Below are 72089 nucleotides of genomic sequence, written 5' to 3'. Positions count from 1 at the left end.
CTACTTAAACCTAACTAACCTAAGGACAGCACACAACACCCAGCCATCACGAGGCAGAGAAAATCCCTAACCCCGCCGGGAATCGAACCCGGGAACCCGGGCGTGGGAAGCGAGAACGCTACCGCACGACCACGAGATGCGGGCACGGAATTGATCGCAAGATGTCAAAAGAGGCTTACCCGAGAGTATAAAAGGAGGCGGGAAGTTCCGTGTTGTCAGTAGAGCATCAGTAGTAACGATCAGGAGAGTTCAGTGAGTTCGAGCGTGGACTAGACAATGGAAGTCACCTGAGTATCTAATTCAACATGAACATTTTAACCCTTATAAAGCTGGCTGAGTCGACTGTTCTTGATCTGACTGTAAAGTGAAAAAGCGAAGTGACAATCGTATCTAAAACAATACCAGGCCAGGTTCCAGGCCTCACGCGCTAAAGGACAGGGGCCGTGATGCAGGGCAGAGGGTGGTTGTAAAAAACGAAGAAACACTTTTGAGCTCGACGGTGCTACGAGTAGTCCAGCTAACATGATGACCAGGTGTACGGAGCTAAATAGAATGGGGTACAAGGTTGAATAGGTCTGCTCACTGCTAAACAACGCTTAGTTGGTGTAAAGAGTGACGTCAGGGCACAGTGAGTGACGAGTTATTTGGAGTGATGAATCACACTATTTCTTGTGGCACTCTGATGAAAGGGTTTGGGTTTGGCGAATGCGTGGAGAACGTTGCCTGCCATAATTTCTATCGCCAACAGTGAAGTAAGGAGAAGGAACATTACAGTACGGGTCTGCTTCTCTGGGTTAGGATGTGAACCCCTTATAGCGCTTACGAAAACGCTGTATGCGGACGTGGCGTGGGATTTTAGGTGAGTCGTATTCGAGTCTTGCAGGCGTGGGGCTCAATTTAACAATTATTTAACTAAGTCTTGATATGTCAAATAACAGAACATTATTATCCTTATACAATAACAGAACAACTTCAAATACAGAAAAAGTTCAATATTGCCCTACAACAGATAACCAGGCAACAACACAAACAATTTACAATGTCTGGCACTCGGCCATAGCCCGAAATCATAACTGTAAAACTTACGATGCCAAAGAATACTTAAACAACGTCTAACTACACGTTGATCTGCTATTACTATGGTAGCGTGGCGTTTAGATGGAGTGGGGTTCGGGGTCGGGGTTGTGCAGACGTGGGTCTTAGCATTTTTATTACCACTTCATTTCTACATCTACTTCTACATCTACATATCTACTCTGCAAGCCATCGTACGGTGCGTGGCGGAGGATACCGTGTACCACAACTAGTTGTTTCGTGTCCTGTTCCGTTCGCGGATAGAGCGAGGGGAAAACGTCTCTGGGCCTCCGTATGAGTCCTGCCACCGAACTTCACTAATTTCCACTATCCATTTACCTTTTTAAATTTTCTAACCTACCTGCCCGATTAAGGGATCCGACATTCCACGCTCCGATCCGTAGAGCGCCAGTTTCCTTTCTCCTGATAATGGCATCCTTTCGAGAAGTCCCTACACGGAGATCCGAATGGGAGACTATTTTACCTCTGGAAGATTTTATTCAAGAGGATGCCATCATAATCATTTAACCATACAGTAGCGCTAAATGCCCTCGGGAAAAATTACGGCTTTAGCTTCCCCTTGTTTTCAGTCATACACAGTAACAGCACAGCATAGCTGTTTTGGTTGATGCTGCAAAGCCAGATGAGTCAGCTATCCAGACTGTTGCCCCTCCAACTACTGAAAAGGCTGCTGCCCCTCTTCGGGAACCACACTTTTGTCTGGCCTCTTAACAGACACCCCTTCGTTGCAGTTGCACCTATGGTACTGGTATCTGTGTAGCTGAGGCACGCAAGCCTCCCCACCGCTGGCAAGCTCCAAGCTTCATGGGATCCTTATCCGATATAAATAATGGAGAACATCGAAAAATGTCTCCGAAATATCTTCCAGGAGCAAGGTGTGCAATAGAACTTCTGTGAGGTTGAAATGACAATTAATCGAAACCCTCAGCTGCCAGCAGGTGTTGTTGATATACCTCAATGGGGGCAGCTGAAAATGTGTGCCCCGACAGCGACTCGAACCCGGGATCTCCTGCTTACATGGCAGACGCTCATCCATCTGAGCCACTTAGGGCACAGAGGATAACGCGACTGCAGGGACTTATCTCTTGCACGCTTCCCTTGAGATCCACATTTCCAACTGTCCACAACCTACATTCGTAATGTTCCTAAAGGATATTTGCCCATTTACTCATTACTCGCGTCAACTAAGGTGACAATTCCCGTAAGAGTTCGAGCAAAGTGTGCGCATTCGCACAGCAGGAGGTCAAAGGCCGGGTTCGAGTCCCGGTAGGGGCACATACACTCCTGGAAATGGAAAAAAGAACACATTGACACCGGTGTGTCAGACCCACCCTACTTGCTCCGGTCACTGCGAGAGGGCTGTACAAGCAATGATCACACGCACGGCACAGCGGACACACCAGGAACCGCGGTGTTGGCCGTCGAATGGCGCTAGCTGCGCAGCATTTGTGCACCGCCGCCGTCAGTGTCAGCCAGTTTGCCGTGGCATACGGAGCTCCATCGCAGTCTTTAACACTGGTAGCATGCCGCGACAGCGTGGACATGAACCGTATGTGCAGTTGACGGACTTTGAGCGAGGGCGTATAGTGGGCATGCGGGAGGCCGGGTGGACGTACCGCCGAATTGCTCAACACGTGGGGCATGAGGTCTCCACAGTACATCGATGTTGCCGCCAGTGGTCGGCGGAAGGTGCACGTGCCCGTCGACCTGGGACAGGACCGCAGCGACGCACGGATGCGCGCCAAGACCGTAGGATCCTACGCAGTGCCGTAGGGGACCGCACCGCCACTTCCCAGCAAATTAGGGACACTGTTGCTCCTGGGGTATCGGCGAGGACCATTCGCAACCGTCTCCATGAAGCTGGGCTACGGTCCCGCACACCGTTAGGCCGTCTTCCACTCACGCCCCAACATCGTGCAGCCCGCCTTCAGTGGTGTCGCTACAGGCGTGAATGGAGGGACTAATGGAGACGTGTCGTCTTCAGCGATGAGAGTCGCTTCTGCCTTGGTGCCAATGATGGTCGTATGCGTGTTTGGCGCCGTGCAGATGAGCGCCACAATCAGGACTGCATACGACCGAGGCACACAGGGCCAACAACCGGCATCATGGTGTGGGGAGCGATCTCCTACACTGGCCGTACACCACTGGTGATCGTCGAGGGGACACTGAATAGTGCACGGTACATCCAAACCGTCATCGAACCCATCGTTCTACCATTCCTAGACCGGCAAGGGAACTTGCTGTTCCAACAGGACAATGCACGTTCGCATGTATCCCGTGCCACCCAACGTGCTCTAGAAGGTGAGAGTCAACTACCCTGGCCAGCAAGGTCTCCGGATCTGTCCCCCATTGAGCATGTTTGGGACTGGATGAAGCGTCGTCTCACGCGGTCTGCACGTCCAGCACGAACGCTGGTCCAACTGAGGCGCCAGGTGGAAATGGCATGACAAGCCGTTCCACAGGACTACATCCAGCATCTCTAAGATCGTCTCCATGGGAGAATAGCAGCCTGCATTGCTGCGAAAGGTGGATATACACTGTACTAGTGCCGACATTGTGCATGCTCTGTTGCCTGTGTCTATGTGCCTGTGGTTCTGTCAGTGTGATCATGTGATGTATCTGACCCCAGGAATGTGTCAATAAAGTTTCCCCTTCCTGGGACAATGAATTCACAGTGTTCTTATTTCAATTTCCAGGAGTGTATTTTCAATTGTATTTTCAACTGTCGCCATTGAGGTATATCAATAACCTGTTGGCAGCTGAGGGTTTCGATTAATTATCATTTATTTGTAGAGAAGCTGCATGGTCATCATTGGTATCTGTTCTTTCGTAACAGTTACCATCTTCACATTCTGTGGTGTTTTTGGCAGATAGATGAAGGCGCAGGTGAGGATGTGGGGACGGGTTCTGAGCCGTATCCGCGTAAGGAAAAGGTCTCAGGTTCGAGTCACGGTCCGTCACATTGTTTCAATCTGCCAGGAAATTTCAGCTCATTTTGTGATACAGCGAAATAGGGGAGAGGGTGTCAATGATACGATAAGCGAGCTGGGTTGGGAATAGTTAAAACAAAAGCGTTTTTCGTTCCCTGATATCTTTTCACCGAATTTCAATCACCAACTTTCTCCTACGATTGCTAAAATATTTTGTTGACTCCCTTCTACAAACGGAGAAATGAGCACCGCAATAAACTATGAGAAATCAGATCCAAGCGCACATTGTTCCCATGTGCTATTCCAGCGTGGGATGGGCTGTTTGGGGGAAGAGACCAAACAGCGAGGTCATCGGTCTCATCGGATTAGGGAAGGATGGGGAAGGAAGTCGGCCGTGCCCTTTGAAAGGAACCATCCCGCCATTTGCCTGGAGCGATTTAGTATTCCAGCGTGGAATGGTCAACATATAATCTGAAAATAGTTCTGTAAACTTGACGCCAGACACAAAAGTGTGAATTGCAGAGAAGTCATGTAGATGTACTATTTCGAAGAAGTAGCGAAACATAAATCGTCTGACGTACAGCATTGATTCCATTTGATTAACTAATTTATCTGTAATCTGAACTCGTTGTTTGGTAAAGCACTTTCATCCCTGGAGAAGTGCTCGATATCGGTAGAAATGAAGAATCACAAGCAAGCGAGTATTCAATAAACTAGCAGAAACTGCTGACAAGTATTTCTTCTAGTTTTTGTGTCCGCAAAGCCACGAATTTATGACTGTACCGACATTAACAGACAAGACCATAACGTTGCTGTACACTTCCTCTCGTGAAAGCCGTAGCAACCAAATTACGAGTCGCATTGAAGAAGAACGTGAATAAGAACAAAAATTTGTAATGCCATGTGGACAAATGTCAGCTTCAAATATAACTGGTTCTAGGTTGTTTGTATACTCTACAAAAATCCGTCAAGTGCTGATAACAGATCATAATGTCATATGTGACTGAAGTATTAAAACAAAAATCCGTCACGCGAACCTTCACAGGAGAGCTTCTGTAAAGTCTGGAAGATAGGAGACGAGGTACTGGCAGAAATGAAGCTCTGAGGACGGGGCGTGAGTCGTGCTTGGGTAGCTCAGATGGTAGAGCACTTGCCCGCGAAAGGCAAAGGTTCCGAGTTCGAGTCTCGGTCCGGCACACAGTTTTAATCTGCCAGGAAGTTTCATCTCAGCGCACACTCCGCTGCAGAATGAAAATCTAATTCTGAAATTGTGAGCTATTAACAAGAGGAACATGAAAGGGAAGCAGTGGTTGGGAAGGGAGTGAGACAGGGTTGTAGCTTCTCCCCGATATTATTCAATCTGTATATTGAGCAAGCAGTAAAGGAAACAAAAGAAAAATTCGGAGTACGTATTAAAACCCATGGAGAAGAAATAAAAACTTTAAGGTTCGCCGATGACATTGTAATTCTGTCAGAGACAGCAAAGGACTTGGAAGAGCAGTTGAACGAAATGGACAGTGTCTTGAAAGGAGGATATAAGATGAACATCAACAAAAGCAAAACAAGGATAATGGATTGTAGTCTAATTAAGTCGGGTGATGCTGAGGGAATTAGATTAGGAAATGAGGCACTTAAAGTAGTAAAGGAGTTTTGCTATTTGGGGAGCAAAATAACTGATGATGGTCGAAGTAGAGAGGATATAAAATGTAGGCTGGCAATGGCAAGGAAAGCGTTTCTGAAGAAGAGAAATTTGTTAACATCGAGTATAGATTTAAGTGTCAGGAAGTCGTTTCTGAAAGTATTTGTATGGAGTGTAGCCATGTATGGAAGTGAAACATGGACGATAAATAGTTTGGACAAGAAGAGAATAGAAGCTTTCGAAATGTGGTGCTACAGAAGAATGCTGAAGATTAGATGGGTAGATCACAAAACTAATGAGGAGGTATTGAATAGGATTGGGGAGAAGAGGAGTTTGTGGCACAACTTGACAAGAAGAAGGGATCGGTTGGTAGAACATGTTCTGAGGCATCAAGGGATCACCAATTTAGTATTGGAGGGCAGCGTGGAGGGTAAAAATCATAGAGGGACACCAAGAGATAAATACACTAAACAGATTCAGGAGGATGTAGGCTGCAGTACGTATTGGGAGATGAAGAAGCTTGCACGGGATAGAGTAGCATGGAGAGCTGCATCAAACCAGTCTCAGGACTGAAGACCACAACAACAACACGACTTTATGTTAGTTCCATGTTCATGTTTTCTTAATATTATCTCTATTTTTAAAAGATGTTTTCCACTTACAAATATTATTTAGTTTCACTAAATAAATGATTTTCAACGTCAGTGGGAAATGTGACATCTTTTAAAAAGATTTACATAACTGTAAACCCTAACACGATGAGTTATCATTACCTTGATAGTTGCCCAATATTACTATACTATTTTTGTATTATTAAAATACAGGTCCCTCTTTATTACGAGACTGGTGAATGTACTTATGTGTCTAATGATCATAAACCTCTTATACCTTTGATCGGGTCGTGGTGGAGCTGTGCTATGTGACCCATGCTGCTTTTTCTTAAGTACTCCATGCTCTCGGACAGCAAACCAGATCAACTCCTGTGGCATTTGGCATCGGAAGGCCTCCAAACGAGTGCTACACGATTTTATTGGGCTTCCCGTGCGAGAGCATGGATTACTTTAAGAAATAGTACGATGTGTCACATTGTTCTACAACGACACGAAGAGCCAGATACAACCAGCTGCTGAACTATTGGGCGATCTTCCTGTTTCTGTAGGGGTACTTCAGGGATCAGCCCTCTCGCCTTCCCTCTTCATCACAGTTATATATGCGGTCACAAGAGATCTGCAGAAAATTGCACCGTGCACGTTACTGTATACCGATGATGTGCTACTGGTTTCTGAAGATAAGACTGAGTTGTTACTTCAAGTCCGATCCACACACGACCGCCTGTCCAATAATACGACTATGACAGAACATAAAGAAAACACAGTATCTCACCATAGATCTAAATAGCTTGGATTTAAGTACCTTTAAGTACCTTTTAATTCAAGCGAACGCAAAATTCTCAAGATTGGCTATCTTTTCAGAAGCTAGAAATTAAGCACGAACTTCAACGTGAGGTACATATATTGAATTCTACAACGAATCTTTGTCTCAAAAGCTGGAAGAAAATCCAAAGAGATTCTGGTCGTACGTAAAGTATACTAGCGGCAAGACACAATAAATGCCTTCTCTGCGCGATAGCAATGGAAATACTATCGATGACAGTGCTGCTAAAGCGGAGATACTAAACACAGCCTTCCGAAGTTCCTTCACCAAAGAAGATGAAGTAAATATCCCAGTATTTCGAATCAAGAACAGCTGCCAACATGAGTAACTTAGAAGTAGATAACTTCGGAGTAGTGAAGCAACTTAATAAATGTAAGTCTTCCGCTCCAGACAGTATACCAATTAGGATCCTTTCAGAGTATGTTGATCAAGAAGCCCATAATTAACAATCATATGCAACTGCTCGCTCGTCGAAAGGTCCGTGCCCACAGACTCGAAAGCTGCACAGGTCACACCAATATTCAAGAGAGGCAATAGCAGTAATTCATTAAATCATAGGCCCATATCATTAACGTCGATATGCAGCAGGATTTTGCAACATATATTGCGTTCTAACATTATGGATTACCTCAAATGACACACACAGTCAACACGGATTTAGAAAACATCGTTCTTGTGAACGAAGTGTTGAGTGCTATCAACAAGGGAATCTGAAACTGATTCCAAATGACTAGATTTCCAGAACGCTTTTGACACTGTAGCTCACAAGCGGCTTGTAATCAAATTGCATACTTATGAAATATCGTCTCAGTTATGCGAATGGATTCGTGATTTCCTGTCAGAAAGGTCACACTTCGTAGTAATAGACAGAAACTCATCGAGTAAAACAGAAGTGATTTCTGGCGTTCCACAAGGTAGTGATGTAGGCCCTCTGCTGTTCCTTATCTATACAAACGATTTAGGAGACAATCTGAGCAGCCGTCTTGGGTTGTTTGCAGATGATGCTGTCTTTTTATCGACTAGTAAGTTCAGAGGTCAAAGAAAAATTGCAAAATGATTTTGAAAAGGTATCTGGATGGTGCAAAAATTAGCAATTGACCCTAAATAACAAGAAGTGTGAAGTCAACCATATGAGTGCTAAACAGATTTCCGTTAAAATTCGGTTACACGATAAATTAATCAAATCTAAAGGCCATAAATTCGACTAAACACCTAAGAATTGCCGGCCGCTGTGCCCGAGTGGTTCTAGGCGCTTCAGTCCGGAACCGTGCTGCTGCTACGGTCGCAGGTGCGAATCCTGCCTCGCTTATGGCTGTGTGGGATATCCTTACGTTCGTTAGGTTTAAGTAGTTCTAAGTCTAGGGGCTGATGATCTCAGATGTTAAGTCCCTTAGTGCTTAGAGCCATTTGAACCTAAGAATTACAATTATGAACAACTTAAACTGGAAAGATCACATAGAAAATTTTGTGGGGAATGTAAACCAAAGATTGAATTTTATTGGGAGAACACTTAGAAAATGTAACAGATCTACTAAAGAGACTGCCTACATTACGCTTGTCCGTTCTCTTTTGGAGTAATGCTGCACGGGGTGTGGCATCGTTACCAGACAGGATTAACGGTTTTGTGGTTTGTGTTTTTTAACGTCCCGTCGACAACGAGGTCATTAGAGACGGAGCGCAAGCTCGGGGTTAGGGAAGGATGGGAAGGAAATCGGCCGTGCCCTTTCAGAGGAACCATCCCGGCATTTGCCTGAAACGATTTAGGGAAATCACGGAAAACCTAAATCAGGATGGCTGGAGACGGGATTGAACCGTCGTCCTCCCGAATGCGAGTCCAGTGTGCAGGATTAACGCAGTGTTAAAGTAAATAAATCAGAAATTTGTTTCCTCTCCTCTCTTATGGTGGTAATTGGTTTTGTATTGTGTGAATTTCTTTGCTCCTAAGAGTTTCTTTTATTTTCCACGCTTTTACTCTACCAAGTTTGTGTTGTTGCTGTGAGTCATCTTTTAGATATTAAAGGAAGAAGATCACTATTCCTAAAAGTGTTGTGTTCTTGCTATAAACTTATATCCTAAGTTCACCCACAACAGGTTATGTGCTTAGGTTTGAACGCTTCAGGTTCTGAGAATTATAGTATTCGCGCCCCAGTCTGTTTTTCCATTTACTACGATATTCGTGAGACTGCAAAATTTTTGGAATGGCAGACACAGCGCTTGAGTGGTGGTAGTAGTACAAATACTCGCAAACTGTCAAGTGAAGATCAGTGGGAAACATGAAAATGGCACATTCAACTTTGTTTAAAGGAACACTCTCTTTATTCGATTACAGATGGTACACGTCTGTGTCCGTCATTATCGGAAGGAGACGAACCGTCCGACGTATATCGGCGCTGGCAACGGGACCATGCTCGGGCAGCTCGTATCATTGGAACGGCGCCTGAAGAGGAACTTGCTATCAATGTACGAAAAAAAAACTGATGCAAAAGAAATTTGGGATACCCTCACGTCAGTATATGAACAATCTTCATTGCAGCGACTATATACGCTGTTCGATTGTTTCTTTGAAACGTCAAAAGATGACGTCACGTCTATAACAAAACACACGTCGCTACTTGCGAACATTTTACGTGACTTGGGCAGTGAATTGAAAAAAATTAATCCAAATGCCACTTTGCCCCTTTCGCGCTCCACCATCGTATTTGCAAAACATTTGTACCCCAATATCAGTTTTACAGGTCGACCTGGTATCGTGTTCCTGAACCTGAGCAGACGACAAAGCTTCTTATTGAGAATTTGTGTTCGACTGAGAATTCCCTAGCTACACAGGCAGCTGGTGTTTTCAACACAAAATCAAAATCGGATGAGCAACGTCAGAAACAGAAGAAATTTGCAACAGAGGGGGAGCAACCCAAAGAAGAAAGAAAGTCGTACATGTTGTGTTGACTTTAATCCACAATTGGTGAACATTGGTCTTGTTGATACAGTATTATCATCTCAATATAACTTGGTGATGGCGCCTTGCTAGGTCGTAGCAATTGACTTAGCTGAAGGCTATGCTAGCTATCGTCTCGGCAAATGAGAGCGTATTTGTCAGTGTGGCGTCGCTAGCAAAGTCGGCTGTACAACTGGGGCGAGTGCTAGTACGTCTCTCTAGACCTGCCGTGTGGTGGCGCTCGGTCTGCGATCACTGACGGTGGCGACACGCGGGTCCGGCATATACTAATGGACCGCGGCCGATTTAAAGGCTACCACCTAGCAAGTGTGGTGTCTGGCGGTGACACCACAGTACATGTCTGTATTGCAGGAAAGTTGGACACATTATCGCAAACTGACAAAAGCACATGGCCGCAGAAGAAGCAAAAGCGGCAGTTACAACAATAATAATTCGAGTTCCAGTTTAAAAGTTAGCAGCAAACCAAATACATTTCTAGCCACTAGCTTGTTGTCTCGTGTTAACATTGATAGTGCAGATTCTTGGATTTCAGACTCTGGCGCGACGCATCGTCTTTCATCAAGTAAACGGCAGTTCGCTACATTCGAAAAGTTTCCGATTCCACAGTGGGTACAGACGGCTGGCAAAGACGCCATTTTTGCACATGGGACTGGCAGTATTCATACCGAAATATTGATAAACAAAAGGTGGGCGCCTTCTCTGCTTGAAAATTTCTGGTGCATACCTAATGTCAGACACCAACTTTTCTCTGGCCGGCAAGCTACACAACGTCGATATAACGTGAGCTATGATGGCAAAGGTGTTATCATTCGGCGACATAGTGAAATATCCGAAACAGGAAAACTAGTTGGTTCAGTATATGCTATGAACATGCGAGTTTGTCCTCCGGATTCATAAATAATGATTAACTTAGCAACTTCAGAAGAACAACTACAATATTGGCATGAGAGACTCGGTCATCATGATAAACGTCATGTACAAGATGTGCTCTCTCGTTTCGGTATATCAGGTAAGTGCTCTAATACCACATCGTTTTGTGATGGATGTAGTCTTGGCAAATCCCACCGTAAACCATTTAGCCATCGCAGAGACCGTCCACAAACTGTCAGTGAGCTGATCAATGCAGACGTTAATGGACCCATGTCTGTTGACTCTATAAATGGTTTTCGTTACTATGTGATTTTCAAAGATGGTTATTCTCGTTTCTTTCGAATATGTTTCAGGCGAAATAAATCTGAAATTGCTAACAATTTGAAAACATTTTTGAAGGAGTGTGATGCTGTTGGTCATAAGGTAAAAGTATTTCGGTCTGACGGTGAACGAGAGTTTAATTGTATGATGTTAGCTGCTGTGCTATGAGACCGTGGTATTGAGTTTCACCTTACGTGTCCAGACACTCCTGAGCAAAATGGTGTTGCCGTACAAGCAAATCGACATATAATTGAATTAGCTCGCTCAATGTTAACGTCTAGCAGGTTACTTAAATCATTTTGGATTCATGCGTGTGACACAGCAGTTTTTCTACTCAATCCTACTGGGAAGTCAAGCGTTGAAGCTAAAACACCTTTCGCATGGTGGAGTGGCAAAGTGTTTAACAGTATATTTGTATCAAAATGCTATGTTTATTTGCAAAAGAAATTTCATTCCAAGATCGATGACAAGGCTATACCTGGCCATTTCATGGGCTAAGTGAATGACAAAGATGGTTACAAAGTGTGGATTCCATCAAAACATTGTGTGATGAAATCACGCAATGTTGATTTTCAACCAGAAAACCTATGTACAACTGGAAATTCAACTGAGTTGGAATTTGACCCCGTGCCTGAAGAAACAGGAGAGAAACGTAAATCTACTGTTGATCAGATTGAAGCTAGTGACCAAGAATATTTGAATGAGTTACCAAATCGACGTCCAGTTCGTGAAATACGTCACCCTGTGAAATTTAGTGACTACGAAGTACGATACCAGCCTCACCACTCTCAAGAAGCAATTGCACTAGTTTGACAAAAGCAAGCCATGATGTGCTCGCAACAACAAACTTCAACGAAGCTACGGAAAGCTGTAATTCCAATAAATGGTAGAATGCGATGAAAGAAGAAATGAAGGCATTTGAAGAAAATATGGTTGGGCCTTGGTAGAACTGCCTAAAGGAAAACATGTTATCGATAATCGATGGGTACTTCGTATTAAATATAAACATGATGGATCGATTGATCGATATCGTGCTCGCTTTGCTGTGCGCGATATGTTTCAACGTGCCGGACTTGATTATGATGATACTTTTAGACCAGTTGCTCGTCATGACGCTATTCGTGCTGTAATAGCGATTGCAGCAGAAGAAAATTTGTAAATTCGACGTTAGAGCTGCTTTTTTATATGGTGCAGAAATATACATGGCTCAGCCAGAAGATTTCGATAACGGGTCAGGTCGTGTTTGTTGCCTCAAGAAATCATTGAATGGACTTAACCAATCACCTCATTGCTGGAACTCTTAAAGGCTGGCGTTTGTGTTTTGGTGTTCATGACAACCTACGAATAGAGCAGTTATTCCCTAATATGGCTCCTTCTCGACCTTCATCAATGGTGAAAGATGACACAGAATTTGCAGGAAATCCACAGCTTATAGAAGTAAGAGGACTGTTCAAAAAATTCTGGAACATTCGTAATTTCGCTCCAATGATGTATTGGAATGAAGTGCAGTTGGCATCCCTGCACGAGCCATTGTTTAATGAGCAACTACCAGAAGTTTCTTCGTTATATGTCCGTTAGTTATTGTTCAGTGCTGCATTGAGTAGAACGTTGCGTCACACACTTTCGAGATGGCAGAGTTGGAGGAGCAACGCGTCTGCATTAGAATTTGCGTGAAACTCAAGAAAACTTTTACAGAGACACACCGAACGATGCAGGAGGTCTATGTTGATGAGTGCTTAAGCAACACTCCGTATTACGTATGGTTAACACGATTTAAAAATGGCCGGACGGAAGTTAAAGATATCCTCGTTCAGGACGCCCTTCGACGTCTACCGACGACACTCACGCAGAAACGTCAGCATAATTGTGCGTCCAAAAAGAAGGATAACTGTCCGAAAGATCAGTTGGATCATGTCATGAAATCCTAATACAGCATCTTGGAATGCGTCATGTTGCCGCCAAGTTCGTCCTATGGCCCTTGTATCAAGACCATAAAGACCTTCGCCTCATAATCTGTGAAGAGGTCTTGGATCGCGCAAATGAGAATGAGACGTTCCTTAAGAGAATCATAACCCGGTGATGAGACGTGTGTGCCGGCCAGTGTGGCCGAGCGGTTCTAGGCGCTTCAGTCTGGAACCGCGTGACCGCTACGGTCGCAGGTTCAAATCCCGCCTCGGGCATGGTTGTGTGTAATGTCCTTAGGTTAGTTAGGTTTAAGTAATTCTAAGTTCTAGGGGACTGATGACCTCATCTGTTAAGTCCCGTAGTGCTCAGAGCCATTTGAACCATTTGATGAGACGTGGGTGTATGGCTTATGATGTTGAGAACAAGGATCACAGTTTGTCGGGAAAGGCTCTCTAAGACCAAAGAAAACTCGTCTGGTCAGGTCAGGTCAAATGTCAAAGCCATGTTGATAGTTTTCTCTGACTTTGAAGGAGAAGTTCATCATGAATTCGTACCACAGAGACAAAATGTTAATTGATGGTGCCATCGGGATATGTTGCGACGCCTATGACGGCCCGAAATGGAGTCGAGACAATTCATGGCTCTTGCATGACGATAGCGCACCCGCACATTCATCCCTAATGCACAAAAAACGAAATCAATGTGCTGCCTCATCCCCCGTACTCTCCAGACCTGGCCCCTGCGGACTTTTTTTTATTTCCGAAGTTGAAAACCCCGTTGAAAGGACAGATTTTCAACGATAGACGATATAAAAGAAAATTCACAGGCGGTGCTTCGCGCGAACTAATAAGAGGCGTACCGAGACTGCTCCCGGAAGCGGAAACGGCATTGGGAATGATGTATCAATAGTGGAGGAGACTATTTCGAAGGAGATGCACAATAAGTAAAAGGTAAGCGTAGGAAAATTTTGTGGACCAAGTTCCGGGATTTTTTGAACATGTCTTGTGTATGTTTTAGTCCTTAATCGCAATTTTTATTTTTGCTGACTAGCTACCGATTTCGGTACACAGCACCATCTTCAGGCTGTCCCCTGAGAAAAATTCGCGACATTGCCTTTCGGAGTGTAACGACTGTGTGCCAGCGGATGGCCTAAAGATGGTTCTGTGTACCGAAACCGGAAGCTAGTCAGCAAAAATAATAAATTGTGACTTTAGACTAAAATATATACGTTCTTAGTATTGTAGTGGTCGCTGTTCCACCGACAACACGTCGGGAACATATAATCCATCACTTGTTCTCTGGTGGAAGGCGTAGATGTGAAATCTTTACGAGAATATGGCGATCCTCTGTTGTAGTGATGAGACTTGGTTGACCAAAACCGTGACAGTGAGTATGCCTGTCTTCATGTTCTCATGCAGTCCAAAATCGGGCCATTGCCACATCCAATTTTCCCAAAAATTTGGACATTGCACGATTCGACCAGTTGGCCAAATGGAGACCCAAAACGACGCCACTTCCAAAATGTGTCTGGTCGTGGTAACGCTGTCTCACAGGAGTATGCGGCATCTCCCTGTTCTTTACAGCGATCACATCTGACGCTGTTCGCTGCCCTTTGTACATCCCACCCAGCCTGATAGTAATACTAAACACCTACAACATTAATGCACTCTGGTGGCCGTCCCAGCAGTCACAGAGATTTGCAACTCGCATCATATACGTGCCTACCGATGGTGTGGACGTGAACACACACACCTGTCCACTTCTTCTGGGTGCTTTCTTTTTTTTTTTTTTTTTTTTGCCAAGTTGTGTAATCTCCATCAACTTTCCATATTCAGTAGGGAGGCATTACACTGCAATATGGAGAAAATGAGAAACAGAAGTCTATACCCCGCGACAGACATTAGAAGACGTGTCATTCCAACGTAATTAGTGGAGTGTTAAGAAAGTAACAGGTAGAGAGAGAGAGGTCACATGGTCTGTAGAAACGGGTTGGTTGTTTTGGGGGGAACGAGGCGAGACAGCGAGGTCATCGGTCTCATCGGATTAGGGTAGGATAGGGAAGGAAGTTGGCCGTGCCCTTTGAAAGGAACCATCCCGTCATTTGCCTGGGGCGATTTAGGGAAATTACGGAAAACCTAAATCAGGATGGCCGGACGCGGGATTGAACTGTCGTCCTTCCGAATGCGAGTCCAGTATGTAGAAACGGGGAAAGGACGTGGTGAGAGAACGACAGGAATAAGGAAAACTACACACACGATGAGCTGATCTCATAAAAAACGTGCACAGTTGCAGAGCGTGCGTGTTTCGCGCCAGTGACCGCGTGGTAAACGGTCTTTTGAGAGAAGAAAGCACTTTTACTGTCGAGCGTTTGGCGGCAGTTAGCGGTGAGCGCTCAGCGTTCCCTCTCGGCGCACGCATCCTTTGTCCTGGGCGCAGGCGACGCGAAGGACAATGTCACGTGTCACGCCGCCGGAGGCCATTGTCGCGCGGGTGAGAGTATTCTACGGGCCCGTGAGCACCGACAGGCCGACTGTGTGCGTTATAAGGAGGCGTGCGTGGTCCGCGCTGCTTAGCTTCTGCTTTCATGTCGTCCGGAGAGTGAGTCTCCATCTGCAAGTTCTGGGGTATTCATGAGGATGCTGCTGCTGCTCACGTGAGGGCATTTATAGTCGACTCTAGATAAGCAATTGAGCTGTTCTAGTGTAACCTGTAAAATTTGCAACGTATTTTCAGAAATCAGATGCCAGTACTCAGTCTCAGCTCAGGTGACGACACTTCTAGTAGAGTCTAGCTTCACAACTTCTCCACTACGGTGCAATTTGAAAGATTTCCAGTATCCTGCCGTAAGTTTCCCTGATGTTGACAATAAGTGATTCAGTGGGCTGTCTTGGAAGACAGAGGGTCGGAACAGTGTAAAATTAGTAGCAGCTGTCAATCAGAAGAAAGGAAATCTTGTTACAGAACATATATTCACAATAGTGACAGTGGTATAGCTTGAGAGCTCATCTGTTTGGACTATGGAAAAGACATGATAATAACCATAGTAAGAAGTGATTTGTAGTGGTCAGTAGTCTAGACCTTGTGAAGTTGGTAGTACTTGCTTTCTGTAGATACAGTGATTATCCTCTGACCAAGAGCTGGTCCCATTCTCTTGTGAGAATAACTGAACATCTGAGGACAATGCTGCTCCAGTACAGAATTACTGGTTCTCAAGTACATTGACACTGGCGAGTACTCTCTTCATTTGGGAGGCTAATTAATTGCTGGAAAGATAAGTCAGTGTGGAAGACGTGGAAGGTACTAGGCAACTGACACCCCTGGTGCCTCCCACAACAGAGAGAGACCTGTGGTTACTCCACTGACTGGAGGATACCTTTGACCTTTCTGGAGCTATGAGTGCCGGCAGCAGACTTACCCTCTTGCTGCTGCTGTTGGTGGCGGCCACGAGTGGCTCAGCCCCCGGGACCCCATCGGGCACCATCTCCCGCATCGTGACAGTGGGCGGCGCCTCTGATTCGAGCAGCGCAAGCCTGGAGGAGCGGGGCCACTACTTTGGACACCCTCAGGCTCACCCTCAGTTCCAGCTGCAGCCTCAGTTCCACGCCGAGTACGGCCCCTCTGGGTCTGGACCCGGCTACCAGCACCATCCCCCTGCATACGTGCACACGCCAGCGCCGCCGCCCTTGCACTGGCCACCAGAGCCACACCACAACTACCATCCACAAGCAGACTCTCAGCACCATGGGCATGGGGACTCTCATCATGCAGATTCTCATCACCACAGCCACGTCGATTCTGATGATCTAGAGGACTATCACCATTCTTCTGGTAAGATTCCACTTGAAATACACTTGCACCAATACTTTTGACATAATTATTCACATAATGCACGTCTCATTGAACCACTCCCAAACCTGCCATTGGCACTCTCTTATGATGCAGTGCTCACCAACAAGTAGCGTTTAGGAACCTTGGTGGTGGAAGACCTTTTCCCTACCACTCATCAGCTAGCTGTCTATGGTGGAAAAGAAACATCTGACCATCAAAATTGATGCTGTTCTTAGTTGAATATCAAATCTCTCTCTGCATTGTCTCACGGGTTGAGAACATGACCTGTCATGCAGCTGAGAAACTCACCTTGATACCACTTAAGAGGTTTACGTTACGTACTAGAAATAATATTCAACTACTCTCTCAATTAACAGCTTCCTTTTGGTTTGTCAGCTGAGCTGTTGATTCGTTCTATGCAAAGCGATATGAAATGGAACGACCACATTAGATCGGTTGTAGGGAATGCAAATGGTCGACTTCAGTTTACTGGATGAATTCTAAGAAAGTGTAGCTCATGTGCAGAGGAGACCACGTACAGAGCATTAGTGCCAGTCGTTTTTCAGCACTACTCAAATGTTTGGAGTACCTCTGATATAAAGGTGCAATTAATACCTTCACTGCGTGATAACAATGATGATGTTACTGACGACAGTGCCACTAAAGCAGCGTTTCTAAACATAGTTTTCTTACTTGTTTTGTAAATAAAACTGCCTTTTCCTACTGCTAGTTACTTTATTTATCCCATACGCGTTTCACCTTCTCCTGTTCTAAGTCATCCGCAGTGGGATCTATAACGTTACAATTTTGTTAGTTTTAGATTATTGAACAGTGCACTTCACGATTTTTTTGCAAAAAAATAATTACTTACGATTTGCTGATCTGCGTTTTCTCACATCTGGTCTCGAGGTCGCACTATCACTTTTATCACAGCCCTTTAATCACAACTTTGTGGCCGGCCGGTGTGGCCGGGCGGTTAAAGGCGCTTCAGTCTGGAACCGCGTGACCGCTACGGTCGCAGGTTCGAGTCCTGCCTCGGTCATGGATGTGTGTGATGTCCTTAGGTTAGTTAGGTTTAATTAGTTCTAAGTTCTAGGCGACTGATGACCTCGGAAGTTAAGTCGCATAGTGCTCAGAGCCAGCCACAACTTTGTGTTCTGGCCTTCCTCACACTGTTACCATGTTTCTCACTTGTTTTTGTAGTGTACTAATGTTCTTTTGTCACTCGATACAACTATTTCGTCGTACACCACAACGTAAATATTGCAACTCCATTACTTGTTTCATCCTCTTTGGTATGTTTACCTATTTGTTGCCAACCTAACGAAGTATATGTTCGAGACTAATTTTATTATGTTTATACCGTGTGTATGTATGAGTGAGAGAGAGGGGGTCATAGAGCCGACGACTTTTTTTTGGGGGGGGGGGGGGGGAGGGGGGTATGTACTAGCTATAAGCGAGTGGTTGAAAACTTTGGTGACAGCTGATTTGAAAATTTTCCTAAATTCCTCCACCTAAGAAGACGAAGTAAATATTTGAGGATTCGCATCAAGAACAACCGCAAACATGAGCAATTTAAAAATAAACGTCCTTTGTGTAGCGAAGCAGCTGAAATCACTCCGGCCTAGACTTATGACAGTCAGGTTCCTTTCAGAATATGCTGACACTATAGCTCCATACTTACCAACCCCATACAAACGCCCGCTCGAAATATCCGCGCATAAAGACTAGAAAGTTGCACAAGTCACACCAACACCCGAGATAGAAAATAGGATTGTTCCGCTGAATTACAGACGTATATCGCCAACGTCGACCTGCAGTACCGTTATGCAACATATACTGTGTTTGCAGACTAAAAATTACCTCGAAGAAAACGATTTATTGATAAACAGCCAACACGGATTCAGAAAATACCGTTCTTATCAAGAACACCTAGCTCTTCATTCTCACGGAGTAATGAGTGCTGTCGACAGGATATGTCAAACTGAGACCATATTTTTTAGATCTCCAGAAGTCTTTTGACACCATTCATCAAAAGCGACTCATGGCCAAATGGCGTGCTTATAGATTATTCGTCTCAGTTGTGCGACTGGATTCGTGATTTCCTGTCAGAAAGGTCACAGTTCGTAGTAATTGACGGAAAGTCATAGAATAAAACAGAAGTAACATCTGGCGTTCTGCAAGGAAGTGTTATACGCCCTCTCCCTGTTCCTTATCTACGTAAACGATTTAGGAGATAATCTAAGCAGGCCACTTAGATTGTTTGCAGATGATTCTGTCATTTACCGATCAAAAGCAATTGCAAAAGATTTACAAGACCTCTGCATGGCGCTAAAAGCGGCAATTGACTCTAAATAATGAAAAGTGTGAAGTCTTTCACATGAGTACAAAAAATTGCGAAATTTCGGTTACACGATAGACTACACAAATTTAAAGCGTGTCAATTCAGGTAAATGCTTAGGGATTACAACTGCGAATAACTGAAGTTGGAACGATCACATGGATAATGTTGTGGGGAAAGCAAACCAAAGACTACAATTTACTGGCAGAACACTTAGAAGATTCAATATTTCTACTTAACAGTCTGGTTACGCCATGCTTCTCCGTCCTCTTGTGGGGTATTACTGTGTGGTGTGGGATCCGTATCAGATAGGATTGACGGATTTCATCGAAAAAGTCCAAAGAAAGGCAGCTCGTTTTGTGTTAGCGCGAAATAGGGGGAGAGTATGCTACGGGTACTATACTCGAATTGGTGTGGCAATCATTGGAACAAAGGCGTTTGTCGTTGTGGCAGGATCTTCTCATGAAATTTCAATCACCAACATTCTCCTCCACATACGAAAATATTCTGTTGCCTCCCTGCTACATATGGAGAAATAATCATCATAATAACACAAGAGAAATCAAAGCGCGCGCAGAAAGATTTAAATTTTGTTTTTCCCGCAAATCATTTGAGAATGGAACAGCAGAGAAATAGCGTGAAGGTGATTCGATGAACCTTCTGCCAGGCACTCAGTTGTGAATTTCAGAGTGAAACTATGGCTGTAGATACTTCCCAGAGGTTTATTTGGGTGACAGCTGACTCATTATATAAGGGAAGAGGTAGGTTCCGTTCCAAGATTTCCGGAAAGTGCTTGACGTAGCACTCCAGACTGTTAACGAAGGTTCGAGAATACGGAATAGATTCTCAGACGCGTGAGTCGAAGACTTTTTAGGTTAGACGGCGAGTGTTCATCAGGGACACAAAAATATAGCCAGGAGTGCCCCGGGGGACTGTAAAAAGACCGCTCCTCTTGTTAACATACGAAAACGATCTGTCGAATAAGGTGAGGAGCGACGTTCATCTGTTTGCTGATGACGCTGTTGTGTACGGAAAAATGTCATCGTTTAGTGGCTGTGGGAGGATACGGGATGGCTTGCACAGAATTTCTACTTTGTGCAATGTATGGCAGATTAATGAAAATATCTGTGAAGTGAAATGGGAATCCCCGGAAGGAAGGTAAGGTTCTTTTCGTGAAACACCGTTGAGAAAGTTTACAGATACGACATTTGCAACCTTAGAATGATTTTGCTGCCACCTACAGACATCTCGTGTAATGAACCGCTAAGACAAGATAAGGTTCGTACTGAAAGAAGCAGTCGTGTTTCGCTCCCTGCATTTGCGAATGGAACGGGCTAGAGAACGACTAGCGGCGCCTACCACCACACACTGTGTGGTGGTTTGCGGAATATGTATGTAGACCTTACAGACAGAGAAAGGATAGGAAACGAAATCATCTGTGTCTTTTCAAAGGAGTAATTCGGGCATTTGACGTAAGCATTTAAGGCAACCACTATGGAGCGTTAGCGTGTGCTTACGTTCATATGAATGAGCATGAAATTAAAGAAAGAAAGAGTTTCGGTTTCTTGGTTTTCTCGGCGTGATTGATTCTTTCGTGTGTTTAGCCGATCTGTCGATTCCATTTTATGCATAGCTAGTGCTTCGCCCCTTAATTATCTCGTCTTCGACAGAACGGTAAACGTTAATGTACCTTCTTCGTTCTTCCTGATCTCCACCAGCACTCAGCAAAGGCACGCAGGTGACCATAATACATATTGGTAGACGACGACAGTAACAAGCTTCCGTTACAACCTTGATCAGAACAGTCAAATGTTTTTCTCACGCTACACTATCGAATATGGAACTGACTGCGCATTCGATTACAAGGATCTTTGCGATTGTAGCAGATAAAATTAGACGAAAACCAAGTCACATTACAAGTAGGTTTATCAATTTAGTGTCCGTAACGTATTCACTCGGTTCTGTAATCGCTGCTTGCATACAGGATGTTCCACATCTCTAGGATCAAAGCTGTATGGATGCTAAGAGGTACTAAACGGAGTACTTCAAGAAGAGGAGTTACTGTCTGAAACAAATTCAGTATTCAGTTTTCTTTTAGTGATAGAAACAACGTACACTACATAGAAATTGGTGACAACCGGTTTCTTCGCATTCATTACAAGGCCGCTCAAATTTTCGACACGCCCTCAAAAATTCCCCTTGACCGTTACACAAGGTGTTCAATAAGTAACTATGCAGTTCACAGCTTGCCGTATTAAAGTCATGGAAGTTATAAGAGGTGCTGGAAGTGATCCTCTTGAACTTGAAGAGACTGTTGCACACGTTTCTGCATATTCTTGAAGACGTCGTGCTGAACATCGGGAGTGATGTTCCGATGTGACGTATCAGTGCAGTTTGGAGCTCTTGTATGGTGTGCGGATTGCCTTCATAGGCCTTTCCTTTCGACGTACCCCATAGAAAGTAATCCGGTGGAGCCAAGTAGGGTGAACGCGGTGGCCAGAGTCCTCGAGAGATGATGCAGTTACCAAAGATGTCCTTTAAAAGGTTTATCGCCTTGTGGGCAGTACGTGCAGTCGGCCCATCCTGTTGGATCCAGGCATTCTCAATTTCCTCCCTATTCAGTTCACTTAGGGAGGACTCCAGAATGCAGGTGCATTATCGTTCTGCATTAATAGTGTTCTAAAATAATATCGGGCCAATGATGCGTTTACGAGTCACGGCGCACCAAACAACAACCTTTTGATCGTGCAGTGGGGACAACTTAAATTCATGCGGATTCTCCGTAGTGCGCATACGACTATTCTGTCTATTCACGTAACCGGAGAGGCGAAACCTCGCCTCATTCGTGAGAAACGTTGTGCCAAGAATCCCCTCACCATTCTTCTGCAGGAAGGACAGAAACCAGTTGCAAAAGTTCACACGCGCCGGACGATCGGTGTCTCTCAGTTCATGCACGACCGACATTTTGTACGGATACATGGACAGTGACGTCCGGAGAATCCTGTGAGCGGAACCCGCGGACACGTGGGCCTGCTGAGGTAGTCTTCTAAACGATTTCTTTGGACTTTGCAGCATCATGTCTTACACCTCCGCCACCCTCTCTTCGGATGTGGAAGTGGACGGCCTGCCTGACTTTGGACCATTATGAACGCTTTCAGTCTTTCGTAGCTTGGTGTCGAGGTTCCGTATAGCACTGCGGTTAGGCATCTTCACCCCTGGGAACTTTGCTGCAAATTCAGCTTCCACTGCTGAGCTACACTGGTCTACATCGCGGAACACATGCTCCACAAGAAACACTCTTTGTTCAATCGTCAGCATGTGACCTGTATCACAATGATGTCACACAAGGCGTTGGTCTTCAGTCAAACCGAACCTGGGAACAAATGCAAATACCTGGTCAAATATGGTTCAAATATGTTAAACAATGGAAAATATTGTATTAATAATTGACAATCATATCAGTCATTACTTAGCACACGACAACATGGCACTGCACAGTTACTTTCTGAACACCCGGTATAATAAGATAAGAGTCATTTCCTATTCATTTTCTAGTAGTGTTTCATATACCGACGACATCATGCAGCTCTACAGGAAAGAGACATAGAAATGCGATCCGCCGATCAGAGCGGCCGCCGGACTGGACCTCTCCTAATAATCAAACGATGAAATGAGGATGTCTCTTGTTTAGGTCCGCACGGGCATTAATATCGAAGTAAGGCTGTGCATGGTCATATAGAAACCACTTCCCCTAGTGGACAATAAAAGGAACAGTCTGCAGCAACCGTGGCAGCACAGCTCGAACGATCACCATTTAACGTGAATCATTCAAATGACAAGTAGCAAATTCAAATACTGTTCGCCAGGTTTGTCCATTTGCAATGCACACGTTGGCAGGGAATAGTTTCTGGTGATTTCAGACGAGTGTGACGTATAGTCTGTCATCACTGCAGACATACAGGGGATAGACAAAATAATATTAACAGTTGTAGTAATGGGATGGTTGTGTTTGGCGGTCAACAACGTAGGTAAGGCAAGTGTCGCGCTGGACTGTGCGTTTTCAGTACGGTCTAGCCACCAGTGCAGGTTGTTTGTATCTCCATTCAGAGGCCGAGATCGAAGTGCAATGAAACACCTAACAGAGTTCCAAAGAGGGCAGATTGTGGGGCCCCAACTAGCTGGAGCATCAGTAACTAAGCCAGCTCAAATAAATGGTTCAAATGGCTCTGAGCGCTATGGGACTTAACATCTGGGGTCATCAATCTCCTAGACTTAGAACTACTTAAACCTAACTAACTTAAGGACATCACACACATCCATGCCCGAGGTAGAATTCGAACCTGCGACCGTAGCGGTCGCGCGGTTCCAGAGTGAAGCGCCTAGAACCGCTTGGCCACAACGGCCGGCACCAAGTCAGCCAAGTTGTTGAATGTTTAAGAGCATCTGTTTCAACAGTCATCACAGCCTGCACAAAACATGGAAAGACATCACCGTGTAACGTAACAATGGGCGCAAATCAAAACTAAATGATACAGATCGTCGTACATTAACACGAATTGTGTCGAAACATCACAAAACTACTGCGGCTAAAGTGACTGCAGAGCTCAATAGCCGCTTCGAGACCCCGTATCTATCGATGCTGTCTGCCGAAAACTCCTTAAAGCGTATATTCATGGACGAGCTGCTACACCGAAAGCATTAGCGACGACAACCAACGCAAAGAGTTTTAAAACATGGTGTCAGGAGTATAAACCCTGGACGGCTGATCGGTGGAAACACGTCATATGGTCCGACGAGTCAACGTCTCCGTTATTTGCAACACTGAGCCGGGTTTACGTCTGGAAAACGCCAAAAGAAGCCTGTAACGTCCCCCTCACTTATCGACCTTAATGACAGTGAAAAATTAAACCGCGTGTACCTAATGGAAATTTGGGAAAAGCAATCGTCACCGAAGTTAAACTGTCGGTAAAGAGGGAGGAAAGGGTTACATCTAAATGAAAGGAAAAAAGCAAATGAAATTGGTGGAAATTATTTTTGAAAAGGGGAAAGTTAATAAAGAAAGTAAATGTGCGGCCGTTACATTAACAATTAACTAGCGGTAATTAGATATTTGAGATTTGGGGAAATTACGGTCGCCAGTCCTAAGGACAATTACTATAGTAACTGAAAAAGAAAGGTAATTACACATATAATTACCACTAGAAGCGTGGCAACTGAAGGTTGACACGTGTAGTGTGAAAACTGAAAGTTTGTCAGAAGTAATAACTTTCGCTGCACTCTGACTTAATTTAGCAAAAGAATTAATAAAACCGGAAAGCTGAAAGTTAATTTAGTGACTGAAATTAATAAGAAGCTTTCTTTCTTAAGCACATCGAAATTCAGTAAAATACGGTTAGTCTTCGACTACCTCAACAATCATTTCAAAAGCTACTTGAATCTACGCAATTTAGAAATAATAGATTTAGCTTTGAACTTGAATTAAATGATTCCGAACAATTAACAATAGTAAAATTTAGTACGTACCAAGCTGAGCTGCAGTCACAGGTAAGCTAAAATATGGTAACAAAACTAGCACTCTTGATTTGTGCTTGTGTAATCTAAGTATTGTAGCCAGCTATGAATACTTTAACTGAACTTTGAAATTAAAGCACTGAAATGGAATTATGCTGGCGTTTGAATTTCAACGACACTCGGGTTCATTTCGGAAAAGGAAGGGACCCTGCTTGGTAATGCAATTGGGACAATGAGCAACAAAGGTTCATGCTAAGTTGCTGTAATTTTGCGAGGCAAATGGAACAATTTGAAAAGCTGAGGTCTGCCATACAGTTCTAAAACTTTACGTGCTTCCAGTCTTCCTTGTTGGTTGATTGAAGGTTTGAAGCCGTCAATCGAGGATGTGGCGACAGTCACTCATTGTCGGCCGTCGCTGTTGCAGAAGCTGGATGTTGGCGCGCCTTCTTCTCGACACGGTCACCAGACGAAACGGGCTCTTGACGTGCGCCAGCTAATGCTTCCCGTCCGCGACACCATGTCAGAAACTACTATCGCAAGTCGAGCGCAATTACATGCTGACAAACCCCGAAAGCGCGGCAACTCGCGGGAGCTTCGCACAACACACCTGCTCCACTGCACCACCCCAGCCAGACTCTCTCTTCCCGCGCTCCACACGGCAGAGTTAACACTACTAAAGATCCTACACACTTTGATTCTTCACACGACCCATCGATGTAATCGTTCGATAGCAGTTTTCCCTAGGCAAGACCCAGCGTAAAAATACAAATAATATTTACGAAACAAACCAATTATACATCGACATAAGTGCATAAATATATATATATATATACAAACAGTAAAACAATTACAATATATAAAGAGACAGAAATGTCATATCTTGAGGTAACAAAACAAGGAAAAAAAAAATAGTACAATAGTTGGAAATAGGAGGATATGCATTTCCGGCGTTACAAGCCTACAATCCTGATTGCTTGATTCCAACGGTTAAGCGTGGAGGGGGAAGTGTGATGGTGCGGGCAGCCATATCATGGTATTCTGCTGGTCCCAACATTACTCGCAAAGACCGTGTTACAGCCAACGATTATGTGAACATTTTAGGTGACCAGGTGCACCCCCATGATTCCTCAACAATGATGCCCCAATTCACACAGCCAGAACGGTTAAATCGTGGTATGAGGAGCATGCAACTGAACTGCAGCGTCTTCCCTGGCCAGCACAGTCTCTGGTCTCGAACATTATCGAACCCTTGTGGGCGGTATTGGAGCGCAGACTCCGGATTAGATTTTCGCCTCCCTCGTCACCGGAGTTAGAAGTTCTGATCGAAGAGTGACACATCGTTTCACTGGAGACTATACAATCACTATATGCCAGCATTCAAAGAAGAATCGCAGCTGTATTACGGGCAAATGGGGATCCAAGCCCCTATTAATAAACCAAACCCAAGTAAGTACAGGTGTTCACATTATTTTGCCTATCCCCTGAAGCAATTACGCCAATTGAAAATAGCACCACAGTCGAAAGCGGCCTAATCGAAAAAGAATCCACTCTGTAGGAATATCTGCACTTCAGCACTGCCTGGACTGGATAATATAGGGCAAGCAGAATAAAACTGGCCTGTAAAATATTTCATGCAACTCAAGATGGGCAACCTAAGTTCATCATCTGCCTCAGTTGCGGTTGAGGATATATTTTCCAGGCAAGTTTTATTTTGTCCATTCTTTACAATAACAGAACTGAGCTCTGAGTTCTAAATCGTTTGGCCCCACTGCTTGCATATATTTTTTACGGTAGAGATTTAATTGTTGTTTCAGCAGTTCTCTCTTTACTGTGTTCGTCAAATCTGCATTTCATCGTTTCTCAAATTCTAAGACGCAAACAGCTATTTGTTGAGAACTTTAAGCTGTCTGCTGCGGTTGTGGGTTGCTCATTTACTCACTTCTCTTAGTGAGCTTCTTAGAAGTATAGCTTGCCCTTAAATGACATATAATGGGGCTGAACCAGGAAAGGCTGTTCAGGAGATAGGCCCACTGTATGTTAATGAATTCCCAAAGCCTAATTAAAAGGAAAATCCAATATAACACGTGAACGTCTCTGATTTACAAAGTGAAGAGTTACATGTTCATATTCTGTTTGAAACTCACTTTTGTACTTATTTACTTCCTAGTATGTAGTTATGGAAATAGGCTTCTGCCTTGAGGAAACATAACTTATTCTTGTTTGACACCCCACACATGTTTCGGTGAAGTTTCACCATCATCAATGGGATTTTATTTTCTCCGTCACATACTGATGTTTATGTATCCATCTGACATTTTTAGTACTGTTGTTGTTGTTGTGGTCTTCAGTCCTGAGACTGGTTTGATGCAGCTCTCCATGCTACTCTATCCTGTGCAAGCTTTTTCATCTCCCAGTACCTACTGCAACCTACATCCTTCTGAATCTGCTTAGTGTATTCATCTCTTGGTCTCCCTCTACGATTTTTACCCTCCACGCTGCCCTCCAATACTAAATTGGTGATCCCTTGATGCCTCAGAACATGTCCTACCAACCGATCCCTTCTTCTGGTCAAGTTGTGCCACAAACTTCTCTTCTCCCCAATCCTATTCAATACTTCCTCATTAGTTATGTGATCTACCCATCTAATCTTCAGCATTCTTCTGTAGCACCACATTTCGAAAGCTTCTATTCTCTTCTTGTCCAAACTATTTATCGTCCATGTTTCACTTCCATACATGGCTACACTCCATACGAATACTTTCAGAAATGACTTCCTGACACTTAAATCAATATTGGATGTTAACAAATTTCTCTTCTTCAGAAACGCTTTCCTTGCCATTGCCAGCCTACATTTTATATCCTCTCTACTCCGACCATCATCAGTTATTTTGCTCCCCAAATAGCAAAACTCCTTTACTACTTTAAGTGACTCATTTCCTAATCTAATTCCCTCAGCATCACCCGACTTAATTAGACTACATTCCATTATCCTTGTTTTGCTTTTGTTGATGTTCATCTTATATCCTCCTTTCAAGACACTGTCCATTCCATTCAACTGCTCTTCCAAGACCTTTCAGAATCTGCTATGATTACCATAGCATCAGCAAATCGAATACATTGCGTTAGTTTGCCATTAATTTTGATTCCTTTAATGCCTCCTTTTAGTGCTTGCATTGCACTCTCTGCGAACAAATGAAATAAATGTTGAGAGAGAGGATGAAAGCCGCGCGGAAAGGGCGCGCGGTTTGAGGCGTCGTGTCACGGACTGCGCGGCCTCTCCCGCCGGAGGTTCGAGTCCTCCCTCGGGCATGGGTGTGTGTTTTGTTCTTAGCATCAGTTAGTTTAAGTAGTGTGTAAGTCTAGGGACCGATGACCTAAGCAGTTTGGTCCCTTAGGAATTCACACACATTTGAACAGAGGACAAAAATGTGGCCGGCCGGAGTGGCCGTGCGGTTCTAGGCGCTACAGTCTGGAGCCGAGCGACCACTCCGGTCGCAGGTTCGAATCCTGCTTTGGGCATGGATGTGTGTGATGTCCTTAGGTTAGTTAGGTTTAATTAGTTCTAAGTTCTAGGCGACTGATGACCTCCGAAGTTAAGTCGCATAGTGCTCAGAGCCATTTGAACCATTTTTGACAAAAATGTAGGACACTTTTCCTCATCCTAGTCTGTCTTTTAATTACGTTGATATCTATTTCGACACTCTGGGTTTTTGGTGGACAGAGAATCAGTCTTTTATGTAACCAATCTGATATAGTTTTATTCACTTTTCCGAGAGTACCTCCCAGTCCACTCCATCGAAAGTTTTCTCTAGTTCATGGAATTAGACGTGTTTTACATTTTCCTGATCATCTGTTCTTTCTAAGATAACTCATAATGCCATTCCCAAATCAAATTGCCAAGGTTGCAAACTTGAACAAAAATTGCCATATGCCTTCTGAGGTACGGTAATTGTCTTAGTTTTTATTATTTCAGTTGGTAGCGTCCCAGCTTCATAGGAAACACACGCAAATTTATATAATTCTTTCTTCACCTTATCTCCAGCTTTCTTTGATAACTCAGCAGAGATCTTATCTGTTCCAATCGATTTGTTGTTGTTCAGATTGTTTACATCATTACTGAGTTTTTAGCTGGCAATAAGGTGGTTCTATGGATTCATTTTCCACTTCTTTCGTTGTGCTTAATATGATCTGAATCATCTCTCGCATCTTCTCCGTCATATAGTTCCCAGCCTGAGACAGTCAAATATACTGCTGTGGTGCCGGAAGTCCCGTCTTTACATAGGTTCCCTATGGCCGCCCGTCACACTGGCTGCGAAGCTCAAAAAAATGGTGGAGATGACCTCAGGATGACTCCAGATCGTCTATAGCGGCACTTCGTTAGCAAAGGCACCTGTTTCTGTCAATACCTGCAATGCCCTATTTCTTTCCAGTTTATCAGAGTTTCTTGATGCAAATTTAATCTTCCATGAACATCATATAGACAGATCACGTGAATAAACAATGCATTCCCCAATCTAATGGTCGGTTTCAGATAGTGGCAAGTTTTGTCTTCATCAGCAAACCCATTTTTTAAAATGGAGATGCGATTCTATTGGTCTTGTATGACTGTTGTACCCGATAAAGATTCCTGTCTGTGTCTTCCTCTGCAGCTAAGTGCGCAGGGAAGATGAGGACCGCGAGGATGACCACGGTGAAATTCCGGGCATCGAGAGGGAGAGGGAGAAACAAGGTGCGTACATCCTCGCGAGACCAATTGAAGAGCGTCCTGAATGAGAAGTACCGATTCCAGTGTTCAGTAAGCTGACAACGGCTTGGCAACCAAGTGCCGCCATATGGGGTGGGATGACACAGTGACTGGTCAGCACCTCGTGATCCTCTGGGCCTCATTGCGAAGTCACTTCTTGCAGCCCAAGTCTCTTGCATAGGCCTGAGATTTTCTGGCACCAACAGGTCATCTGGAAGTGTAATAATCGCGTTGGTTTACTCGTCTGAATCCAGCATACGAGGAAAGGTTTCAGTGGTGCAAGAAGAGACAGCCAGGGTTGCAACTAAAATGGATGTTTATTTAGTCGGTGACCGATTTCCAGCTATGCCCATTCTTGAACAAACCAATGTTTACCAAATAAAATGTTCGTCAAAAATAGCAGTTAATACAGTGGGTACATATGTGTATGGTCCCAACTAATATTCGTTAACGAATCATTAAAACATTAGTTGGAACCGTGCAAGTAAGTACCCATTTTATTTTCTGTTATTTTGGACGGACGTTTTACTTGGCAAACATTGGTTTGTTTGAGAGTGGACATACGCCGAATCCTGTCACCGACTGAATCAATATCTATTTTAGTTGCAACTCGGGCTGTCTCATTTTACCTCACAGTCTAGAAAGAGTTGCTGTCCCACATTACCCAGCACGCTGGAGTTACCCAAGGGTTTTCGTGTTCGGTATCCCTAAAAGTTAGGCGACGATGACGATCAGTCTGGCTTTAAGAAAGTTAAAGGAACCAGAGAAGCACTTCTGATGCTGTGGTTGCTAATGCAAGCAAGACTAAAGAAAAGTAAAGATACGTTCATAGGATCTGTCAACCTGGAAAAAGCGTTCAGAAATGTCAGATGGTGCAAGATGTTGGAGATTTTGAGAAAAGTAGGGGTAAGCTATAGGGAAAGTCGGGTAATATACATTATGTACAAAAACCAAGACGGAATAATAAGAGTGGAAGATCAAGTGCGAAGTGCTCGTATGGAAAAGGGGGTAAGACGTGGGTGTAGTCTTTCACCGCTTTTGTTCAATCTATTCGTCGAAGGAGCAATGACGGAAATAAAAGGAAGATTCAAGAGTGGGATTAAATCTGAAAATGAGAGGATATCAATGATAAGATTCGCTGATGACATTGCTATTCTGAGTGAAAGTTAAGAAGAATTACAAGAGCTTCTGAATGGAATGGATAGTCTAATGAGTACAATACATGTATTGAGAGCAATTTGAAAAAGACGAAATATAAAGTAGCAGTAATGAGAACAGCGAGAAACTAAAGATCAAAATGTATTCACGAGGTAGATGACGTTAAAGAATTCTGATTACTAGGCATGAAAATAATCCACGACGGATGGAAGAAGGACGATATAGAAAGCAAACACACAGGCAAAAAGGGCGTTCGTCGCCAGTAGAAGTCTAGTAGTATCAAACGAAGGCCTTAAGTTGAGGAAGAAATTTCTGAGAATGTACGTTTCGAGCACAGCATTGTATGGTAGTGAGACATGGGCTTCGGAGAACCGGAACAGAATAGAATCAAAGGATTTAAGATGTGGTGCTAGAGAATAATGTTGAAAATTAGATGGACTGATAAGGTAAGGAATGAGGAGGTTCTCCGCAGAAAGCAGCGAGGAATGGAATATACGGAAAACACTGACAAGAAGAAGAGACAGGACGGTGTGACATCTGTTAAGACGTCAGGGAATGACTTCCATGGTACTAGAGGGAGCTGTAGAGGGTGAAAACTGTAGAGGAAGACAGAGATTGGTATACACGCAACAAATAATTGAGAACGTAGTTTGCAAGTGCTACTGTGAGTTGGAGAGGTTGGCACGGAGAGGAATTGGTGGCAGGTTTCACAAAAAAATTAAAAAATAACTAAATAAAAATAAAAACCGTAGCACCACAGAATGATTCTCCCGGGTATCTTTCAGTGGTTCCGTTTCACCATTCAGCCAACCGCGTCCTACGATCATCATAGAGATGTAACTCAGTGCATTGGTACGAAAAAGTTTGTGGCGGAAGGATCCCTGCTGTTGCCTGAACCCACACTTCCTTGTCTACCATTTTATTAAAGCTTTTTACATCGTAATGAATCGTCTTAAGAAGAACTGAGCGTCGTATTTATATCCTCGTACAGGCCGAGTTGCCAGTACCGTCACCTCGCTAATTTGCAGACAGGCACGGCAATGCATTTGCTGTACCGACAGTCATCGAGAGAAAAAAAAGCGTTGTCAGAAACCCTTGCTGGACATGATGCAGTCACATTTCCTGATGGAACTTTACATGAATATAATGATATGGAAGTCTGAAGATTGGTAAACAGATACCAGAGGGATATAGAGATCATATCAAATACAGAGTTATTCATAAGTACCTCTACGATTTCAGAAGACGACTGCGTGAAAACTACAAGAGATGCAGAAAAAACCACGTATCAGTGGATAGCCCAACTCTCCAACTTTTTAACTCACGTTATAGATGTTCGGCACCGTTTGTGACGTGGCCGTGTCAATACGTCATTGAAGTCGCTGACACAAATTATCTGGGATGGCTTGACAGCAGTGTGCTTTGATATGTGTTAACTGGGTTGTCTAGCAGCAGGCGCGAACTAATTCGATGCAGCAGTATGGACAAGATGATCCGTCTATATGTTCTGACAAGTCTGCCTCTAGTATGACAACACCACGGCGCGTACTACAAATCGAAACTTGCCAGGTTGGGCTATCCACCGATTTGTGTCGCTTTTCTATATGTCTTGTAGTTTTTGCACAGTCGTCATCCGAAATCACGGAGGTAGTAGTGAATAATCTACTTTTTTTTAGTAACAAAGATGGCTCTGAGCACTATGGGACTCAACTGCTGAGGTCATTAGTCCCCTAGAACTTAGAACTAGTTAAACCTAACTAACCTAAGGACATCACAAACATCCATGCCCGAGGCAGGATTCGAACCTGCGAGCGTAGCGGTCTTGCGGTTCCAGACTGCAGCGCCTTTAACCGCACGGCCACTTCGGCCGGCAGTAACAAGGATGGATTTCATACCAAGCCCCATCACCCACGAACGTGTTCAAAGGTTTACGAAGGAATGCTGACTCAATTCCCACCCGGTATAGATGTTCAAGTCCGGCGAAAATAATAAGCAAGATGAGCAACCTTAAACAATACGGTGTACACTGAGATGACAAGAATAATGGGACAGACAAATGCACTTATACATATGGCGGTATTATCGTTTACACAAGGCATAAAAGGGCAGTATATTGGCGGAGCTAAGATTTATACTTAAGTGATTCATGTGAAAAGGTTTCTGACGTCTTTATGGTCGCACGACAGGAACTGACAGATTTTGAACGCGTAGTAGTACTTGGAGCAAGATGCATGGGACATTCCTTTTCGAAAATCGCTGGGGAATTGAGTATTCCGATATCCACAGTGTCAAGAGTCTGCCGAGAATATCCCTGTTTCAGTATCTCTCAGCACGGATAACGCATTAGCCCACGGTCTTCACTTAACGACCGAGAGCCACACTGCCTTACATAGCCGCTGAAATCAATGTGTAACGTAGACGAACGTATCCCTTAGGTCAGTGCGAGGAAATTTGGGGTTAATGCGCTATGGCACCGACGCGAGTGCCTTTGCTAACGGCACGACTTCACCTGCAACGCCTCTCCTGGGCTCGTGACCATGTCGGTTGGATCCTAGACGACTGCCAGGAAGTTTCAGACATGTAACTATATACATTTCGCAAAGTTGCATGCCCACTTATCAAGCATAGTCGTCCATTATTGTTATTTTAGGAAAGTAACAGACTTCGGAACTGCGGAACTGACGCAGCATGGTAGGTGACAGGAATGTACACCGTTAAACTTAAAAAGGAAAACACTTCCAAACGTTTTGAAAAATTGTATTTATTTGGTCACGTGCTGCACAGATACACGGGGAAACATTACAGTGTATGCCTCATGTGTTGATGTTGTGGTCTTCAGCCCTGAGACTGGTTTGATGCAGCGCTCCACGCTACTCTATCCTGTGCAAGCTGCTTCATCTCCCAGTACGTACTGCAGCCTACATCCTTCTGAATCCGCTTAGTGTATTCATCTCTTGGTCTCCCTCTACGATTTTTACCCTCCACGCTGCCCTCCAATACTAAATTGGTGATCCCGTGATGCCTCAGAACATGTCCTACCAACCGATCCCTTCTTCTTGTCAAGTTGTGCCACAAACTCCTCTTCTCCCCAATCCTATTCAATATCTCCTCATTAGTTATGTGATCTACCCATTTAATCTTCAGCATTATTCTGTAGCACCACATTTCAAAAGCTTCTATTCTCTTCTTGTCCAAACTATTTATCGTCCATGTTTCACTTCCATACATGGCTACACTCCATACAAATACTTTCAGAAACGACTTCCTGACACTTAAATCTATTCTCGATGTTAATAAATTTCTCTTCTTCAGAAGCGCTTTCCTTGCCATTGTCAGTCTACATTTTATATCCTCTCTACTTCGACCATCATCAGTTATTTTGCTCCCCAAATAGCAAAACTACTTTAAGGGTCTCATTTCCTAATCTAATTCCCTCAGCATCACCCGACTTAATTCGACTACATTCCATTATCCTCGTTTTGCTTGTCTCATAGCAATAATTATATTAACTAAAAAGTGGACAGGTAACAATTTTTATGTGGAAATATATTTAACAGATGATAAGAGAAAAGATAAATTTATAATTTAAATCTAGTAGCTACAACGAAAACGTGAGTTAAGAAAGGGGAAAAAGAAAATGTGTCTTTTCATTTACTAAGCTGGTATTTTGATCAGTGTCTTTGTCGATTTCCAGTACTTTCAGTAGCATCATCTTCCACCTTTTGTTACCAAAATGAAAATTTCACATTCTACGTCATAACAATGAATCGTTGTCACCTTAAGATCACCTAACAAGCCGAAAGCCGGTTTGTGACAAATAAATATGATTTTGTAGACCTTTAGGGAGTGGTTTGCTATTTAATATTATTATCATGTTGGCCAGCCACAAAGGAAATATTCTTTCATGTACATTGCGTCACTGTTTGTACACCCAGAAAGTACATTTTCTACGTAAAAATATAAACTGTTTGCCGCGCGGTCCGAGGCGCCTTGCCACTGTTCGAGTCCTCCTTGGGGCATGGGTGTGTGTGTTGTCCTTAGCGTAAGTTAGTTTAAGTTAGATTAAGTAGTGTGTAAGCCTAGGGACCGATGACCTCAGCAGTTTGGTCCCTTAGGAACTTACCACAAATTTAAAAAGAAATAAATAAAATAAACTGATTTTTATAGTATACATCATATAGTGTAGAATAACTATAATGTTATCATTGACGGATACTGAGTTCAGGAATGGTACAGGGAGACTGTATGTTGTGCTAGGCGCATCCTATGCAGCAGTGATTTATGAAGTTATGGTACCGGGTAACTTTCACTTGGCATCCCTTCACAAAATTCATTAGTTGAAGACCTACATATCAGACAGCTTATACGATCCAGCAAAGCAAGGAGGGGTGGACTTCCGGCAAATGGTAATATTGCCAGAATGAAGTGTGCACCGATATGAAACCTACTGGCAGATTGAAACCGTGCTAGGGAACGTGACGTGAACGTGGGACCTTTGCCTTTCGTCGGCAAGTGCTCTACCAACTTGGCTGCTCAAGCTCGACTCACGACCCATTCTCCCAACTTTACTTCTGCCAATGCCTCATCTCCTACCTTTCAAACTTCACGTAATTTCTCCTGCGAAGAACGGATATTGCGGAGAAATGTCTTAGCCAGAGCCTGATGGATGTCTACAGAATGAAATTTTCACTCTGCAACGGAAGTGCTCTGATGTGAAACTTACTGGCAGACTTCCACAATGTTCTTTCTTCCAGAAGTGGTAGTCCCAAAAGTTTCGTAGGATAACTTCTCTGAAGTCTGGAAGTAGGAAATCAGTTACTGGCGGAAGTACAGCTGTGAGAACGGACCGTAAGTCGTGCATGGGTAGTGCAATTTGTAGAGCACTTGCCCTCGAAAGGCAAAGGCATGGAGTTCGAGTCTCGGTCTGGCACACAGTTTTAATCTGCCAGGAAATTTCAACAGTAATATTGATCGGTAAATCTAAACTAATGAGCATACTTAGAAATCTTGCTAACCATCTGCCCACACAATGGTCAGGAAATGTAACAGAGGCATTGTTGTCCTGTTGTGGACGGGCGCCAATGGATACCACGAGTGCGGCAGGAAACCTCGTCAGTTTGATCTTACCAGTTCAGTTGGCCAAGGAGGGGTTCAGAGATATGTCAAAGGCGTTGTTGCTGTCCTGCTGTGGACAAGACTATGGTGAAAGGACGCTAGCAGACACTACACGCATAGCAGGCAACCCCATCAGTTGATCATCCCAGTCCAGTTGACTGAGGAGGGACTCAGTGCCAATAACCCAGAGTAAGTCCACAGATCGATCAGAAACGTCCTTTGGATCTTGATAACTACCTTCCCCCTCTCCGTCCCCTCTGACAGTCAATGGTCTCAGAAGAGTAACACTTGCGTTGTTGATTGTATACTGTCCACAAGTTTGCAGTGAAAGTGCGCCGGGGGCGTGACAGATGTGTCGGTCTGTCAGTTTGATATCATGGCCTGGTAGATCGAGACAGGCTTATCCGATAATCCAGACTATAGGATTATAGACTGATCTTCATCAGCAGCATTTGGTTCAAATGGTTCAAATGGCTCTGAGCACTATGGGACTTAACATCTATGTTCATCAGTCCCCTAGAACTTAGAACTAGTTAAACCTAACTAAGGACATCACACAACACCCAGTCACCACGAGGCAAAGAAAATCCCTGACCCCGCCGGGGCAGCATTTGGATCGAACCGGCCGTCTGCCGCCTTCAGTAGCCACAGAGATGTAACATGGATGTTGTTGCTGTCCTGGTGTGGACAGGACTGTGGTGAAAGGGTATTACAGAGGACCAAAAGCGCGGCTGGCAACCCCCATCAGTTTGATCCTCCCAGTCAAGTTGACAGAGTAGGGGTTCACGTCGATAATCCAGATTATAGGTCCACATATCAATTCTCTAAAACGTCCTTTGGACTTGACCAACCATCTTCCCCCAAAAGCGGAGTTACGTGCTTTGTTGTACTGCTATAGATAGTTTTGCTGCGAATGGGTGCCAGTGGGCATCACAAGTGTGATTGTACCATCAATTTGATTTCCCAGTCTGGTAGACCGAGAACGGCTTCAGTGTCTTAAATCCAGACTGCAGGACTGTAGACTCATGTTCGCGGGCAGTGTGTGGATCTAACTATCCATCTGCCCCCTGCAGTAGTCACAGAGATGTAACACAGGTACTCGTCATGCATTGTTGTCGTGGTGTGGACAGGTTCGTGGTGGAAGGGCAGCGGCGGGCGCGACAAGGGCGGCGGCCTGGTGTCGTCGGTGGTGAAGTCGGTGCTGGCGCTGCTGGGCGCCAAGCTGGTGCTGAAGGTGCCGCTGCTGCTGCTCAAGCTGCTGATCGCGCCCGTGCTGCTGCTGGCGCCGTTGCTCTCCGTGCTGGTGCCCGTCTACATCGCCACCACGACCACCACCACCACCACTACAACCACGACCACTACTACCACGACCACCACGGCCGCCACTGTCAGGCGGCGGAAGGGCAAGCTGGGCGAAAGAGACCAGCAGCCGGAAGAGCCGGTGCCGACCACGGAGGCGCCTGCCATGCTGAACGTGACGCAGGCCGTGGCCGAACCGGCCAGGCCCTGGGGCTGTGGCCTCAGCGTCGCCTGTCAACTGGGCGTCGCCTGGGGTTTCCAGGGCTACCAGATGATGTGAGTCTCTGTCTGTCCAGCTCTCCATCTACACTCAAAAAGCCATTCAAATGGCTCTGAGCACTATGGAACTTGACTTCTGAGGTCATCAGTCCCCTAGAACTTAGAACTACTCAAACCTAACTAACCTAAGGACACCACACACATCCATGAACGAGGCAGGATTCGAACCTGCGACCGTAGCGGTCGCGCGGTTCCAGAATGTAGCGCCTAGAACCGCTCGGTCACTCTGACCGGCGACAAGCCATTATAACACCTAATGTGAAGGGTGCTTGCTACAAGAGAATCGTTACCCAGTTCCTTCTGTGAATGTCATACAGGAAGAAAAGACTGTCTGTACCCCTTTTGCTTCTTTTTCTTCCTGAGAGTTTTCTACACCATGCAGCGTCTCTCGCGTCCAAGTTCTCATCTACTTGTATTTTTACAGTCCTAGTGTTGCATAGCTCTGTCCTGCATTGGACACTACACTCCATTTCTTCCAATATAGCCCAGATCCTGTCACAGTGCCATAATTCAGAAAACCATTCTTCCTCTGGCATTCGTCTAAAATGTCCATACCATGTTAGGTGATTGTTCCCAATTGTGTCTTCAGTATCCTTGATAGCTCCAATCTGTTCTCGTCACACTTCACTTCTTATTTTCTCCCTTCTTGTTACTTCACAACTTCGTTTCCAAAGCTTCATTTCCATTGCTTTTCATTTCTTCTGATTGGCCCTGGAGACTTCCGACAGTTCGGCACCATATAGAGCAATGCTCTCAAATATAGTTTTGTATATCTTTCTTTCCAAATTTTAGATGTATTTTTGTTCCAAACAGTGGAATGTATCTGCCTAATTGCCACCTTTCCCTTTCCTACTCTGAGCTTTATTTTCTCGTAGCTCCCATCCCTGCCCAAAATGATATCGCTAAATATTTGTATGATCGACTACTCTTTAGCCATAAAAGATCCCTTCCTATATCTCCGATAAACAAGTATTTAGTCTTTGTGGAGTTTATTCTCGTACTCCACTACTCACACCCTTCCTTAAGCTGTTTAACACATAATATATACCTTCTTCTTCCTCAGTGAAAATTGTCCGATCGTCGACGTTATTTAGGGAGAACAGGTGTCACAATCTATTCTATTTCCCATATTTTTGCTCTTCATTTCCAATTTTTCAGTCCTTCATTCAAAAACGTTTTGAATATGGTGGGCGCTAAGCAGCGTCTGTCCTTTGCTAAACTTACATTTCTGTGATAGTAACTTCCCAACTTTAACACAACAAGTATTATCAGAATACAGCTTTCTAATGGCGGGTTTAGAAAATTTATGAATATTCTTATTATTAATTGCTTCCCACATACTAGAAAGTAGTACACTGTGATAGGCATTTTGCAAGTCTGTGAAGACCATGTGTCTAGAAGTTATGTCACATTTTCTTGTCAGTCACCTGTGTAATGTTGTAAATATTATCAGTGCAAGAACTACCTGTATGTTCTACTTCCTCAATATTTCTCTCAGTTCTAGTTTTAAGGATCTTACCATATGACCTCGATACAGTTTGTGATGAACCCTTCTTTAAAGTCGGCTAAAGTGGCCGAGCGGTTCTAGGCGCTGCAGTCTGGAACCACGTGACAGCTACGGTCGCAGGTTCGAATCCTGCCTCGGGCGTGGATGTGTGTGATATCCTTAGGCTAGTTAGGTTTAAGTAGTTCTAAGCTCTAGGGGACTAATGACCACAGATGTTAAGTCCCATAGTGCTCAGAGCCATTTGAACCATTTAAACTCGTCAGAGATTCTCCGTCGACCAAGAAAGAAATGAAGTTGCTTCGTGAGATATTCAAACAAAACATTTGGCCTGGTCTTCAACAAATCCATATAAATAGCTCCAAGTCCTTTGCACTGTGGCCGCCGTTGGAGTTAGAAAAGGAAAATGAAAGATGCCCTCCTGCCTCGAAACCTAACACTGTTGAGGTCGAACAAATCAGAAGTTAGTCAATTAATCTCGACAGAAAACAAAGCAGAAGAAGCCTGACACAAATAAGCGGAAATAATGTCAGCTAAGTGCCCATGTGGTTACCGCCCACATACGTGCAAGAAGGGATGGAATCTCACCAGCTGACGAATCTGGCATAGGTGACCCTTCCAGGACGATTGCTCCCGCCAGCACAGCCCAGTCAATCGCTGACACAAACAAACCTCCCCACCAACGGTAAGATAGTAGTCCGCAGGGAGGCTGTGCCTCTTTTTACTAGCCCGTATTCAAATTTACCATCTTCGACATTATTATAGAGCAAAGTGAGCATCGTTAGGACAGCCAGAGTGTGGACATCGTTTGGGGACGTTAAATAATAAGATGTAGATTTTAGGACAAACAGGAAATTTGTTCCTTATTCGGAGTGTAAACGAATGTGCCCAGGTTTGTTTGCAAGGCTCTGGAATACCATGCTAAGGGCGAAGAATCATGCGGATCTGAAGTCCGTAAAGGGTTTTGGGATGAAATACGTCCTGATTAGCTGGGAGCAGGTGCAAGAGAAAACTCGTGCCTTTGAGTCTGTGCCCTACGGTGGCGGCCAACAGACAAGTGCTTCCTCTCCCACAATCCCTATTGGCTGCAGACAGCTAGTGCACAGTGCGTAGCAGGTCACGTTTCTCAGCAACAAACAAACCGCTGCTGAAGTGAAGGTCCTGCTTGACACTCTCACCAATAATATTCTTGAACATCACAAGAACATATAAAAATGAAAAATTCGAAATAAGTATCACACTGGTTGCGCGACCTACATATTTTTGTGTTATCACTTTTTTCTTTTTCTTTTTTTGCATCGACTGTCTTCTCATTGTTGTAATGTAGCCTGCTACAGTTATCTGTGCTATATCATTTTCCCTAATTTAGATCTGTACTTACACCACCCAATTCCCTGAACTATTTGCTGTATATATTTTCAAATTAAGTATTCGCCCAAACATTTTACGGTCTACTCTTCCTTTTAGTACCTTGGAAGTTATTCCCTGGTGTCTTAACACGTGTCCTATACTCGCCGATTCTGTGGAAAATCTCCTCCTTTGTTATTAGTCCATTTAATTTTCAGTATTGTTCTGTAACACTACATGTGAACTGCTTCGATTCTCTTCTGTCCTGGCTTTCTCACTTCGACATAATTCTGTGCGCTATGCGTAGATCGTCAGAAATTCCTTGTTCAACTGCTGACCTATGCTAGATAACAATTGTTGCGAGGATTGTGGCATCTCCTTCTTATATCTTCCATGCTTGTCATGCGTTTTTATTACTTCCATGGTCCCCAGGTTTGAAGTTAAGTTTTTGAGTATCTCTTTGATACTGATCCTCAGTATTTTCGTCTTTTATTGATTTGTCATTAATCATATTCTGTGCTTAGCAAGCTATTCATTCCATTTTGCAAACTGTGGTAAGTTCCTATGGGACCACACTGCTGAGGTCATCGGTCCCTAGGCTTACACATTACTTAATCTAACTTAATCGTACCTCCGACGGGGGGAGCTGCGCGAACCGTGGCAAGGAGCCTGAGACCACGCGGCTTGATAACATTCCCGAGATCCTGTCTTCTTCCTCAGCTTCATAGGTGATAATGATATCATGTGATAATTTTATCATTGATAACTTTTCATCCCGAATTGAAACTTACTGTTTTTTATTCCCTTCATTGCTTTCTCGATACACGGGCTGAACAACTAAGAAACATTGCATCCGTCGCTTACACACTTTATAGCCGTAGCACTTCTCTCTTGATCTTCCATTCCATATGGAGATTATTCCTCAACAAATGTAAAGCACTATACATTGGTGCGTAAAACTTGAGTAGGAAAGTAAGTTTGGCATAATGTATCACCCCCCAAGTAACATAGCTCGATGAAACTTGGACCATATATAGAAAGAATTTTCACAGTAGAGTACAGGTGGTAACTGAAAGAAATACATAATGAAATGAACAGAAATGACACTTTTATCAAGTCAGTGAGATTCATGATGGTCCTCTGGAAATTACAAAAAAAAAGAGGTATTTAATTGTGTGACTGATCACGACCGACGACAATGTATGCTCTGTAACGAGCTCCCATGCTGGTCATGAGGGTGGTTAGGATTTCATCTGGTAGGTCGTTCCATTGCTCCACCAGCGCGGCTGGGTGGTCGTTGGAGCATGCGGACGAGCTGCAGCACGTCTCCCCAACGCATCTCACGCGCTCACGATGGTATTTAAGTCTGGTGGCCCAGCGGTTCACTCCACACCCCCCACCTACCCCCCCCCCCCCACCCCCTCCCGGATATCTTCTCGTTTCAAGATCTCCTCCACCTCTTGTCGCCCATTGTCATCTACAAGTCATTGCCGAAAGCACCCCAGAAAAGACGCACGTGGGGGAGCAGTACAGGGTCACAATAACGTGAAATGGAGAGTGCACCGTCTCCAAAAATTTGGTGATCAGATGTTGTCTCGCTATATCATAACACCTGGACCACCAAAACGATCACGTTCGACAGTGCTGGACGCATCTCCATGTGGCGAGAGCTGGGAATAAGCAATGCACTTGAGAACTTGCCAAATACACTCATTTCGCTGGTCCATGTGTGACGGTGTGGTGAGGCATAATGTTACATGGGCGTACTGACCTCCATATCTTTGAACGCGGTACACTCACCGGTCAACATTGTTGTGATTCTGTGTTCCTTCCACACGTACAGCTTTTCAGGGGTGCATTTGGCCCTGACTTCATTTTTATGGATGACAATGTTCAGCCGCATCGAACTGCGCAAGTGGAATAGCTCTTGGAACGAGACTGTATTCGACGAGTGGATTGGCCTGTCCGTTCCCCTGATGTAAATCCCATTCAGGACGTGTGGGATGCGTTGGAAAGACGTATTGTACCACTTCTACGTGAACCAGCGAGCATCCAGTTCTTGTTAACCGCGCTGGTGGAGAAATGAAACACCCAAAGTTGTGGCCAGCCTGGGAACACGTTGCAGACTATGCATGCCGTCTGTGATAATCACATGCCGTATTAAGAACTGTTTCCCGCCTTTTGTAGCCGGCTGCAGTGGCCGAGTGGTTCTGGGCGCTACAGTCTGGATCCGCGCGACTGATACGGTCGCAGGTTCGAATCCTGCCTCGGGTATGGATATGTGTGATGTCCTTAGGTTAGTTAGGTTAAAGTAGTTCTAAGTTCTAGGGGACTGACGACCTCAGATGTTAAGTCCCATGGTGCTCTGAGCCATTTGAACCATCTGAATCAACCGCCTTTTGTAGTAACCCGGGGCCATCATGAATCGCTGTGACTTCAGTCTAATTTATTGTCTTTCAACAAAAATATCATTGCTGTTCGTCTCATAGCGTATTTCTTTCTGTTACCTTCTGCACTGCACTGTACTGTACTGTAGAAATTCTATGCGTGATCTATGTTTCAGCGAGCTATTTTCTTGGTTGGTGATAAATTATGCGAAAGTTAATTTCGTCCTCAAGTTTTGCGTACCAGGGTAGTTTCAATAGTTTTTCCGAACGACGACGATTTAATTTCTGAGAAGAGATTGGTTTGGGCGTTAGCATTCACGCAGTCCGTTGCTGAACTGTTTCAGGACTGACGCTGGTATCCCCCTTGGCCTGATGAATGAGTACCGGGAAGAGTTCCTGTCTGGAGCGCGGTCTGGAGTCTGCGAGGACAGGGTGGAGCAGTGCCGGATGGACCTGGAGCGAGAGGGTCGTCTGGAGAGACTACCTGGTGGAGAGCTGGCGCTGCGCTAGACCCTGCACTGCAGCAGATTCCAGCAGGCGAAAACTGCAGTTTCTGTCCACGCTCCCGTAGATGGTCGATAAGAGCTACGTTTGGGGAGGGCTCATTGTGTTGACTACAAGTGTGACTGATACAAGGACGATTTGAATGACTTTTGTTCCAGTCTCCTGTCTGTGTCTGTAATGATCCTCTGAAACAAGGAGCACTTAGCAAGGTACGAATTCAAATGTTACTCGAATATTGACGTATATATTCCAAAACAAATATTTTCATTGCAACTACGAGAGTTTCTGCATACAGCAAATTCTGAAAGTCTAGAGGTGAGTGTAGGAGTCACAATTGCAGTGTGAAGCGGTGCTCAAATGACAGGAAGGAACAGTCTTAGAATTGGAGTGACTTAATGTGTGTGTATAACTTGTAATGCGATAATTATGAGCTACCACATGATGCGGCAATGCTGTCTAGATAGACTCTTCAGCAGCCTACGACTGTGGAATGTATGTGTACCAGTAGTATGATTCCTCTTGAATATAGTGACCAGTTTTTGCTGCTAGTATCATCTCAATCGTACAGTGTGACTGTAATGTGTTAAACACAACTGCTTCGCGCGATAGGCATTGTCACTGAGCAGCAAGCAACAAATGGTGAGTGAACTGTATCCAAGCCTTTCCTCGCTGCCTCACAAATAAGCACTCCGTCGAAATGGATCAGACTGGCCTACTGAGTGTACTGGCTCACCTGAAAAGTATCAAGGAGCGCATAATTGCATTCCATGAGATAGGTAACCACGTGTTGTTGGAGGAGGAGTGGTAGGGGCTCGACTGAGATCTGGGTTGAACTGGGCTCGCGCGATCGCCTTTCCAGCCATTCTGACAGTTCCTGTCACAAGTATATTGTTCGTCGGTTCGGTACCTTATTGGCGGTGAATTGCGAAGGATGAAATACTGTCACAAATCATAAACATTAGCAAATAGTATTGTACGTCGTAAGCGGTATTTAAATGATTTGAATAAAGGTTTTAAAACAGGTTTTTGTATTTATTAGTGATTAAACTGTGGAGACATTTTATTTATTATGAAATAGATGCATCTCAGAAATGTCATAACACATATAAACAGCTTGTTATAGTTGTACAATATTCTCTAGCCTATCAATATGTTTCATTCATCACTCTGACAATAAAGTTTCTGTAATTTACCAATATATTTTTCCAGTTATTATCCTGTGATGGTATAAGGACATTAACAACACATTCCATTATGATCCATATCCATGATCATCACTTTTCAGTTGACTTTCAACGTTACTGTGCAAAACAAAATAGTGATATATCTAGTGAAATTACGTGCAGCACATCGTACATTGTTATCGTTATGCAAACACTCCTGTTTTTAGGATCAGAATTTTTCGAGGTATTGTCCCCCATTCGGATGTCCGGGAGAGGAGTGCCAAGGAGGAGGTGACCATGAGAAAAATATTAAATAATCAACGGAAAGATAACGTTCTACGAGTCGGGGAGTGAAATGTCAGAAACCTGAACGTGGTAGGGAAGCTAGAAAATTTGAAAATGGAAATGCAAAGGCTCAACCTAAATATGGTAGGGGTCAGTAAAGTGAACTGGAAAGAAGACGAGGATTTCTGGTCAGATGAGTATAGGGTAATATCAACAGCAGCAGAAAATGGTATAATGTGAGAAGGATTCGTTATGAATAGGAATATACGGCAGAGAGAGTGTTACTGTGAACAGTTCAGTGATAGGGTTGTTCTTATCAGAATCGACAGCAAACCAACACCGACAGCGATAGCTCAGGTTTATATGCGCACGTCGCAAGCTGAAGATGAAGAGATAGAGAAAGTATATGGGGATACTGAAAGGGTAATACAGTATGTAAAGGGTGATGAAAATTTAGAAGTCATGGGGGACTGGAATGCAGTTGTAGGGGAAGGAGTGGAAGGAAAGATTACAGGAGAATATGGGCTTGGGACAAGGAATGGGAGTGGAGAAAAACTAATTGAGTTCAGTAAAAAATTTCAGCTGGTAATAGAGCCGAATCATAAGAGGATGGATGAGGTATATTTGGAAAAGGCCGGGGGATAAGGGAAGATTTCAGTCAGATTGCATCATGGTTAGACAGAGGTCCCGAAATCAAATACCGGATTGTAAGGTGTACACAGGAGCAGATATAGATTCAGATCACGATGTAGTAATGACGAAGAGTAGGCTGAAGTTTAAGGGATTAGTCAATAAGAATCAATATGCAAAGAAGTGGGATATGGAAGTACTAAGGAATGACGAGAAGCGCTTGAAGTTCTCTAAATCTATAGCTACAGAAATAAGGAATAGCTCAGTAGGCAGTACAGTTGAAAGGGAATGGACATCTCTAAACAGAGCAGTCACAGAAGTTGGAAAGAAAACCGTAAGTACAAAGACGGTAACTGTGAAGAAACCATGGGTAATAGAAGAAATACTTCAATTCATCGATGAAAGAAGGAAGTACGAAAATGTTCAGGGATTTCAAGAATACAGAAATACAAGTCGCTCAGTATTGAAACAAATAGGACGTGCAGGGGAGCTAAGACGAATGGGTTGTGTGAAAAAAATGTAAAGAAATCGGAAAAGAAATTATTGTTAGAAGGACTGACCCAACATACAGGAAAGTCAGAACACCCTTCGATGGAATTAAAAGCAAGGGTGGTAACATTAAGAGTTCAACGGGAATTTCACTGTTAAATGCAGAGGATAGAGCGAATAGGTGGAAAGAGTGAGTTGAAAGCCACTATGAGGGGGAAGATCTAGAAGTCTATATGGAAGAGATGGGAGATCCTGTATTAGAATGCTAATTTAAAAGAGCTTTGGAGGACTTGAGATCAAAGGAGACAGAAGGGATAGATAACATCGCATCACAACATCTAAAAACATTGGGGGAAGTGGCAAGAAAATACTATTTACGTTACATGTATTACATATATGTAATGCATGCGTCTGGTTACACACCATCTGACTTTCGGAAATAAATCATCCACACAATTCCGAAGACTGCAAGAGCTGACAGGTGCGAAAACTATCGCACGATCGGCTTAACAGCTCATGCATCCAAGTTGCTGACAAGAATAATATACAGAAGAATGGAAAAGAAAATTGAGTATGTGCTAGATAACGATCAGTTTGGCTTTAGGAAAGGTAAAGGCACCAGAGAGGCAATTCTGACGTTGTGGTAGAGAATGGAAGGTCAGCAGCTCGTGGTCATGCGGTAGCGTTCTCGCTTCCCGCGCCCGGGTTCCCGGTGGGGTCAGGGATTTTCTCTGCCTCGTGATGACTGGGTGTTGTGTGATGTCCTTAAGTTAGTTAGGTTTAAGGAGTTCTAAGTTCTAGGGGACTGATGACCATAGATGTTAAGTCCCATAGTGCTCAGAGCCATTTGAACCATTTAGAGAATGGAAGCAAAAATCAAGAGACGTTCATAGGATTTGTTGACCTGGAATAAAGCGTTAGACAATATAAAATGGTGCAAAGCGTTGAAATTCTGAGAAAAATAGGGGTAAGCTATAGGGAGAGACGGGTAATATACATTACGTACAAGAGCCAAGAGGGAATAATAAGGGTGGATGACAAAGAACGAAGCCCTCGGATTACAAATGGTGTAAGATAGGGACATAGTCTTTCGGCCCTACTCTTCAATCTGAATATAGAAGAAGCAATGATGGATATAAGAGAAAGGTTCACGAGTGGAATTAAAATTCGAGGTGAAACGATGTCAATTATATGTTCCACTGATGACATTGCTAACATGAACGAAAGTGAAGAATTACACTATGTGATCAAAAGTATCCGGACACCTGGGTGAAAATGACTTACTAGCGTGGCGCCCTCCATCGGTAATGCTGGAATTCAATATGGTGTTTGCCCACCCTTAGTCTTTATGACAGCTTCCACTGTCGCAAGCATACGTACAGTCAGGTGCTGGAAGGTTTCTTGGGGGAATGGCAGCCCATTCTTCATGGAGTGCTGCACTGAGGAGAGGTATCGACGTCGGTTGGTGAGGCCTGGCGCGAAGTCGGCGTTCCAAATATAGCAAAGGTGTTCTATAGGATTTAGGTCAGGGCCGGCCATTGTGGCCGACACGGTTCTAGGCGTTTCAGTCCGGAACCGCGCTGCTGCTACGGTCGCAGGTTCGAATCCTGCCTCGGGCATGGATGTGTGTGATGTCCATAGGTTAGTTAGGTTTAAGTAGTTCTAAGTCTAGGGGACTGATGACCTCAGATGTTAAGTCCCATAGTGCTCAGAGCCAGAGCCATTTAGGTCAGGACTCTGTGCGGGCCAGTCGATTACAGGGATGTTATTGTCGTATATCAACTCCGCCACAGGCCGTGCATTATGCACAGTTGCTCGATCACGTTGAAAGATGCAATCGCCATCCCCGAATTGCTCTTCAACAGTGGGAAGCAAGAAGGTGCTTAAAACATCATTGTAGGTCTGTGCTGTGATAATGTCACGCAAAACAACAAGGGGTGCAAGCCGCCTCCATGAGAAACACGACCATACCATAACACCACCGCCTTCGAATTTTACTGTTGGCACTACACGCGCTGGCAGATGACGGTCACCGGGCATTCGCCATATCCACACCCTGCCATCGAATCGGGACATTGTGTACCGTGATTCGTCACTCCACACAACGTTTTTCCACTCTTCAATCGTTCAGTGTGTATGTTTACGCTCCTTACACCAAGCGAGGCGTCGTCTGGCATATACTGAGATGATGTGTGGCTTATGAGCAGCCGCTCACCATGAAATTTACGTTTTCTTGCCTCCCGCCTAGCTGTCATAGTACTTGCAGTGATCCTCACGCAGTTTGGAATTCCTGTGTGATTGTCTGCATAGATGTCTGCCTATTACACATTACGAGCCTCTTTAGCTGTCGGCCAATACGCTTTTGTACTATACGTGTCCCTTCACGTTTCCGCTTCACTATTACACCGGAAACAGTGGACCTAGGGATGTTTAAGAGTGTGGAAATCTCGCGTACAGACGTACGATACAAGTGACACCAAATCACCTGACCTTGTTCGAAGTCCGTGAGTTCCACGGAGCGCCCCATCCTGGTCTCTCACGATGTCGAATGACTACTGAGGTCGCTGATTTGGAGTACCTGACAGTAGGTGGCAGCACAATGCACCTAATATGAAAAACGTATGTTTTTGGGGGTGTACGGATACTTTTGATCACGTAGTGCTGAATGGAATGAACAATCTAATATAACAAGATATGCATTGACAGTAAATCGAGAAAAGACGAAAGTAATGAGAAGTAGCCAAAATGAGAACAGCGAGAACCTTAACATTAGGATTGATGGTCACGTTATAGATGAAGTTAAGGAATTCTGCTACCTAGGCAGCAAAATTACCAATGACAGACGGAGCAAGAACGGCATCAAAAGCAGACTTGCACTGGCAAAAAGGGCATTCCTGGCCAAGAGAAGTCTGCTAGTATCAAACATAGGCCTTACTTAGACGAGGAAATTCCTGAGGATGTAGGCCTGGAGAACAGAATTGTTTGGTAGTGAAACGTGGACTGTGGGGAAACCGGAACAGAAGAGAACCGAAGCATTTGAGATGAGGTGCTACAGACGAATGATGAAAATTAGGTTGGCCGATAAGGTAAGTAATGAGGAGGTTCTACGCAGAATCGGAGAGGAAAGGATGTGTGGAAAACTCTGACAAGGAGAAGTAACAGGATCATAGGAGATCTTTTTAGACATCAGGGAATGACTTCCATGGTACTAGAGGGAGCTGTAGGGGGCAAACCTATAGAGGAAGACAAAGATTGGAGTACACCCAGAAAATAATTGAGGACGTAGTTTGCTAGTGCTCCTCTGAGATGAAGAGGTTGGCACAGAAGAGGAATTACTGGCGGGCCGCGTCAGACCAGTCAGAAAATTGATGCCCCCCAAAAAAATTGCCGAACAATCATTTTAATAAGTTGTGATTGCAAAATACTAACACGATTATGTACGGAAAGACTGGATGACTGGTAGAATCTGACATAGGAAAAAAATTTGAGTTCAGGATAAATAAAGGAACACGCAAAGCAATTCTGATATCATGACTTACATTAAAAGATAGGTTGAAGAAAGGCAAACCCAAATTTGCAGCAAGATCATTGATAGAGAGTGTAATTATAAATGAAAAGCATAATATTGTAGATATTGTACAGGATTAATTTATTTAATTATCCAGTTTGCGGCTTACAAAGCCAGCATCAGGCTTTAGCTAACTGTCCTCGTCAAAGAAGTTACAACATCTGTAAGCAACACTGGAAAAGATGTTACTCTTCTAGACTGAGGCACTACAGCAGCTTAAATGTCATCTTTGACAACGCAAAGGTAATGCCATTAAAAAGTCAAGATCTAAGCAAACCAGGGAAAACACTAGGATTAGGCTCGAGAAACAGTACCTCTACAACAATTCAAGAAAACAATCCGAATAAAAAGAAGTTGTTACTGCACGATAGTACTAAAGAATAGTTTGAAAGGTACGTATGGAAAGAAATAGAACCAGAGTGAAAACAAAAAGAAAAGAATTGACAATTTTAACAACTGGAGTATAAAGGCAAATACAATAAAACAAAACAAAAATCAGGAGAATGGAGCAATAGAAAAGACAGTGTAAGAAGCTTTGGAAAACTGTGAGGACTAAGTGCATATCGTAATAGGGGAAGTACTGAGCTGGTCATTTAATACTGAAGAAGCATTGTGGGCCAAAAGTTTGCCAACTTCCAGTGGTTCCAACACGTTAAGTTTTTGGCATTTGTTTGTTATGTAGAGTACCTGTGAGTGTGGCTGACAGCATGAGCTCTATATTAATCCTTACCTGCGACACAAAGTGAAAATCTGTTCCACTCTGCCACAATACCTGTAACGTGTAACTTCGCTGCAAGTCGACTTGAGATTTAATCACGTTGCACATGTAAAGCGCTGTAAAATAAATCCGTATTTAGTAATACGCGATAAGTGCAATGCTTGCACATAGATTTCAGAATTAATCTCGCCACTGTACAATGTGTGTAAGAATGGTTGTACACAGCAAATTTTCCATCGAGAAGAGAAAAATATGAGGGTCAAGAATTAAGTAAATAGCCTGGCTAGGGAATCTTCTAAGGCTGGAGGATACAAGAACTACAAAGAAGATCTTCCAGTGAAGACCAACAGGGAGAAAATTAAAAGGAAAACCACGTAAGCAATGGCTGGATGACGCGGAAAGAAACATTTGAGCCCTATGAATCAGAGAATGGAGAAGGAAAGTAAACAAGAGGGCAGAATAGAAGGAAATTGTTAAGAAGGCAAAGACCTACGCAGGATTGTGAAGCAACAACAAGAAGAAGATTAGGTAAAACAAAATCCTGTTTCAGCTTAGTTCCTGTATTTTAAATGAGAAAGCAGGTAGGGTTAAAAAGACATTATTTGAAGGTATAAACATGATCCTATTAAACACTGTTGGACTAACAATGACTTGCACAAGCAGGAACACATAAAACTGTCGTTGTAAATTACAGAGTTTCAACAAGATATAGTTTCTCCATTAAGTGCATTTGAAAAGATGAAGAGAGAGGTAATAATTCTCTGAGAACATGTAAGGTGATCGGAAAATAACTGCCCAGACAATATTATATTAACCCTAGACTGAATTTCTCGCGAAATGAAAAATAAGTAAGTCACTCATAGCTAGGCTCTGAGCACTATAGGACTTAACATCTGAGGTCATCAGTCCCCTAGAACTTAGAACTACTTAAACCTAACTAACCTAAGGGCGTCACACACATCCATGCCCGAGGCAGGATTCGAACCTGCGACCGTAGCGGTCGCGCGGTTCCAGATTGTAGCGCCTAGAACCGCTCGGCCACACCGGCCGGCACTCATAGCTAGGCACTGGAAGATAATGCAAATGCACTACCTCATTCAGCATACTCCGAGATGGAGGAAACGGCATCCCCATACTATCAATGCCAACGGTAGGAGCCGATTACAAGAAGTCGTGACCAACCAGAAGGAAGCAAGCAAGTTAGTAACATTATCTACTCGTACCGTCATTAACTCTAGTAGCCCAGAGAGGCAGTCTCCTACCACGCGCTCAGGAACAAAACTCCCTGAGGCAAATATTACAGATGCTGATACTGCAGCCACTTCTCCTCATACAGACATCTTACACATAGTTTTCTCAAGCGAGCTCTGTGGGAATTGATGCCGCACCTAACAGGAATGACCCGTTTAGCGCCTGTGGCGACAGAATCTCACCACCCTGCGAAAATTCATACGCTCCGGTTAAAATTACTTGAAGTTGACGTCTATCACTTGCCGATACAGTGTTGCCACATCCGCTGCCGGCTACCGCTCGGTAACAGACGACACACAAACACGGCGGGTCACTTCATAATTGGTGTTGATGTGTAACGCGTAGAAATGTTGGAAGTGGAGGCCGCGTGGTATGAAGGAAATTGGACATGTTCTGTCGACAGCCGATTTTAAGTGACCAATGACTGAACTGCGGTAGACGAAGCACCTTGCAGCCCTGAATTTTAAGTCATGTCCTAACTTAACCATAACTTCGTGGTGTACAATGTATCCGAGAAAACAGCAATCAACTATCTGCGGCAGAGCTAAAATCACGATCGCTTTGTTCACGGCGTTTAGGGTAAACTCTACGAGCAAGCCTCATAAAAAAAATAATAATAAGTTTGTTTGCATAACCATCCTCCGCAGCAAAATTTCAGTTTTTGCGGTGAAAGCAAACTGTAATTTCTCGCTGCCACTGGTTGCCTGAAACTATCCTCACACTGGCGACACGGGATCACGCTTTACCAATCGATAAAAATAAACGGCGAGTGACGAGGGCCTCCCATCGGGTAGACCGCTCGCCTGGTGCAAGTCTTTCGATTTGACGCCACTTCGGCGACTTGCCCGTCGATGGGGATGAAATGATGATGATTAGGACAACACAACACCCACTCCCTGAGCGGAGAAAATCTCCGACCCCGCCGGGAATCGAACCCGGACCCTTAGGATTGTCAGCCTATCGAGCTGACAACTCCGCTACTGGGGGCGGACCAATCGATGAGCAGGCATGGATGGCACTTGGCTGCAGATTATAGGGGACACAAGCAGATTCCAAACGAAAAAAGAATGATAGAAAGAGGAATAATAGCAAATAAAAAAATCAATACGATGATGAAAATGATACGGCAAAATATTACAAATAAAAAAATTACATTTAAATCAGTTAGCTGAATAAACATGGTGATCAAAGTCTTTTGATCAGACTTAGAAAAATAAAAAATTTTGCTGCGCTGGAGCAGATTCAAACTACTTTTTTTTTTTTTTTTTTTTTTTTTTTTTTTTTTTTTTTTTTTTTGACAGTTGTCGCAATCGATCTTTTATGAATTGTCAGACTGCATTACATGCCAAGCAAATCAAATTTGTTCCTTTTTTTCTGTCTATTTTGTTCAAAAACACCGTAGACAAAAAAAAGGAAATACGAAAGCATTATATACCATCATAACATCAAAAATTTGTTTGCACGTTAGGAGAATAGTACTCTTGGCCTACTTGTTAATTACAGCAAATTACATAAACTAATACTTCGTGGGGTCGAGCGGTTCTAGGCGCTACAGTCTGGAACCGCGCGCCCCCTACAGTCGCAGGTTCGAATCCTGCCTCGGGTATGGATGTGTGTGATGTCCTTAGGTTAGTTCGGTTTAAGTAGTTCTAAGTTCTAGGGGACTGATGACCTCTGAAATTAAGTCCCATAGTGCTCAGAGCCATTTGAACCATTTTAAACTTCGTGGTAATTATCTTCAGATACTTCAGTAAAAGAGAATTGCTAGAATTATCTCTCAGAAATGCAAATAGTGCAGCTTCACAGTACCTTCGGAGACACCGCAGCCTACTCTGCATGTCCTCGAGTTCATCCTCGACTTCCAGTGACAGACCAGCATCTGCCTGGGCTGCGGCGACGACGGACGCTGCTGGAGGAAGGGAGTCCGTTACGGCGGCTGGGGGCTTGTCCAGTGTGCCTGCTGTCAGCTCCCACAAAACCTTGTCGACCTTTCCTGGGCTTCTTCTTCAAGCTCTTCCTCCCTTCGTCCCCTTCCACTGTCTCTTCCAACAGCTCCCTCATTATTGTTGTTGCTTCTGGCACTTGCGCTAATGACTTTTAGCCTGTATGAATTCTGTTCACTTCTGCTGTGAACCAACAACTAAGTGTGGCTGATTGATTCTTAATTTTCATCTGTACAGAATTGGGATGAGCCATCATAGTATGTATTTTGTTCACCGCTTTCTTTCGCTAAAATCGTGCAGACACTTATCTTTGCTGCTTCTTTCAGCGATTTTTTCACTTCCTCTTCTTCCCTCTGTATTGCTCTTATTTGCCGGTCCTTATTTTGTGGGACTACTCATTAACCAATTTCTTTCGATTTTTTTATGGTGCCTTCCCGAACAGCCCCATTTTCAACCAGAATGACACCTCTTAAACTCACTCCCCCATAGCACGAAACATATGATGTTGGCTGTTCTTGTACAATAATAGGCTAGATATCTCACTTCACATGAACCATAAGACTGAAACTGTAATGACTAGAGAAACGGGCGCGATAGGTGGTAAAAAAAGCGACAAACTACGTGTAATTCACTGCAAAATGTTAGTTTCAAATCTCTGAAAATATATTCAATGACTAACATTGTCTAAACCACAGTCTCTGAACTGCATGTTAGATTTATACACTAACCATTATGCTATGCCACTACTCTGAAAATTGCTGTTGCATTTATGATTCTGCTGTCCCAGTGGCAACGATTAATTGACAGCCTTCAAAAATTCGGCTTCACGTAATCTCGAGCGAAGCTCATCTAAGCTTAGCCGATCTCTGTGATTTTAATAAATATATAAATGACAATAAATCGCGCTTTGTGCGGAAGGATCCAGTAGTGTTTGGTTAGTGCTGCGTATGAATCGTGTGTATTTCGCTATCATTGTTTTGTGTGTGTGTGTGTGTGTGTGTGTGTGTGTGTGTGTGTGTGTGTGTGTGTGTATGTATGTGTGTTTGTTTTTGTGTGATTACCGTCTGTGATGAAATGTGAAATCAAAGGGCCAGGTCCAGGATTCGGGATCCAAACACATTAAGAAAGAAAGCCAGACAAGGAACTGGAAGTGAATTGACCAATTTTTGTGGCAGTTTGGCGACTACTAAAGGTTTGGGAGTGACGTTGAACGCTCTGATTGGAGGAAACCCGCTACAACGCATCAAGTGTGAACTACCAAGTAATTTTAATCGGACTATAATGTATCTTCTATATGGCGCTGAAACAAGGACTATGAGGAAGAAAGACAGAGAAAGGTTGGAGGCTTTTGAGATCGGGACATGGCGGAGGAAGGAAAGAATAAGTTGGATGGACAGAATAAAAAATGAAGAGGTACTGAGAAGAGTGGAAGAGAAAAGACAGTTACTAGATGTAATAAAGAGAAGAAAAAGAAATTGGATTGGGCATATATTAAGAAAGAATGACGGAGTGATAAAAAGCAGTTTTAGAAGGTTATGTAGAAGGGAAAAGGAAGCGAGGAAGGAAGAGATTCCAGACACTGGATGCATGATGGACGGTACAACATATAGCAGCCATAAGAAGGAAGCAATGGATCGCAGAAAATGGAGAGGCAAAGGACCTGCTAATATAGCAGATAACTGATGATGATGATAATGTATCTGCTGTATTCCCATCTTCTAGAGAACAGTCAGCCCTCTCAGTCCGTTCAGAAACTGGATGTTTAGCATGCTGTTACATTGCCGACGTCTTCAGTTCGAAGAAGTCTCCGCTCTGTGACTCACACCATCTCAGCGTAACAAAGGTACCTACATGCATTTCAAACCGCTTACTGTAGTCAAACCTTAGTCTCCCACTGCAATTTGTGTACCAGTTGTTGTCGTAAGCAGAAACGGAGCGATTTATCTCCCGTCCAAAAAAGCATGATCCTTGGCTTCCGGGAAAAGGGTGGAAGCATTTCTGGAACGGCTAAGTTTGTAAACTGTCCACGTGCCGCTATGGTTAAAGTATACCGTGTATGACAAAATGGCACTATGCAAAACTGGTGCCCGAGGGAACTGTGGTGCACAACTGTAGATGACGGGGGTGAAATAGAGCTGCGGCGATATGTGCGGTCGAACAGACGCGCAACTATTGAGCAGCCGACCGACCTGGTGAATCAACGATGCTACCAATAGTGTCTCCAGTAGTGTAGCTGCGTATGGCCTCCGCAGCAGGCGCCTGGTTTACGCACCCATGCTGACGGCTGTTCATTGGCAACGAAGGCTGAAATCTGATCGCCAGTACCTCAACTGCATGCTCAATAAGTGACGACAGGTGGCCTTTTCAGGTGAACCACACTTTACGCTGCATCGGATAGATGGCCGTCGGCGTGTACGGCGTGGTTCCTCGGAAAGCAGACACCCTGCAACAATCGTCGGAAAGGTCCACGCTGGAGAAGGGAGTGGTATCGACTGGAGAATATGTAGTCATTCTGAAAGGTACAGTGGATCAATTGAAGAATACATCTATGCTTGGGGACTATGTGCACCCCTACATGGAGTTTACTTTTCGTCGACACGATGGCATTTATCAGCAGAACAATTCAACGTGTCACACAGTTCGCAGTGTTCATGCATGATTCGAAGAGCACCGGGATGAGTTTACTATACTCCCCTGACCCCAACTCCCCCCCCCCGCCCCCAACCCGTGCACCCCCCACCCCCCAGATTTAAACGCAATCGAGAGTCTGTGGTACCACCATCCCACCATCGATTGGGCTGTTAGCGCCATGGATCCTTCAACCGAGAACCCTAGCGACGTCCGCACTCCAAAAGATAGTTATTCAGGCTTTTGACAGGAGGTCACATTTATGGACTGAACAGTGTAGTTCAGTAAACGGAAACGTCCCATCACACAGGTATTACAATAAAGATGTTACGACGGCGACGTCTGTTCGCCCGCAAATGTTCATTTTGTTCTTCCCAGTCATCACAGTGTTCCCTACGCCTTTACGACAGAGAGAACCGGAGGGATGGTGACGTGAACTCCCTGATCAGTAGACTTTGCGCCAATGTCCTGGATTAAATTCCAAACCTCTCTGCAGTCAAGTCATGAAGTAATGGCATGATGAGAGCATCATCTGCAACACGAATATGACACTACAATACACACACACACACACACACACTAATTACAGTCACTTACACTTAAGAGGTCCGCAGTTCGTTGTCTTGTGGTAGCGTTCTCGCTTACGGCGCCTGGGGTCCCGGGTTCGATTCCCGGCGGGTCAGGGATTTTCCCTGACTCCAGATGACTGGGTGTTGTTGTATCGTCTTGATCATCATCATTCATCCCCATTACGGACGGAGGAAGGCAATGGCAAACCACCTCCGCTAGGACCTTGCCTAGTAGAGCATTTTAGGTTTTCCGCATGGTCCCCTACGCTCCTCGGAGTATGGGACCTCATCATAATCACACTTAAGAGACACACTTGGCAGACAGCTTCTATACATCGCGAAGGGAAGGTGCCTGTGGGCATTACGGACAGGGAAAGCCTTTCCAATCAGCCGGCTCAACCTGCCCTTCATGCCACACGACTTCGCTTAAACGTAGTCCTCCACTTCAAGGAAACTGCCATATGCACACTACCATTTGGCGTACACATGAATTAAAGTTATGAGTGGCAGCTTAAGGCAAAATAATGCACTTCTTTGCATAGTCACAGATAATGTGACTGTCTGTTCGCACTTTAACATACGATTACTGTTATTAAATGCTATTACCAGGCGTTCTGTGCCAAACACTCAGTTACATTGTCGACACTTCGTGTAATTTTGGAAAGTTTTCCAGAGCAACAGATTTTGTTTCACACCGGTTGTGTGGCACACGGCATGCACTTCGTCTACACAGACTGGCTACTGAGCGGTGGAGAAGTGTTGAATGTGCGTCGTCACTGTTAAAGGTTAATCGGCGACAAAGGCAGGATGAGAGCTTCACAAATCTTCTATACCACATCAGACGCTGAGACGTCGGTTTCAGTCGCTATTCAGTGTTCGTCGCTTTGTTCTTGAGTTTTTCGCACCTCGCCGGCAGTGCAGCAGACACACCCGCGATATCGGATGTGTCGAGAGTCCCCATTCAGCTGTCCGTCTGGGGCAGGGGCGCCTTCCGACCCCTGCGACTGTTTTTGCTTTCTGTCTTCCGGGACGCCCACGTTCGACACGGTGTTCTCGATTGACTCTCCCCTTGTAATGGAACTGTCTTTTACGTTCAGCTCCCACGGAATTCCTCTTCTCGACAGCCTAGCGAGTCGATCGCTTACTACATTCGAATCTCCAGCGAAGTCAAACGTCGCTCCAAGCTCCTTCTAAGATAAGGCGTATTCATCGTTAGAAAAAGGACATAAGAGACGCACAAAGCTGACACAGACTGCGAGGGCTATTAGGAGAGTAAGGTCCGATAGGTCTTGAAATGGAAACAACAGTGAATATCCGATGAAGCTTTGCTCAGATGTATTGAGCAATGTCTCTAGCACGCCTGTCGCGTGCTTTACGTCGCTCTTTTCAGTTCTGAGCACACAGTGAGCACGTAAAGATGCCTAGAACAATAGTGTCTCCCGCCAAGTACGGGTGCCCGCTGAGATGTTTCACCTGATTTCATGCAACCCCACATAACATACCTGTCATGCATTTCATTGTTCTAGTAATTTTCGGGTGCGCAACCAATTCCCTTCGCTATTCTGCCACGCTGTTTCGGCCCGGAGACGTCCTGCCATCTTCAGGTGAGTAGACGACTACTGAAGATCCCAGGTGCGTTCACGGTATTCATGCCGAATCTTGCTCAAGCGAAATGTGCTGCCATCTCTCGGCGCATGCGTCAGGCGATGATATGCGCGGGACAGCCTAGTTGTGTATGCTGCCCTTGGTGTTGGAAAAGAGTGATGATCTAATCGCTATCGAATAACCCCGACGATTCCACTCTGACTGGATACTTTTAACTGCAGGATTCCAATTTTTATCCAACTGGAAACCGTTGCCACGATTTGTATGATTATCGATCCCTGTGGTGGCTAATCTTTTATGGAGGACTTTGAGAAGAAAGCACTTGGGTCTGCTTTTATAAAGCCCGTCATTTCCTTGCGTTATGTAGATGATACATTTGTTGTATGGCCTCACTTAAATCCATTACATAAGAACATTATGTTTACGATGAAGACTTGTAACGGTAACACCGATCACCTTAAACTGCAATCGATGCTAACGTTAAATCTCTGCGAGGAATTTTTGAGAACGTTGTGACCGTGAGGTAATCTAATGAGCCAAGCGGGGCAGCCGCATGGTCTGGGCACTTTGCCACGGTTCACGCAGCTCCCCTTCGTCGAAGGTTCGAGTCCACCCTCGGGATGGGAGTGTGTTGTTCCTAGCGTTAAGTTAGCTTAAGTTAGATTAAGTCATGTGTAAGCCATGGGGCCGATGACCTCAGCAGTTTGGTCCCGAAGGAACTTACCACAAATTTCCAAATAACCTAATGAGAACAGAACAATCAGACTGGGATTCGTTTCCGAAACACTCCAGCAGAGAATAACCAACAGTAAACAGATGGGTTAGGAACAGACGTTCTCCCAGCACATAAGCAAGTTTTAATATTACATATTAATATCGGTCGTCAGCCTAATTAGGCATACTTGAGTAAACCAGTACAATAAAGCAGAAGGCAGCGCTAAGTCTAACTTAACCTTTCTTGACACACTCACTAAACTCTTTCTTTATATCTGTTCACACTACAGCAAAGTAACCTAACCTTGCAGATAAATGTACTATTAACTTGGAAGTCAGACAAACAAATGGCCATTGAGATATCAAACAGTAACATATGTCTCTCAACAACACGTATCTTTAATGAACTTGATGCAGCGCCAACACACATGAAACTAACAGCAGTACTAAAAAGGGAAGAGCATGAAATGATTCTGACTTAAATCAGGGGGTCTATTAATGACCATACTCTATAACATTATTGCTTAATACAGGGTCTCTATGCCTGTGCCTTGCAATGGAATAGCTAACACAGTAAATATATCTTTCTTAAGCACAGTTTGAAGCAATTAAACAGAATAAAAATGTAACTACACTGGCTCTGAAGAAGCCTTTGCTTTGCTTCATTAACTAACTAGACTAGCACATGAGGACCCTCAAACTTTCATGGTTTGAGAACCATGTTCATGAACAAAACTACTCAAGTATATATGAGAAATGGTTAGTATGCTCATCAATAATTATTAATTAAGTAAATCACAACAAACTATAACTCTTCAAATAACAAATTTGCTTTGATAAGCATGCTTTTAACCTACTCAAAATATAGTTGGCTGTGCAAACGCCAGCACAACATTAAATTCAAGTTCAAACACTTTCTCATGAAATGAACACCGATAAAACTTTGTGATTCTGATCAAAGTGCATAAATATAACAATTAGTAACCTTTTTCACTTCAGATCAATATTGTTGTTCTTTTAGCTAACAACTTTACTATTTTCAGGCAGCTTTTCAAGTACGGCAAATTATTTAAGAAAAAAACTGCAGATTGATTTAAAAATGGACTACAAGTGGAGTATTTCTCGAACGATAAAACTGAACTTTAAGCATTATAATTGCACACATTAGAAAGCAATCACAACTACTTTTACAGCTGCCAAATAAGTCTTTCCACAATAAATTAGGACACTTGGAATTACGTAAATTCACTAGGATAGGATTCCTGTCCAAGATTGTGATTTGTCATAATCACGGCTGTAAGATACCAGTTTTTAGCAACACCACGATTATTATTAAAATCAACCAAATTTACAGAGTGCCAAATACAGACAGTTTATTGGAAGGCTGGTGGCACTGGTGGCTTAATTGTCAGCGGCTGTTAACATGGCGGCGATGCAGTCATGGCAGTTCTGTTGGCCTCGCCCTGTTACAGATCTTCTTGGCGACGGAATTATATTTTTATACGGCCAAACACCATGCCATGATAATGGTGTCACCAAATGCAGCATCCAAGGCCCATAAATACTGCTCTTAAGCTCATCTGGTCTCAAACTCCAAGAATATGAGCCACAATGATCGGCTACTGCTAGCGAGATGTTAACCACAGCACTCCTCATACCAGACTCATCCGTCACAAAGGACGAGTCGCCACTTGCGCGGCAACCACACCCTTTCCACTCCGCCAGGTTACTTCGGTAGCTGCGCGGCTTCCCCCCATCTTTTACATTCAACCCTACGTTCCTTTACTATGGACCAAGTCATTTACCGTGCATTATAAAACAATCATTCCAATAGTTATTTGAATCCACAAGCTCCGTATAAACAACATTGTTCAAAAAATTCACTTAATTTAAATATTCGTACATTGTGAAAGAATTTCCATGACAGATAACAACACTCTACACTAAAAATTGACATAGTAATGTCGATACAGATACAAAATAGGTCGAAAATAGGTGTTACAGACTGAGAAAGGTACTTTACCCTTCCTAAACGTGCTAGTACGTCTTAAGAATGATGGATCATTGGGACATTCTGTGCACAGAAAACCCACACAGATCTATTATCTGCAGGCGTCTAGCTGCCATCAACCAGCACATACCACCGGTGTTATCAGTACCTTAAAACATTGGGCGCGCGTAATATCGGGCGATGAAAACCTCCACGTAGAATTAGAACGCTTGGAGAAGGTTTCTAAAGAGAATGGCTAAAAATCACATCAAACAGGGAAAGCCATGCGCAGCTATAATAAAAAGAAGCAACGCACTAATGACACTGCTGACGGCTGTAAATCAATTGCGTAACTTTGATATCTCGAGAATGTGTCTTCTAAGATAGGCAGAGTGCTTAGGGAAATTAAAATCAAAGTTATCTTCAGTCCACCAGCGAAGAGCTTGACCTTGGCTGGAACCGTTAAAGATGACTTACAATTGAAAAATGCGGACGTTTACATGATTCCCTGTGAGTGTGGCGGTGCATATATAGACCAGACGACACGAACTGTCCAGGAGCATTGTACAGAACACGAAAGATTCACACTTTTCGGCAACCGTTAAAATCACCAGTAGCAGTACACTGTATTTCCATGGGACGCACAATTGAATATGGTATAACAAACATTTTAGCCCCAGTTTTTGGAATTCAGTAATCAAAGAACCTTAACGGTACTCTTACAAATGGTGATAACGGCTTTCAATTCGATAAAAATTGGAGTCCTGTAACTAAAATTATCCAGTCAGAGCACTGTCGTGTCGAAACGCAGCACCACTATATTGTCCCAGGAGAGGCAGAAAATGAGGAAGCAGGATATCCGTGTCGTAGTGCTGCGCTGTCAGTTACCTCGATCGCTACCTGCTGTGACGTCAAGCCATAGAAGATGTATTTTGACGACATAGTCTACGGAGAGCAGCGACCTGATGTCATATTTAAGTTAGAATGAACAGTCTGGTTCGTGGTACCACGAGAAATCCGAGGGGCCGTCAGCACCAGCCATAGGGGGCCAAGAAATTCTGAAGATGGCTTGTACATAAGCCGAAACCGGTCACTTGCGATATCGACTGTTCATTCTAACCTTCAGACAAGATGCCCCCCTCCCCATCTATGACGCCAGGAGCCACACTGCAGTGCCACTCCAAAACACTGGAAGAATGGGACCTCTCCCCAAATCGCCACCATTGTCGCCCACGATGGTCATCTCGGATAATACAAAAGAGCGAAGCATTGCTCAACACAATGCTACGTCATTCAACAGCAGTCCAGCTTCTCGGTCAGAGCACAGCTCCAAACACAGTCGTTGGTGTTGTGATGTTAACGGTGGGCTACGCATGGGACAGAAAAATGTACCTCCAACGCTGACAGATTACGTAAATGCTCTACATGTATGTTTATAAGATTTTATATTGCATACGTTACGCTATACGTGCTCGTACGACGTATTTTCTGCGATGTACCAAAAAGCCATACAATTCAGTGTCGAATACTTTGAGAGGTGGTAGTACTCATCGAAACAAAAAAAACAAGCCCAATAAACATGGGTCTGGAAAATCTTACCCTCTACATCCAATAAACATGGATCCGGAAATTCATACTTTCTGCGACAAACATGTGATTACAAGGGTGTTTCAAAGAGGCGTCCATTCATGACAGCGCATCCCTCTACCCTCCGGCGTAAGAAATGACGCATCGTTTGAAGTATACGAGGTTGTTGTAGTACCTGCTGGAGCGCATTGAAATGCGACCCTGTAGTGTCCGCAAATAGTTAATTGTGGCGTGGCGTAGACCAATTCCTTCGAGTGGTTCAAATGGCTCTGAGCACTATGGGACTTAACTTCTGAGCTCGTCAGTCCCCTAGAACTTAGAACTACTTAAACCTAACTAACCTAAGGACATCACACACATCCATACCCGAGGCAGGATTCAAACCTGCGACCGCAGCGGTCGTACGGTTCCAGACTGTAGCGCCTAGAACCGCTCGGCCACCCCGGCCGGCTCCTTCAAATGTTTCCATAACCAAAAATTTAGGTGATTGAAGCAGGCCAAGGTGCTGGGCCCTCCAGATCAATTCATCGGGCCTGAAATGTCTGCGTCAGCTGTGACGAAAGTGTGCTGGTGCGCCATCATGCATGAACCACACTTGTATCGGTTCAAGGCAGGAAGTTCATTAATGAAAAATTCGAGATAACGCGCCCCAGTTCACCTTCCCTATTAATCTAACGCCACGTAAGCCTGCCCACACGTTCATTGAGAACCGATGTTGATGCCCTTCTTCCTGAGTTGCTTTGGGATTTACATCTGCCCATAAATGCTGGTTCTGGAAATTCAAAACATCATCTCTTGTCGACCCTGTCTGATCGGTAAATGAAATCCTGGATGTGAACACACTTCTGCATCATGACAGAACCGCCGTTTGCCATGATGTTCCTGTGGCCTTAGGGCCTGAAGGCTCTTCAGAAATGGCTCTGAGCACTATGGGACTTAACATCTGAGGTCATCAGTACCCTAGAACTTAGAACTACTTAACCATAACCAACCTAAGGACATCGCACACATCCATGCCCGAGGCAGGATTCGAACCTGCGACCGTAGCGGTCGCGCGGTTCCAGACTGAAGCGCCTATCACCGCTCGGCCTAAAGGCTCTGTATTTGATTTGGGTACAGCAACTGTCCATGAAGTACCTCCGCAGATAAGACAGTGAGACACGCCTTATGCTACTGCTAATCGTCGCACACTGGTTAGAGGGGTTTCTCACACCGAACGTATCACACGCTCGTCCATGTCAAGCGTGCGGATTGTGTGAGGTCTTCCACTGACAAGTCTTCCGAGGTGCAAGGGTATTTGTGTCCCTCAGAGGCTGGAGAAGCTAATCAGAGAACACTCTGCACTGTGAATAGTTCTCAGCGTAGAGGGCACGGACTCGCAGGCAACGTCAGTTTGAAAAACCTTAGTAGAATACCACAACAGCCATTTCACTTGCGAAGTAGGAAGCGTCCATTACTAACAAGTGGTGGAAGAGAGAAAATGTGAATGAACTACACCATTTGTATGTACAAATAGCACAATAACAATAAACAACAATAATAAGCGAACCCCCGTTTGGAAGAGGTTGAAAAACCATGAAACGTACCCAGAGTTCACAGTACTGTCCAATAAGGCACACAAACGCAACGAAAACTAACGTAGCCTACAAAACGACTCGAGCCACATAGCTGACTGCAGACCACCTGATGGTAGGTAGAGTAGTGTGAGTCAGACACCATAATACACTGCCGACATACTTCACGGAGTGCCAATGCAACGACTGTGCTAATATCAGAAACCAAGCGTCGCGCAGCCCTTCCACATGCTTATCTCGATTTATTGGGCATTCTTCTTGGTTCGGTCAGTACTGTCACACCTCAATGTATTCGAAACTTTTTTCAACACCCTACATAAAGGGCAGTGTCCTGAGTGACTGACTCATCATCGCCCAGTCCAAACCACTAAGCGTAGAAACGTGAAATCTGAAGAAAGTGTGGACATGATACTGTAGACGTCGTTTAAAAAGGGATCTTTGAAATTTTAACGCAAAGAGGATGAAATAGGAGATGAAGTGTTTTCTGTAAACGTCGGTATTAAGGTTCAAAAATGGTTCAAATGGCTCTGAGCACTATGGGACTCAACAGCTGAGGTCATTAGTCCCCTAGAACTTAGAACTAGTTCGAGCTAACTAACCTAAGGACATCACAAACACCCATGCCCGAGGCAGGACTCGAACCTGCGACCGTAGCGGTCTTGCGGTTCCAGACTGCAGCGCCTTTAACCGCAGGGTCGGTATTAAGGCAATTTTGAAGCCACACCTAGGAAAATTGGTTTTTCGTTTTTCGGGCAGAAATAAGCAAACAAGGATTTCAATATTTTTGGAAATTTAACCTTATGGAGGTGAAATAGTAGGTGAATAATCATTATTAAAGAACTCCTAAAGTAGTTTTAAAGCTATGTCTACGAACATCAGTGTTTTTGCAAATTGAACCCCTAAGGCGGTGAAATAGGAGCTCAGACTTTTTATGGAAATATTTTACGATGAAAGCATTTTTAAAGTTAATCCAAGAAAATTTAAATCTGCCTTCTCAGTCAGAAATAAAACATATGCGTGTCACTGTTTTAGAAAATTCAACCCCTAAGGGGGTGAAGTACGGGATGAAACGATTTATGAAAATACTTCATTGTGAAAGCATTTTTAAAAACTAAATCTATGAAAACTGGTTTTTGACTTCTCGGTTGGAGATGAAAAAATACGTGTTTCACTGTTTTCGTAAATTCACGGTCAGACTGATTCGCCCAGCCCCAACCGCTAACGATAGAAAGTTGACGTTTGGAGAGGGTGTGGATTTTATACTATAGGCAACGTTTAAGTGACTGTCCGAAACTCCACTCCTAGCGGGGTGAAATAGAGCATGAGAGGCTTTTTGAAAGTATGTTGCTATGAAGTGAATTTTGAAGCTAGAACTATGAAAACTGACATTCGGGTTCTCGATAAGAAAATAAAAAATACGTGTTTCAGCATTTTTCCAAATTAAATCACTAAGGGTGTAAAATAGGTGAGTGAAAGGTTTCTTGAAAAAAAAATTACTAAGGAACTACTAAAGGATCTATGACAACTGGTATTTGATTTCTCGGTTAGAAATAAAAGAATACTTGGTTCAGTGTTTCTGGAAATTCAACACCTAAGGATGCGATAAGGGATGAAAATTTTTAAGAAAATGTTTCATTAGATTAAAAAAAAATTTAAGGTAATTTATGAAAACTGGTATTTCAGTTCTCGGTTAGATATAAAGAAATATTATTTAGGGGATGATAGTTGCTATGTAAATATCTCCACAAGAACGCAAAAGGCATGATTAACAAAAAATTTGGACTCTAACTACCAGAAACGCTTTTTGGTCAGAAGTACATTCGGAAAAAATCTACATCTACATCTACATTTATACTCCGCAAGCCACCCAACGGTGTGTGGCGGAGGGCACTTTACGTGCCACTGTCATTACCTCCCTTTTCTGTTCCAGTCGCGTATGGTTCGCGGGAAGAACGACTGTCTGAAACCCTCCGTGAGCGCTCGAGTCTCTCTAATTTTACATTCGTGATCTCCTCGGGAGTTATAAGTAGGGGGAAGCAATATATTCGATACCTCATCCAGAAACGCACCCTCTCGAAACCTGGCGAGCAAGCAACACCGCGATGCAGAGCGCCTCTCTTGCAGAGTCTGCCACTTGAGTTTGCTAAACATCTCCGCAACGCTATCACGGTTACCAAATAACCCTGTGACGAAACGCGCCGCTCTTCTTTGGATCTTCTCTATCTCCTCCGTCAACCCGATCTGGTACGGATCCCACACTGATGAGCAATACTCAAGTATAGGTCGATCGAGTGTTTTGTAAGCCACCTCCTTTGTTGATGGACTACATTTTCTAAGGACTGTCCCAATGAATCTCAACCTAGTACCCGCCTTACCAACAATTAATTTTTATATGATCATTCCACTTCAAATCGTTCTGTACGCTTACTCCCAGATATTTTACAGAAGTAACTGCTACCAGTGTTTGTTCCGCTATCATATAATCATACAATAAAGGATCCTTCTTTCTATGTATTCGCAATACATTACATTTGTCTATGTTAAGGGTCAGTTGCCACTCCCTGCACCAAGTGCCTATCCGCTGCAGATCTTCCTGTATTTCGCTACAATTTTCTAGTGCTGCAACTTCTCTGTATACTACAGCATCATCCGCGAAAAGCCGCATGGAACTTCCGACACTATCATGTTTATATGTCCTTAATTAGCATGAAAAGCTTAGAAGGTGTTGCAGTTTGCAATCAACATAAATATTCGGTTAAATAAAAAAAAAATTCTCTGCAGGCCATACAGTCTAGGCGAGCGAAACAGCGGACGCTAAGCTAGTAATTAATAAACAAATAATTCCCTAGTCCAGCTGCTGCAATCAGTCCCAGAAGAATGGAGGGGAATGTCATATTGAATATTGCGGGGAGTCCATTTCTTGATGTCGGACGGTGGGTGCAGATTCTAAGGGATTAATATGAGCTTGGTGCACAGTAACGCGATTCTGTCTTGTGGTGGTCAGACATGGTCGACCGAGATGTTGACGATCAGTTCGCGTGCCCTCACGTTTCCCTGAAGTCAAACATCGGACTACGTTCGCAGCCGAATGTCCAGAAAATCTTAATATTGCGCGAGTCGACCAGCCTCCGCAGTCGGGAACGGTACGTCAGGTTTGAATAAGAAATTCATTCGACTACTGCATAACGGATCGGAATATTTTTATAGGTACACAGCACTTTCTTTCGCAGTTCTGAGTACCTACATCTGTGTCCATATCTACATCTACAAACGTACACTGCAAGCCAATGTATGGTGCATGACGGAGGTTAGCTTGTGCCACCACTGGTTATTTTCTTTCCTATTCCATTCGCATACAGAGCGAGGGAAAACGACTGTCCACATTCCTCCGTAAGGGCCGTAATTTGTCTTATCTTCGCGAACCTTACGCGAAATATACGTTTGCGGCAGAGGAATCGTTCTGCAGTTAGGTTCAAATGCCGATTCTCTAAATTTTCCCAACAGTTTTTCCGAAAAGATCGTCATTTTCCCTCCAAGGATTCCCATTTGAGTTCACGAGGCATCTCCATAGGATTCGTGTGTTGTTCGAAACTATCACTAAAAAATCTAGCAGCCCACCTCTGGATTGCTTCTAGGTCTTCCTTTAACCCGACAGAGTGGGATCCCAAACACTCGAGCATTATCAAGACCGGACCGCTCTGTTCCGTTCCAACCAGACGTCCCAACCCGAGTCACACTCCCCACATCTCGCATTTCTTGTGAACACGATGTTTTCTACCCACAAAAACTTTCCCTTCCCCAAACACAACTTAAATTAAGCGCTTTAAAGCAGTGAAGATACAATATGAAATCTTGCTTTCTGAATAATTAATAGAATATGCCTCAAAGGTTTAATTAATGCTAAAAGACATTAAGAATACATTTTGTCTGTGTAAATAAATCTGTAAAGTAAGGAGAAAAAGTCACGACTTAATATAAGGGACGTATTTTTGTTCTGTTCCGATACAGAATGTTCCAGAGAAATGTTTATATACTGAAATTGATAAAAAAAGTTCTGTAAAGAAAGTTGAAGGCAGTCGCCGTAATTTGTTGTGCACTATATAAAAGCAGGACCTGTGATTTCTCTCTCTCTCTATCGTTTGTTTTCGACGGCTGTTTCATAAAATGTAAGTGTCGCTTTCGTATCTGTAACTTTGGTTAAATAATTACGTTAATTTAATTGTAATAGCCGTGTTTGAATCAAGAAACCCACTTTCCTCTTTCATTTATGTCACATCGCAATTTATTATGTTGCATTTTAGAACTTTTTCAAGATGCAGCGAAGGAGAGCTGCTGACGAATTGTTTGGTGGCCACAATTGAATGCTACTAGTGTTCAATTGGCATTTACTATATCAAACTTTTATTTCAGCGTCCCTGTGATCTCTTATACCCATCTTTTCTGTCGGTATCCGGCCAATTAATTACGCAAACTGCGTGATTTTGAGATCGGTCACTGGTCTTCAAACAATGCCGTCGGTCAACGTTCTGGTCGGTCTGATGGGAATATGATGCTGGATGGCTGAATGGAATTTCATTATTAAAAAGTAAAAATTTTCTGTGTAGCATTCTACCATTTCAGAAGCTTTGCCACTAGCAGAAGTGATTAGAAAGATTTATAATACCACATTTTTAAATGTAAGTGATTTTGTAAACATTACCTGTAGATCTTCACACTTCTCAAAATAATCCTTACCTAATCAAGTTCCCAAAATTCCGCATCCCCTGTATCTTTTCTCTATGCTGTGCAATCTATACCTAGAGCGCTCAGTAGTGTGACCAATACCTGGCTCACTCACTTCTCATACAAAGCTACTGCAAAGACAATGCTACTGACAAATAAAGATCAAAGTTTTTGTACTTAGAACTTCTGTGGCGTAACATATCGACTGTTAAAGACTACTGTTTAAGAATGATCGATGTACGAATGTGAAATATGACACGTCAAATAAAAATATAGAACTCATATCACATTCATTGTATACCAAAAATAAACTAGAAATTTCACAAAACGCGAAATTTAAAAGTCCAGTTTTCCTTTAGCTGTCTTCTATTGCCACACCAGACCGGTAAGCTAGTGACTGGATAGTAGCCTTTGACGCGCTTAGCAATTTTACGTGGGACCGGAATATTTTCGGGTTCTCAGTAAGAACTAAAATATTCCTTAAGACAATAACGAATAGTAATAAACAAAGTATACTGAGATATTGATTTAAGAGTAGTTCGTTTTCTTTGAAGTGGAGGTTGCCGGCTGCCTTAGAAAACTGTACTTGTTGCGATGCTATTGACAACTCTTTGGAGAGGGTCATATAGGTATTCTTTTCGGAACAATCATTCCACATCGCCACACGAAGCGCCGCCTGCAGGGATCGAAATGCTCTCAGTAAGAGCTGTTCTTACAAATCGTTCTCTGTGCTACTTTACTTCTGATTACTAATTCCCACGAGCAGTGGAGTTCTTAGCTTGCACAACTTAGTCACGGCTAATAGAAAACTGGTGACGTCAGCTGGTTGAATTCTGCTCTCATACTGTTTCGTTTCAATTGTAGAAAATAATGACTACTACGAGTTCATTGTCCATTCCGCGTGGGTCGATATTCACAGTTCTTCTACTCGGCAGGAGCCTCAGAGAAAGGTTCATCAGGAGGGGGAGAATTAAGACACAGTCTGGCGGTTGCGAACGGAAATGAAGACGTCCACACAGGCCCGTTTCTTGTGGGACAGCGGGCAGGTGCCCCTCTTGCACGAGTAATCACCGCCTGATGGAACCCGCTTTGAAGGCCTCTCCCCCCGCAGCGATGCTGGCCGTGCCTTTGGTTGCATGCAGAGCCCCGGGACGAATGGAAGCTCCACATCGAACTTCTTCATCCGGTATTGTTCCCGCACAAAAGCTACAGCTTCTGCAGACGCCATCAAGGTGATAACTACAGGTCCATTACAAATGCAATGTTTTTCGTCCGACGTTCCTCACGGGGTGAGAAAAAAGGTCAACGACTTCACGAGGTATTTTGGACGCTATGTGTCCGTCATAAGTAAAGAAACGTCGGTAGTCCCAAAGAAACATGGTAGGGCATTTCATATTTGCAGTTGATGTCCAAAAATCGTGTTTCAAAGAGGTAAATTCAGAAGACTCTCACTGATATGGAAAACTTCGAATTCAATACGCCAATCGATGCTACAACTTTATAAATAGCAAACATTACCAGACCTCTTACCGGAAAGATAGCCACCGTTATGTTTGCGAACTTCAGCAGTTGTTTCGAAAAAAATGGGATGTCACTACATACGGTGCAGTAGTTATTTTATTTATTTATTTGTTCGTTTATTTTACCTGGCAAGATTAGGACCTTCAGGTCCTCTCTTACACCTAACCAGGCATACTCAGATTGAACGAATTTCAGTTTGTACAGAACAGAATGGACATACCACGTGTTATACAGTATTAATGTTAAATCAAAACGTAGAGATTATAACAGCAGTACAAGGATAATCGTAACAATCAAAAAAAATTATATCAATCAAGAACAATAATAATAATAATAATGACTATGTATATGAAAGTAAACATATTTTTCTTTTATGAATGTCAGTCCTATTGCTAGTTGGGAATTTTCTCGTTATGTTGTTGCAGTTTGTGAGTTTTTCACATCGAGCAGAGACATAAGACGATAGAATGGGGTGAAAGAGATATAGAAGAGGTAGCTAGGTTGGAGGAAGAGAAATAGAATGGTAAAATTCGAAGCTATGATGGAGAGGGGAAAGAAAGAGGTGAGAGGGACACAACAATGGTGGCTATACCATCCCTGACATGTAAGTTTTGAGTTCCCTCTTGAATGTTGAGTGGTTCTGGATAAGACGCAGATCACAGGGGAGCGCGTTCCATAGACGTATGGCTGAGATAGAGAATGATACGGAGAAAGATTTTGTGTTATGTAAAGGTACAGCCAAGATACTAGACGTATCATAGAACTCCAGAATTTGTTCTTCTTTTTCCTCTTCTTCTTCTTTTTCTTATTCTTCTTCACTTCATGGAGTAGGCTTAAAGAGACTCTTCCATCTTAGCTAAAGCCATCTGCTCCTCGGTCGTCCAACATCTATCTTTCCTATTGGTTTATACTTACTTACTTGTTTAACTAATCTTAATTGGTGCGCTGTTTCCATTTCATGCATTACTGTTCTTTCATCTATATGTATATATAAAGTTCTTCTCCTGTGAGGCGGTTTTATACTTCATATCTGAGAATAAATCTTTTAAAATTACTTAAAAATTTCATTTAAACCAATTTTATTCTTTATTTGTCTTCCTCAGTTAATGTCCAAGTTTTGCATCCCTATAGTAAAATATGGGCGGCCCTTACTTTGTTTCATTTCAGCTTTGTAGCCTTCTTTGTCTTGTCACCCAGTGTTCCATTCAACTAGAAAATGTGAATACATCGGCCTGTTCCTTACTGAACAGCAAGTCCTTTTCTCGCACAAGTGACCACTGCTTCATGGCATCCCCTTTGTACAACTTGTAAATTATACTCTGTCGAGTTGTAAGTCAGATCTGGAAGCTGGAGTGATCTGTAGAGCCCCTAACGGTTCTTTCCACCAACCTGTCTTCTTCAAATTTTTATTAGAAATGAAATTCCTCCAACTGTACTTAAGATTTTTTTATTTACTTCGGTACAAGTTCCGGCGTTGTTTCAACGCCACCTTCAGGCCCGTACACTTTGATGAAATCAGTTGTGTGTGTCTCAGTCTAGAAGTCCGCGGTCAGATCAACACGTGCTCCACATGGATGACGGGCAGTAACTCTTCTTCTAAAGTTGTGTGCCCAGTGCAGGAGGCAACTCGTGGGACGTGGGGTCTCCTTCGGCGGAGGCTGCGGTGCTGTCATCTCGAACTTGAACCAGTGTTTGTGCTTCTTTTTTTTGTGGGATGCCACTTGCCCAGGTTAGTCTCTGTATCTACAGAGGGCAAGATCTGTAGTACTGACAATGACGGTAGGTGACACCTCTCTTTAATGTATCCTGTTTGTTTTGTATCACTTTTTACACTGTCTTCTGCAATACTCGACATAGCTTTCTTAACAACACGGTAACTTTTCTGACAACTTCCGATACTGAGTACGACAGGTCCGTACGAAACCGAGATACACGGTCGGCTCTGAAGAACACCCGAAACAAACTGAC

The 72089-nt window shown here is 43.7% G+C and overlaps 1 pseudogene; it reads right to left on the bottom strand.

Moving 5' to 3' along the window:
- Positions 1–43893: 43893 nt before the first annotated feature.
- Positions 43894–53659, bottom strand: LOC124593916 (annotated as a pseudogene).
- Between the last annotated feature and the right edge of the window lie 18430 nt (positions 53660–72089).

Source organism: Schistocerca americana, chromosome 2 (assembly GCF_021461395.2).
Source record: "Schistocerca americana isolate TAMUIC-IGC-003095 chromosome 2, iqSchAmer2.1, whole genome shotgun sequence".
In the NCBI taxonomy this organism is placed as follows: Eukaryota; Metazoa; Arthropoda; class Insecta; order Orthoptera; family Acrididae; genus Schistocerca; species Schistocerca americana.
The sequence above is the reverse complement of the archived record's forward strand: the minus strand, read 5'-3'. Positions and strand labels throughout refer to the sequence as shown.